Source organism: Sceloporus occidentalis, unplaced genomic scaffold (assembly GCF_023333645.1).
Source record: "Sceloporus occidentalis isolate IW3139 unplaced genomic scaffold, rSceOcc1.0.p SCAF_93, whole genome shotgun sequence".
Lineage (NCBI taxonomy): Eukaryota > Metazoa > Chordata > Lepidosauria > Squamata > Phrynosomatidae > Sceloporus > Sceloporus occidentalis.
The window spans coordinates 3,331,985-3,404,073 of record NW_028317073.1 but is presented as its reverse complement, the minus strand read 5'-3'; the positions used below and the strand labels follow the sequence as shown (position 1 = coordinate 3,404,073).

General features: G+C 40.3%; 3 protein-coding genes across 3 annotated transcripts; 2 read left to right on the top strand and 1 right to left on the bottom strand.

Moving 5' to 3' along the window:
* Positions 1-4,461: 4,461 nt before the first annotated feature.
* LOC149284442 (phosducin-like) lies at positions 4,462-10,153 on the top strand. Its single transcript, XM_089496728.1, has 3 exons — positions 4,462-4,528; positions 5,120-5,280; positions 9,632-10,153. The coding sequence occupies exons 1-3, from the start codon at positions 4,462-4,464 to the stop codon at positions 10,151-10,153; spliced, it is 750 nt and encodes a 249-aa protein (XP_089352854.1).
* Positions 10,154-17,374: 7,221 nt separating this feature from the next.
* Positions 17,375-35,665, bottom strand: LOC149284441 (protein odr-4 homolog). The gene is made up of 13 exons (XM_089496743.1): positions 35,567-35,665; positions 34,314-34,451; positions 33,297-33,392; positions 32,395-32,501; positions 30,871-30,907; positions 30,621-30,761; positions 26,051-26,146; positions 25,236-25,299; positions 24,254-24,369; positions 22,633-22,717; positions 21,753-21,950; positions 18,012-18,113; positions 17,375-17,442 (listed from the first exon to the last, which is right to left on the bottom strand). Exons 1-13 carry the CDS (start codon positions 35,663-35,665, stop codon positions 17,375-17,377), a joined length of 1,347 nt encoding a protein of 448 aa, XP_089352869.1.
* A 1,288-nt stretch (positions 35,666-36,953) lies between these two features.
* On the top strand, positions 36,954-71,835 carry LOC149284440 (nucleoprotein TPR-like). The gene is made up of 51 exons (XM_089496741.1): positions 36,954-37,104; positions 44,392-44,496; positions 44,630-44,703; positions 44,810-44,906; positions 45,012-45,115; positions 45,771-45,935; positions 47,345-47,437; positions 49,463-49,543; positions 49,849-49,936; positions 50,026-50,166; positions 50,268-50,359; positions 50,935-51,132; positions 51,209-51,316; positions 51,996-52,219; positions 52,350-52,510; positions 53,030-53,184; positions 53,294-53,442; positions 53,600-53,762; positions 54,898-55,032; positions 55,357-55,497; positions 55,686-55,854; positions 55,958-56,121; positions 56,441-56,593; positions 56,932-57,048; positions 57,128-57,331; positions 57,670-57,845; positions 58,575-58,722; positions 58,966-59,103; positions 59,341-59,472; positions 60,063-60,193; positions 60,428-60,638; positions 61,289-61,432; positions 61,820-62,018; positions 62,237-62,459; positions 62,994-63,044; positions 63,155-63,363; positions 63,524-63,787; positions 64,300-64,436; positions 64,772-64,843; positions 65,277-65,468; positions 65,559-65,684; positions 67,410-67,500; positions 67,693-67,871; positions 68,087-68,155; positions 68,257-68,348; positions 68,426-68,532; positions 68,645-68,740; positions 70,046-70,202; positions 70,631-70,746; positions 71,238-71,336; positions 71,780-71,835. Exons 1-51 carry the CDS (start codon positions 36,954-36,956, stop codon positions 71,833-71,835), a joined length of 7,047 nt encoding a protein of 2,348 aa, XP_089352867.1.
* Positions 71,836-72,089: the final 254 nt, after the last annotated feature.

Below are 72,089 nucleotides of genomic sequence, written 5' to 3'. Positions count from 1 at the left end.
GTCCCTTGACGCCATTGGGATCTAGAAGGTCCCTGGGACCTGGATCCTCTGGACTGTCTGCCCCTCCCTCTAGAAGCCTGCCGGGGGAGGGATTTGCCTTTCTTATCAGAAAGGCCCTCCATGATCCTGTCCAGCTCACTGCCAAACAGCTTGCCAGGTTCGTAAGGCAACCCACAAAGCGAAAATTTGGAGGCGTTGTCCGCTTTCCAGGGTTTTAACCATAGGGGTCTCCTTGCAGCAGCAGATAGCGCCAAAGATTTGGAGGCTAGCTTCAGATGTTGAGGCGCAGCATCCAAAAGGAATTCCAAAGCCAGTTGAGCCGTTTTAAACTGCTTCAAGATATCGTCTCTTGGAACACCTGCATCAATATCCGACTGGATTTGAGACATTCTGGTGCGCAGAAAATGAGTAACCTCACTAGAGGCTATAGCCACAGAAGCTGAGGCAGAAGCAGCTGCATAATTGCGGCGCAGGGAACACTCTGCGCGCCTATCCATGGCATCCTGGAAAGAAGATCCATCATCGGCCGGTACCACGGTCCTCTTGGACATCTTGGCGATGGCCATATCGACTTTACGGGGAGGACCCCATGGGCGCTGCTGGTCTACATTAAGCGGAAACACAGATTTGAACCGCTTGGTGATAACCGGACCTTTTTCCGGGAATTTCCATTCAGTCTCCATTAACTTAATGAGAGACTTATCCACTTTGAAGGCCCTTTGCCCTCTAAAGTAGGTTTCTGGAGCTTCCTTAGGGTCCCCCGACCGGATGGACTTTAGTAACCGTTGGGTTTTCTCAATGGGAAACCAGAACGATGAAGCAGAGTCAAGCTCATCTACAGTGAGATAAGCGTCTTCAGATATAGGGACCACCCTAGGAGGGGACTGGGCCCTAGGTCTCTTTATCTGGAGTGTATCCTCAAATCTCTTGATAGAGGATGCAACAAAATCTTTAACCCAATCATCATATCACGTATATTGGGTTCTGCTTGAGCAGACTATAAGGGTAAGCATCCTCTAGAGGTGTATCACACCCGCGGCAGGTAAAATGCCTGCGCTTGGCAGTGGACTTGCGCCCCTCAGAAGCAGGATCCTCTGGAGTATGGGATGACATCTGCAAAAGAGATGACCAAAATAATATAAAGAGTTTTATTAAACATAAAAATCTTCTTAGTTATACCTACCCTGAGATTGAAAATGCAAGGGAAGGATAACACACAAAGCCAAAGATAGACAGGAGACTCTAGGAAGGCTCACTAATAGCTGTACCAAGAGACAGCCTAAAGGACACTAACAGGTTAATATACACTGGCAGAGAGCCAAAATAGGAAGCCACGCCCCCCGGAAGAAACAAACTTTCTATGGGATTATTACTACTGCTGAGGGAAAAGAAATGGATTCCTCCCCCTCAGCAGCTAAAACGAGTACAGGGAGGCATAGAGAAACTCCAGAACATCACAGCCTAGAACAGCAGACATGAAGATAAGCAGCTGGGAGGAGACATCCAAACCAGTCAGGTATAGATCCAGCACAAACACACAGATAATGCTGGGTGAAATGAGGCCGTCCTGCAGCACAGCAGGGCAGCAGATAAAAATAGGATACACAATCCAACAGGAGGGCACCTGAAAAAAAGTAAAATAAAGGATAGCAAGCTAACACGAGGTCTCACACAGAGACCACCACATGTCCCAATATGTCCAAAGGACAGAAAAAAGCACAATGTGGTTAGGGGTGGAGTTCCCTTTATAGGTGGGGTAAAGGGGGTTAATTGCTTATTTAATTGTGTAAATCATTAATTTTCCACCTGTCCTAATTGTTCACAGGGGCAGTAATACCCCTCTTGTGCTGCCAGTTAGGACGTAAGGGAATATTGGTTTATAACTATAATGGAATTCTTTGTTCATGATTTCTCATCTTTGACATTTTTGAACAACCGGAAAAACTAATTACTAAAATAGTAACTAAAAATGAAGTTTTCAATTTCCTCTTTATAAATCACAAAGGGACTGGAGTATCCACGTATATATGAGCATTGATCTTCAAACAGACCTGAATTTGGTGGTGTGCAATGAAAAACAAGGGGTAGTGATCTCCAGAATCTGCTATACTGATATATGGACAATTATAGGCAGTGGAAGATGACCTGCTTGTCCATAATTGCCCACTTGTCACAATCTAATTAAAAAAACTTTTCTGGTTATAAAGCCAGTTAATTTATGTGTTCTTGTTCTGTAAATATGGTGTTAAATCATTTTCCTGAAAGTCAAATTAATATTTAAGATGCCCTGTTTTTCCTTCGTCCTTGGCAGAGGAGAAACATTGGGTCCTGCTCAAGTAGTGCAGGTCTGGAAACTTCTTGGGTCACAAGTAAGCCCACTTAAGTTAGCTTTAATGACATTCAGGTCACATTGGGTTTATAAGATGGGTGGTCCACATAGTTTTAGCACAATTCATTTTATTACTGAACCTTTCTGTGAAGTGTAACATGAACCATTTTAAAGCCTTGTCTGTTTATGAAGATTTATAATTTTCCTTGGGTGGTTATATTTTTTATATGAGGATTCAAATATAACTCCAAAACTATGTACAGGATGTTCTAGACAGTAAAGCATTACATAAAAAATGATACATATATACATGTATAAGAGCTCAAAGTATTTTTTGTAGAAAACTAAATCAGAAAAGTTCCCCACAGAACTTTCAGAAAATTCAGATTGAATTTTCTTTATTCTCCAATCCCCATACATTATTTCAAACTTTGTTTTCAGCCTTTGAGCCTTACTTTTCCACTCATCATCATTCCCTTATTAGTAGTATTAGTTAAGGAATACAGTATATTATTTAAATAACCTTAAAAAGCATAGAATGTGTTTAGTATAATTAAATGCACCCTTAATTGTCCCTTACATGCATTAAGTTGGGACAGTCTACTACAAAACCCCATCTTCCACTAATGTGCAGTTTCACCCCTTACAAGTTGAACTCCTGTTTCACAAGGCAGAACTGATTCACGTCTCTTGACTATGTAGTAATTCTCTCAAATCGGATATAACGAGTAATCCAATAACCTCTTTTAAACTGCAGTTATTTGTGGCAAACATGGAAGTCCTGTTCATCATCTCAGACTGATTTGTTTATCTTAATCCAATTATATTAACTTCTTACCTCTTGGCTATATATATATCACATGCATATCACCCGACCACTCATATATTTAACACTAATTAGAGATATAGCTATGTTGTCCAGCTACCTAATATATTATGAATTGGCTTTTAACCAAGATGCCAGGATAAAGCCCTAAAAGGTCCTAACAGAAGATTACATGGAAACATCTGGCAAAGCATAATGGTTCCTTGGCCCACCTAGTACAAATTAAATGTATGTTTATATATTTCTCTTCTTCTCTCTCTCCTACACGCTCACCCCTGCTCCCCCTCTAGCCTTATCTGTTCAGTATATGCCACTATTTACTATTTACGACCCTCTTAGTTTTTTGTCTGCAAATTCTCTACCGTGTTGTTTTAACCCCTGTTTTAACCCTGTATCAGAACATGTACTGGTCAGTTTTAAACTGTGTTTTTCACTTGCTTGGTCAGAAATGCTTTTGACTTGATAAAGGGAGGACTCCCGAAAGCTCGTCTATTATTTTAAATACTGTTAGTCCAATAAAAAAGGTATTACAAGATTCTGCAACATTCTGTTTTTTTGCATTCTTATATTTCTCACAAATAGATAACTGAGAATTTATTACCTTTAAATTGATGCCAGAAAAACTTGTTAGCAAGCTTGTCCAAAAATTGGAATGTCAAAACATCTGTCAGCAGCATTAAAGTAGACATGTAATACTTTACTTGGTATGCTTTTTATTTGAAGTTTTATGCAGAGTAGATTGACTAATTTATCTTTAACAATTACTTTGTGCTAAAAAAAAAGTTTGCCTGTGTATAGGATTAGGGTCAGGTAACCCAACATGAAGGCTATGCACCACATTCCTACAGCACCATTTTGTCAGATGCTGTGGAAATCCAGTGATTGAGTCTTAACCAATTGACATCCCTATGGACGTACTATGGACATCCCTATGGACGTCAAAAAAAAGGTGGCACAATGATTTTTTGGACTGAAGGCAGCATGGACTTCTCGTCTATCAGCAGGAGCCTGCATCACTGACAGATCTGCTGTAACGGAGCTTGCCACAAGCTTGTTTTGTTTCAATTGTCTTTTCAAAAGATTTACTTATAAGAGTTACTTTTCTAGTAGTAGTAGTATAAGAAAGGAGTGTTTTTTCTCATCTTCGATTTCTGCCTTTTTCAGCTTGTGGTATCTACCATACCTGTTTTTTTTCCGCTCGTTGCCAGTGGAGAGATGGCCCAGTGGACAATGTGCTTTACTGCCATTAAAATATTGTTTTATTTTTATAAAGTTTATATTTTACTCAACAGACCCTGGTCAAACCATGGAAGACATTGACACTCATAGTGTCGAAGGAGAAACTGATTTTGAAGGATCTGCTATGAACACAGGTAACTAAAAAATTCTAGAGGAGATGATAATTTATTTAACACTATAGTGTAAATTCTGCTTTTTTAATGAGTTTTCATATGTAATTACAGCATTATTATTAAGGGGAAAAGAAACACCATAAAATCTTTATTCTCAAAATGTAATATTGTTAGTGTTCTGGTCCTCTTTCCAAATAATCTTAGTGGATTTTTCTCCTTCAAGACAATTCTTTAATGGATATTCTATATTAAAAAATAAGTTTCATATCAATTTAGCACCAATAATTACATTTCTGTCACAAATGGTATAAAATCTCTGTCTATGTCCTATTCCATGATGATGACAACTAGGGAAGAGTTCCCTTCTATATAATTTGCAAAATTACCCATTAGTGGCCACTTATGTGCCCTTCAATTATAATAGTGCTGAATTTACTCGTGATGTCAGGTGGTTGTCAAAAAAACATGGAAAGTTTCACACAGGCACCTATTTATTATGTTTTTATAAAAGCAAGCTAAATCTTCAAAAGATTGGATATACTGTATGTATATGTATTATTCTTCATTTGTTTTACATTATTTTATTTATTTATTTTGCTTTGGGAACTCCAGGACCAAAGGGAGTTATAAATGACTGGAGAAAGTTTAAACTAGTGAGCGAAGACCAAGAAGCAATCCCTCCAAATAAAAAAGAAATCCTCAGGCAAATGTCCTCTCCCTACAAATCACAGAGCAAAGAAGAAAAAGACGCAAGAGAAAAATTTACTCGTAAGGTAAGTGTCACGTACAAGTAGTAAGGAGACACCGTGGTCAGGTAGGATTCCAAGACAGAACAGTTCATACAAGCCGAGGTCAGGATTCCGGAGAGCAGGATAGTCGATAAACGTAGCCGAGGTCAGGATTCAGGAGATCAGGATAAACAATAAACGAGCCGAGGTCAGGATACAGGAAAACAACATAGTCAGGCAAGCCGAGGTCAAACACAGGAATCAGTAAGGTAAACGCTATCTGGGCACTAGCACAAGGCATAGACGACCATCAGAAGGCAAGGTGTAGCTGGTCTGAGAGGTTTAAATGGGGAACCGCAGAGGAAGTCCGAATCTCCCATCAACCCCTCATGATATCACTTCCGGTGTCCGGGAATCGCGACCATCTTGAGTGTGGCGTAGTCTCCCTTCATAAAGACCTGCAGTTAAGGAGTTCGCCACTCGAGGGCGCCGTGTGCCAGGAGGTCTGCCTCTCCTGCGCGGCACTTCGGAGGTTGTCAGCGGAAGTGACCGTGCGGTGGAGGGAGGTCTCCCTCTCCCCCGTGGCTGCTGGTGCGGAGGTGGCTGTGCGATGGAGGGGGGTCTCCCTCTCCTTCGTGGCGGCTGCTGTGGAGGTGGCCGTGCGTTGGAGGGGGGGTCTCCCTCTCCTTCGTGGCGGCTGCTGCGGAGGTAGCCGTGCGTTGGAGGGGGGTCTCCCTCTCCTACGCGGCGGCTGTTGCGGCAACGTGGGAACCGAGGACAGGTGAGTAACAGTAAGAAACCAAATGCAATAATGCACAAAATGTGAATTAAGTATCCACAACATTTGCTTTCTTTCTGTGGTGGCTGCTCCACTTTGATCCAGAAATACTCTTTATAAAAATGCTTCAGTATGTGAGGGATAGCATTTGGGAATTTAGGCTAGTAATGGGCTATTAAAATAAAGTTTAAGGTTCGTCTGAAGTTCTTTATTGGGATTGCTGGGTGAGTACACAGAGGTGAAGATATAAGAAGAATAAAAGAAGAGGTGCAGATGTTTGTGTTGTGGGTGTAGAGTATGGGGTCAACTTGGGTAAAGCATTCAGAATAGTAAATATCTGATGATGCCATGAGTTTTATCTTTGGGTTTTGTTATTCAGATTAATGATTACATAGGCATTAATCACCATGCTCCATAACAGTTATGTAAATATTTGTCCTCCTTTACATGTGATTTTTGACAAAATATTACTGTCTAACTATATGATTATGGTTGACTCAAATGGACTTTAACATCAAAAAAGGAAATGTTGCATGTTATGTGTCTATTTTATTTGTTTTTTTATTTAGTTATTTTACTAAAATATTTTATTTTATTGACATGCCTGTGTATTGTACTGTGTAGTAAGGGAGTGTTATAACTCACCTTTGGGCAGCTGAGGCGGAGCTCAAAAGGTGATTTTCATACCCTCAAACTTATTGAGCTAGTAATCAACAGTGGGCACTGTTAGGGCCAAAACCGAGAAGAGAAAAGAGGCAATAGCCGGGACGCTAGATTAGTAAGAAGCAGAACAGAACCAACAACCCGCTCCCTCCATAATGAGAATCAGGAGATAACAAGATACCATTAAGGAAATGAAATTCCTACTACAGAGGAAACTAACATGTAAATGTTATTTTAAGCATTTCTGTCATATACTTGACATCAAAAGGTGAACACATAAATTTTGAAATACACATTATTTTTTTAGATTCAGTAAATTAAATCTTATTATTGTGGTAGTATGTCTTTAAGCTTTTCTTCTATTGAGACTACTTAGTATTGTCTAGTTTTTCTCTGCTTACCCTATAAATGCCATATTCATACCTGGGAACTTCCCATAGTAGACTACCAGGAACCAAAGCCGTACTACCACATCCTCCAACAGAGCGCCAGGATATGATGTCTTAAAGGCACGCCTATTCAGCATAGGCCAGAATACCTCGCTGAGGCTAGCCAGGTGTAGGGAAAAGGCTAGCTCCAGATAAACTTTAGTGGCTGGGGAGTAGGTGGGAAATTACCTGGGGAAGCAGGTCTTCACCTGGATAGTCTCCATGAGTCCCTGGGTATGGCCATATTTGGGGGTATTATAAATCATGTGGCATTTAGTTATTCTCTTATTATCCCAAGAAAGTACAACGTTAATATGTTGTTTGGTGATATCCTTAGCTACACAGGGTCTATACATCAGCTACAATGCATTTATAGAGGTATTGCCTATGTATTTTCTTTATCCCTTTCTGGAATAAAACTGGGTCCTTATCAAAGGCGTTTACTATTGTGAGCTAGTTTGAGAAGTATTGTGGAGAACACAGAAACTATACAAATCACTACAATTGTAACCAAACACATTCAAGAGAAAAATGTCACCTACTTTTGGCATTACCCTACAGCATTATATGTACTGCTACAAGAATAATATTTTACCTCATGATTATTTCATGAATAAAAGATAGGTCCAACGAAATTAAAGCCCTTTCTCTTCTCAATGTACAGTGGGGCAAAAAAGTATTTAGTCAGTCACCAATTGTGCAAGTTCTCCCACTTACAAAGATGAGAGAGGCCTGTAATTTTCACCATAGGTACACTTCAACTATGAGAGACAGAATGAGACACCAAAGTCCATAAATCACATTGTCTGATTTATTAGCAAATTATGGTGGAAAATAAGTATTTGGTCAATAACAAAAGTTCATATCAATACTTTGTTATATACCCTTTGTTGGCAATGACAGAGGTCAAACATTTTCTGTAAGTCTTTACAAGGTTTTCACACACTGTTGCTGGTATTTTGGACCATTCCTCCATGCAGATCTCCTCTAGAGCAGTAATGTTTTGGGGCTGCCGCTGGGCAACACGGACTTTCAACTCCCTCCAAAGGTTTTCTATGTGGTTGAGAGCTGGAGACTGGCAAGGCCACTCCAGGACCTTGAAATGCTTCTTATGAAGCCACTCCTTTGTTGCCCGGGCGGTGTGTTTGGGATCATTGTCATGCTGAAAGACCCAGCCACGTTTCATCTTCAATGCCCTTGCTGATGGAAGGAGGTTTTCACTCAAAATCTCACGATACATGGCCCCATTCATTCTTTCCTTTACACGGATCAGTCGTCCTGGTCCCTTTGCAGAAAAACAGCCCCAAAGCATGATGTTTCCACCCCCATGCTTCACCGTAGGTATGGTGTTCTTTGGATGCAACTCAGCATTCTTTCTCCTCCAAACACGACGAGTTGAGTTTCTACCAAAAAGTTCTACCTTGGTTTCATCTGACCATATGACATTCGCCCAATCCTCTTCTGGATCATCCAAATGCTCTCTAGCAAACTTCAGACGGGCCCGGACATGTACTGGCTTAAGCAGGGGGACACGTCTGGCACTGCATGATTTGAGTCCCTGGCGGCGTAGTGTGTTACTGATGGTAGCCTTTGTTACTTTGGTCCCAGCTCTCTGCAGGTCATTCACTAGGTCCCCCCGTGTGGTTCTGGAATTTTTGCTCACCGTTCTTGTGATAATTTTGACACCACGGGGTGAGATCTTGCGTGGAGCTCCAGATCGAGGGAGATTATCAGTGGTCCTGTATGTCTTCCATTTTCAAATAATTGCTCCCACAGTTGATTTCTTCACACCAAGCTGCTTGCCTATTGCAGATTCAGTCTTCCCAGCCTGGTGCAGGTCTACAATTTTGTTTCTGGTGTCCTTCGACAGCTCTTTGGTCTTGACCATAGTGGGGTTTGGAGTGTGACTGTTTGAGGTTGTGGACAGCTATCTTTTATACTGATAACAAGTTCAAACAGGTGCCATTAATACAGGTAACGAGTGGAGGACAGAGGAGACTCTTAAAAAAGATGTTACAGGTCTGTGAGAGCCAGATATCTTGCTTGTTTGTAGGTGACCAAATACTTATTTTACCGAGGAATTTACCAATGAATTCATTAGAAATCCTACAATGTGATTTCCTTATTCTTTCCCCCCATTCTGTCTCTCATAGTTGAAGTGTACCTATGGTGAAAATTACAGGCCTCTCTCATCTTTTTAAGTGGGAGAACTTGCACAATTGGTGGCTGACTAAATACTTTTTTTGCCCCACTGTATGTGTTTGTTTGCAGTTCTCCTAATGCAATGTATAAAATAATCTACAGTATTTTGTTAATGCATAAATTTAATTGTGAACAGAAAGTTAAAAAATAAACAATAACAGTATACGTCTCTTTAAGCGGTTTTTATCTCATGGGTTCCTCCAAATGGACTGACTACATGGGTCAAATGAGTCTTACCTTCTGTGAAATGTATGCGTAGAACTTGACTACAAGAGTGAATATACTTTTGCTACAATATTTAGAAGTCTTTGTGGTTCTTTTACAGATGAGCATGCAAGAATATGAATTAATTCATGACAAGGAGGATGAAAATTGTTTGCAAAAATATCGTAAACAGTGTATGAAGAACATGCACCAGAGGTTGAGCTTTGGTCCAAAGTATGGGTATCTTTGTGAACTTAAGAGTGGGGATGAGTTTCTGGAAGCTATAGAGAAGGAGCAGAAGAGTACTACGGTTATTGTTCATATCTATGCTGATGATATTAAGGGTTGTGAGGCACTAAATAATTGTCTAACCTGCCTGGCTTTAGAGTATCCAACCGTTAAGTTCTGTAAAATAAAATCAGCTGATACAGGGGCTGGGGAGAGATTTTCAAAAGATGTCCTCCCAACTGTGCTTGTGTACAAGGCAGGTGAACTCCTCAGCAATTTCATTAGTATTACTGAAAATTTAAATGATGAATTTTTTGCTGGGGATGTGGAATCTTATCTGAACGAATATGGGCTTTTACCTGAAAGGGATGCCCAGGGCTTAGCAAGTGGCAATGGAGAAGGTGATATTGAATAGTTTTAACAACCACTTCTTCATAAAAGGGTACTTGAATTACATTACACAACGTTCTAATGGGCCAGTCTGTATTAAAAGGCAGCGCCACAGAAAATGGAAACTGTTGGGTACATTTTAATGGTTATGTTAACCAAAGAAAACCTATTTTTATTATTGTGTTTTAACGCAACTGCTTTCTGAGTAGTGTCAGGAATTAAAAGTATCAGTACAAAGTTCTTATATTAAAGTGGTAGTTGAAATATCTTGTAGACAGTGAGTTTAGTATTTGCTTTTACAATTTCTTTTTTTATTATTAATATTATGAAAATATATAATCTACAGAGTGTACTTGCTGATGAAAAAAACATGTTTTATGCGCTAGGAGACGCATTACTCAAAACTGTGGAAGTCATTGTGTCACAGGGTATGAAATACAAGATAAGAACTCTCTTTTTTGCATTAAAATCTATTCTTGTCAAATAATAGCATTATAGTGGAAATCTAAAGAATTAAAGAATAATTCTATATTGGGGATCTTTATAAACATTCTACATAAATCTCTCAGCAGAGAATGTACCATAGTACCAAAAACTTTTTAATTATACCATTTAACAAAATGTAGTATTTAAATCATATAGTTTGTTTTTACTTCAAGATCTTTTATTTTTTAGCTACTATAAATCTTTGTAATTTTCGTAATATGTGCTTAGGTTCTGATATAGTATAACTGTATAATTGAATCATGTGTTCTAGAAAGTTTAAACCAAATAAATGATTTGGGCCAAAAAACCAATCTTATCCTTATCCCTTTAAAAAGGGTTTACCGTAGTGGAATCATGGTAAATTATTGTTGAAGTGGTTGAACAAAGAGGGAAAATTCAGAAGTAGATCTTAACACTACTTATGAAAACCCAATATATTCTTTCAATGAATCGGGAAACAAATCAATGTGTTATTCAGAAAATATGAATTTGGAAAAATTATGTCTATCCAATGCCCCAGGGGGATCATTGTGGGAGAATTGCTGCTGCTTCCAACTGAAAAAATGTGTTAATAATGCTAGGGTGCTGGCACATGCAAGATTGATCTTTTAAAAGATAAAAATAGGTTTTGGTACAGGCTAGGGTATGGTGCTTCTATATATATTGTTTAAAAAAATACTATGCTATGTTCTGCTAAAGTCTGGAAAATGCATGCGCTATTATGGTTTTTAGAGAAAAGCAAATTCTGTCCATTAAAATGACACCAGATGGATCAGAAATACATCACTGACACATTATTAATGTTGGAAATTACTATTGTACCTGGAAACAGCTGATGATTAATGGAATGTTTTTATTATTGGAATATAGGTGTACAGAGGCCCTTTATCAGCAACCATCACTCCTGTGTTCCAATGGGATCTTGTGCTAACTAATCCAAGTTTAAGGTTAAAAGGCTAATTGATCATTAGAAAACCATTTTGCAATTATGTTACCAAAGCAAGAAATTAAAACAGATAAGTGACCCCAAACTTTAGGCACTACTGTTCATAATTTCCTTGTAATAACTAGTGACTCCATGTAACAACATCCTACTTTAGAGATATTATTGGTGGCATACACATTCACATTAACCAACTGTTTAGGGACCTCGTGAAGGAAATGGATTGAGGGAAAGGATCTTTGCGTGCCATTGGGTAAGAAGGCTGTTTCTACAACATTGGTTACAGTGGGTGGTGTTGGTGTCACCTGGGCAGGATTATATCGGAGGCCCCTGTCTGCTTTTTATTTGGTCTGGCTTGATCCTCTGTTAAGCACCTGCAAAACAGGAGATAGGGCAACAGCCTCAAAATTTTATCAGTCATTTTCAACATCACGAGCTGTGTATATAGATCCCCACATCAACACTGGCCAGTTCTGTTCTGTAAGTCTCATAGAATTCAACATCAGCTGCAAAGTTTCAAGTTGCCTCAAGGACTGCCTCTCCTTCCGGCAACCTTAGCAGCATGGTTTAAAAGTCATATAGCCTGTCACAGATATTTTTATTGCATATTATCAATCGTTTGTTCATCAAATAAAAGATACTTTATCCTTTTTGGCGTTCTCTTTTTTATCATTTGTGATTTTCCATTTGCAGATTATATGTAAAATATAAAGGTCTTCATTTAATCATCAATCAAGTAGGGATTGTCTGTGTATATAGTTACTTCCTGAAAATCACTTTACTTTATTAAACATTTAGTGTTCTTACATTTGTCTGGCCTTAGCTTTCTACCTTTCTATGATATAAAACATCAGGAGGAAAAACCTACTTGGCCGACCACAATGAACTATTTTGGATTTTAAAAAAATATCAATGCTTTTTATTATAAAGAGCCAACTTGCCCTTTGGAGAAACTCAGACAATTTTTCATAATATATAATTAAAGCTGGAAATTCTATTCTCTCACACTCATCTACAGTGTTTACTGGATAACCCACAATTATAATCAAATGGCTTTCTATTTTCAGGTTACATGTATTTAAAAAGGTCTTTATTTACTCATCACTTTAGAATGGGATAAGCTTTACATTTTTAGAGATTAAAAAAACTGCATTTATAGATATAGCTTCTGTCTGCGTGTCTTGTACCACTGAATCATACAATTTTTCATAATGAATAGCTAACTTGGCATTTCCTAATATATAGTTATGCTGTAGAGAATGTCTCATCTCATCTCATCACAACTGACCTACAACTGAGAAAAAAAACTTTGAGTGTGTTAAGTATAAATATTCCATTTACATCTAGCTTTCTCTTACTGCAGAGCATACCATATCCCTGTGTTTTGTCTCTGTCTAAAATGAAACATATAGGGATTCTGTCTGAGACACTTGTGTCCCTTTTCATATAAAATTCCATCTGTATGAACGCTGCTCTTTCTAGTACTTTTCTACAACAAGAAAACTATCACACATTCATACTGTTATATCCAGTAAACAAGGCAATAATCGTATATAAACCGAAGACTGGTTGAAAAACACATATCACATTTTAGTTAGACACTGCAATCCCCATGAATTTCTTTGGTAGGCACCAATTTAAAAACATTATGTTTATGTTAATAGCATTCACACCAATGGAAATTTGTTTTAAACAAGTTAAACATTTCTTCTTAGAGCTATGGACAATTGTTATAACATAATATAAATCAGACTTAAGAATACAGTTAAGATAAGGAAAAATACTCTCCCATTGTCCAATCCTATTCAAAATTAAGATGAAAAAACAGGTGTTTCATATTCTTCGTGTGAATGGGATCTTGTAACATTTCTTTCCATGGGATTATTATCTACCTTGGCATTACATTATTTATTTTTGTACTGCTATTACAGTAGAAAGATATAAAATGCTAATAGTTTCTTCAGAAATTCATCTTGCATTTATATGTGCAAATGCTTGATAATTATATTGTGTAAAGAAATTAATAATTCCATAATTAAAAATTATTTGTGATCAACATACCTACTTCTCTCATCACCGTATCTAATTCATCTTTATCAAAACATTTTTCTATATTTTGGTTTTCTATACATTGCGTCAGGCCCCATTCAGGCTGCGGAGCTGCTTCTCTCTAGTTTCCCCTGTCTCGCTACAGTTCCCCCTTTGCTGTAATCCATTCCTGGATTTCCTTGTGCTGTGCCGTTTACTTATGATACTTTATTTCAGTTCTGCTCTTAGCTTCAGCTTCTGTTTCCTTTATAAAGTGTGCCCCACCCATTTCTATGTTTGTCTCAGTCAACAGTCTAAAGGTATGTCCTTCTCTGTTCTGTGTTTAGATTAAATGTTTAGTTTCAGTTTATTAGTGATTCAGTAGGCAGGGTTTAGCACTAGGACCCACCGAATATTGGAGTACTTTATCATAGTGGTGGGCTAAGCATACTTTGGCCATATGATGTGACTAAATCTCCAATTGTTATCATATAGTCCTAGGTTAGTCATGTATTTATCTGTTTCAGTCTTTTATGTACCTTTGCCCTCTTTTCCCTGAATCATCTGAGGATTTCAGTTCCTCTCTCCTGTCCCCATGCCCCAGTTAAGATATCCTATCCTTGCTTTAAGGAGAAGCGTCTGAGGATCTCGGCTCCTTACTCCATCCCCTGTGTTCCTTGCCTTGTTCCCTGTCCTTTGTTGTGTCCTGTACCATGTATGTCTTGTCTGGCTATTTTTCTTGCTCGGTCTCTCTTTTCTTTGCTCTGTCCCCCTTGCTTGCTATGTTTCTGCTGTTACTCTGCTTAGCTTCCTTACTCCCAGCCTGCAGCATCCTGCTCATTTCTCTGAGCTATGTTTCATGCCTGCTGCAGGGTGCCTGCAGGATATCACTTTGTTTTGAACTGGACATCTGCTGCTTTGTCAGGGCCCTGGTATATGGCTGCACAACCCTAGGTGCTCAACACCCTGGAGAGTGCAGTCGCCCTGCACCAGGCCCTGTCCAACTCCGCTACTGCTCAATATCTCCTGAACACCATCTTTGGGCGCTTTGGGTCATTACTGTCGTCTGTATAGACCCCATTCGTGACACAGTGTTAGTTTTCCTAACCTTTTAATGCTTGATATTCATGATAATGGTTGTAAATTGAATGTTCAGGATCATTTTTTAAGTTAGAAAAACAGAGAATGAGAATTAAAAAAAAGTGATGGGAGATCTAATTTTTAGAAAAATATTTAAAGGAAGATATGATTCCCAGAGGCTTGTGAATAGAAAAAAAAAACTTTTATTGGATAATGGAGAATTGATACAATTGGTATTTTACTTTGAAAAATAAAATCAAGAGAATAATATTAAAGAAATGGCATCCTTAAAGAAGTCTAAACCATTAGAGATAAATGCTGAGATATACACAAAAATAGGATCACTGATGAGAAAATATTAATGACTAAATGTATAAAATATAAGTATAACAAGCAAGGTAACTTATTAGGTTCTTTTCCCACAAGAAAACACCTTTAAAAACCTTCATTGAGTGATAGATCTCCCTATAGGCAAAGACAACAATCCAATCAACATAATAAAATAAACTATAATTACCCTTTACCCTTTTCTTCCCCTAATGGGTTAAAATCAAATTTAAGAAATTTAAGGTATACAAAAGGAATATATCCTATGACCACAACAGATCTCCTCTAAGAGGAGAAAATCAATAAAGGTAAAAATAGACATGATGTTTCATTTGTAATACATTTTTAGTTATTTTTATACTATACAGTATTGTGCTATTGTTTTCATTCTTCCTTTATTCCCATTTTTGATGTCTGGGGAGGTCCTAGGAGTAGATCTCTTTCTATGTATCATTATATACATATATACTATATATTTTACTGCCAAGCAGGCCTGGGTGTCCTCAATATAATTTATCCATGGTAACTATAGCATTTAATTATCTACATCTCCATGGAAAAAAAGTCACAAAAAGCAGAGACAGAATATCAGTTCCTGGCTTCCGAGTCTTATGCGCGCTTGTGGTTTGAGTATTTAAGCTAAGGAGGGAATTTTAAAGACTGAATTAAACAATGTGTTCTTGCAAGGGTTACATATGTACTGCTGTCTGGTTTAGAAAGATTACCTAGCCTTAAATCCCGACTGCAAAAGCCTGATTATCAGCTAAGGTCATGTCTTGGAATTAAACTTCAAAACACGTGCAACTGTTTCAAGCAAGAATGAATCATCACAAAATATTGAAGAGCAAAAGGAAACCACGCAAGTGACAAGACGTCAGATACTACAGATACATGCTGATAATAACTACAATGTATACTTGCCAGTCTCCAAAGTCAGCTCACTCACCGGAGGCTGCTCCCACCAGGCCGCAACTCTACACACCGCGTTTGGCGATTCAGTTAGGAAATAGGCCGCATCCTCAGCCTCGAGTACTGCGCACACCGAGTTTGGTGCCACAGTTAAAAAATAGGCCGCATCCAGCGGCGTGATTAAACTGCAGCTGGTCGTTAGCCTTACTTGAACTTGTTTGACCTCCCAGATTTTGACCTTTGCTGCCTGCACTCTCCTGTCTTGTACCTGTTCCACATTTGGCCTGGTGAGTTTGTTTACCCTTTATGATCCTGTGCTGCCTGGCTTGCCTCTCTAGGATAATTACTAACTGTTTAGTATTTGGACTGCCTGCTTCTGGGTATCTATACCTCCTGCCTTAAAGGTATAACAGAATCATCATGAAGGAAGTTGACCAATAAATGCACACAGGACACCGTTTAATTTGGTATATGTTTTATTGACCGTATAAGCACAGTTCTTCCTTATATAATTTTTAGCAGGTATGAAATGAGCACAAAAACTATAATTGTGTTGTCTGATGAAACGGTTTGATTTACAATTGTGTGGACATTGCATTTTGGGCCACATATATATATATAAAAAACATCAACAAATTGGGCAACAAAGCAAAATAAAAACTATCATTGCATATATATATATGATTTTCATTATTCAAGGGAGCTTAAGCCATGGGCACATTTTAAGTTTCTGTGTATTACTGTTATCAAAAGAACAATAGAGGAGGGAACAAATAGCACAGGCTAATAGTGACTTATCACAATACATCAGTTTCCTATGGACTGTAGTATATATAAATTTGTATACATTTTGTATACAATTGATACATAGAGTAAAAATACTACTTTTTATAACCATTATTAAGGTTTGCTGTTTCATCTTGTTAAAAGAGATAATATATAATAATAATAGAGATATAATAATTAGTAGTGTTTAGTTGCATTTGAGGAACAGTCTAGTTACCAATTGTATTTTTAATGGATGCTGGAGTACAGTATGCATGCAGTCCAATGCAAATTGGATCATGCACTATTTTGTTATTCTCTTGTTGCCTGGCAACCTCTATTGAAACCAGGAAGTATATGCAGGAAGCATAATTCACACACATGCGCAGTAGCACTTTCACTGACATCAAAACCAGCGGGAGCAGCAGAAGCCTGCGATGTGTATTCCAGCAAAACATTATTGCTCAGACTGCATACACATGACTGGGTGCTGAAATTACTGTTTATTAAACATGAAATATTAGAAACACTTACGGAATATGCAAGAGTCTACTCTAGCTACTTTTACGTTTTAGACAGGACAGAACCGTTTGTAAGTCAAACCTTCCCATCGCCAGTGTGGGTTCCATAATCACCTTGATCAGACAGCAAGGTCATTTGCACCAGCACAGAATAGCCTGAGAAACCAGTGTGTCCTTTTCGCCCTGGCTACTCAAGCAGATACTGAAATGATAATAGAATGGCTACAAGGGCAATGGTTGCTGCCATTACGACACCTAAAATGATAAGAATTTAGCATTTATTAGTATAAAAAATGTAGTTGACAAACACTAGTTAACACCAAATAGCCAGCTTTGCATTGTATATATTAATATATAGCTGCATCTATATATTAGTAGCCTCAAGTACATTCACCCCCTCAAAAAAAAAAAGCGGATTTTTTTATTTTATGCTTTTTAATATTAAATGAATCAATTCACACTATCTTTTAAAGATCAGTATGCAGTTTAGTGTGAAAATGCTGCTTGGTCACGTCCAAGGTCTGCTGATGATAAAGATACAAAAGAACCTTTTCAGTCTAGAAAGGACTGAAAATTTTTGAATGAGGCACATAATGTAAAATCTATCTGGGAATGGTTTGGCCAATCAGCTGTTTCTATTTTTGTATTAATAAATGTTAAATTCAACAGCAGAAGTGCAACAGCACCTTTAATATTATGCTTCCAATTGGTTGTAATAAACTGCTAGCAGAATTTAGCAATATATATATATTCAACAATGTACTCATATAGAATAATAATAATACAAAACAAAATTATATTTCTCAAAAGGAAAGATACCATACCTATGTTCTGTTGAAGTTTTGAGGATTTTAAACTATTTGTAAGTGCCTTTGGTTGATCTTTTGTGTCACTATGACATGAGACATCTACTTCTTGTTCTTCATCTGTAATCACAGAAAGAGACATGGTCAAACCTTGTTATTGTTACCAAATAAGTCTACATGACTGGATGTATTGGCGATGCTGGAACACCTAATACTGTGGCAGCATATTGTACATGCCTGTATATGAAAAGGATGACGCTATTCTGAAATATACATGTTGATATAGAAGTAGTAAGGGGATGTGATGGCATCCAGCGACTAAGAGACATCTGGACGTCAAAGACTGTGCTTCGGAGACCGATCCATACTAATATCCATGTGGGAGTTTTAAAAGGTCAAAGTTAAAACCGGAAAGGGGATAGCAGGAATATGTGAAGGATCAAGTGAAAAGTAGAACGACCTCACCATAAAATTTCTTTGTCAGCTACACAGTCTTTAAAATGATTACACTTGTTCAATCGCCAGACCCCACAAAACCACTAACATCGATCAAGGGGACAAGCTATTCAACAGGAAGAAATAACCATGTACAACCTGAGTTCACAACTTTAAGATTACTGCTCCTATTGGAATACATGTACATCCTTAAAACATGTGGCAAGAAGCCCATCAGGACGTTCAAATACACATTAACTTTGTTGCAATGGAAGAGAGATATTCCTGCCGTTACACAGGAGATCAGGCTTTCTATCGATGTCAGCAGAAGCCAGCATTGCCGACTGATTGCGTGCAACGGCGCTCGCTGTAAGCGCCAGTATACTATCATTGAAAGAGTGCCCCCTTATGTGTTCACTTGAGGAGAGGAGCACCTCAGCGGCTGATTGCAATTGTGGAGCCCTGCTTGGTGATCAAAATGTAATCAGCACGACAGGTCAGGAAGAAAAAGATGTTTCTCCCCCTTCCAAAAACAAAAAAATAAATAAAGGTAAAAAAAAATAACTTAAAAAAAACTGTTGGGAGTCCACTGATGCAAAGGCATTTTGAGCCATACTGCACTAGGAACAATGCAAAAAATATATATATATTGTGAGATAGGTCTGGGATCGCCCCTCGCTGAGGTCAAGGGACAAGTACCCGTCTTCATTCAAACCAGGCAAACAGCAGTAAGTTCGTGCAATCTGACACAGGGTCAGGTTTATTAGAAAGGTTGCAAAGACAAAAGAAATATGCCTGTCCGGCACTTACTATACAAGGGATGTCCCTTACTACCAGCTGGAGAGCTTCTCTCTGCCAACTTAACATAATATGTCCAGCAACCTTTACTCACATGTCTCTCCCACAGACAGGCTTTCTGGGTCCTCAGCCAGAGAGCTACCTGCCCTCCTGGCTTCCCTTTTATATCCGCCCTCTCATTCACCTACATTAATCACCTAGCAGGTGGAAGACTCTGGTGTTACTTCACATAGGAAAGGAATCTAGGAGAAACATACCTCCCTTCCACCACCAATCCTACATGAATGTCACAATATATATTGGCTCAGATATAGGCCGCCCCCATGTATAGGCCACACCCTAAAAGTTTGGTGCTTTTTTAAAGAAATTTTTTTTTTAATAGACATGCTGCCACTCTATCCCCCCCCCCGAGATATGCTGCCACTGTCCCCCCCCGAGATATGCTGCCACTGTCCTCCCCCCCGAGATATGCTGCCACTGCCCCCCCCACCGAGGGACCCCCCCGGCACCGGAAGTTGTATACGCGTATTGCGTAGGTGTCCCCCGCCGGCCCCGCAAGACACCCGGGAGTCTGGTCTGGTAGGTCTTGGGGGCAGAGGTAAAACGCATCGTGCGGACGTTCACCGCTGCCGGTGAACTTCTGCACGATGCGCTTAGACAATCTCCCTGTATCCTAACCCTGCTGCCTGCCCGGCGCCCGGAACTGCATGTCCCGGGCGTCGGGCGCTAGACCCCGAATATAGGCCGCACCCCCACTTTAAAGACTTAAAGTGGGGGGAAAAAGTGCGGCCTATATTCGAGCCAATACGGTATATAAAAAAGTGCACCTTAGCCCTTCCACAATAAGTAAAAAAAACAAAATCACTACCCCAAGCACCCCTTCAATTAAAAAAAAATGTAACATGGGGTAATATGTAAAGCATGTATGTTGGGGTATGACTGTAATCAGGAGATAATCCTGAACATACATTGTTCAGCTAAGCCACTTACAGTATAGAAGAAAATGTAAGCAAGATTGCAAAAATGTTTTAAGTATTTCTATGATTTTAAAAGAAGGTCATACTACTCCTGAACAAAATAATGTATGCTTTGTGCAGGTTCACAAAACATGAAAAAAGATTTTGGTCTCGGCTATAAAAACCCTCGGGACTGAAGGCGTTAATCATATAATACCTACGACAGTAAACTCTATAGAACAGGGCCCTCCATTTGAGTCCCCATTTACCCCTTAATCTACTTTGTATGTATAACCATACTATGCAGTTCTGCTATACTATGTGATATTTACAATATTTCCATAAATATCTATATAAATATATTTAAAATTATATTGTACATTATATTGTGAGCTATAAAATATAGACTTTTGGAAAGTGACAATTTCTTGGAAATCTCCTACCCATGCAATATGCAGTGCAAATTAGATGGAAGTATAAAATGGGAAGTGGCGTGCTAATATGATTACACAAAATCTAAAAAGAAGCTGCTAACTTAACAAAAAGAAAATTGCGCAACAATATAGTTTAAAAATGCTCTGTAACGCAGCAGTAAAGTTTTCCACCCTAAATACAAAGTTTACTTTACAGTAAAGTTTGGAGGAAGAAAAACAAAATTTCCGGCAGCTGTGTTGTATAAAAGCACGATATTATACACAGACCGCAAAAACACTTATTCTTACGTCAACCAGCTTGACCTAATAAATTAGCGTGCACATAGTTGGAGTTCTGTTTGGTTTCTAATTGAATACTTGCAATATATGTTGTGTAAACAGGATGTGGTTGGCTTATTGAAGACATCCCGCAAACAGGTTGGCTTCTTGCAACTAAATAGTCGTGATATTTTCCACGGCATTTGAAATAAACCGTAGCATTAAAAAAAGGGAAATTAGCTTATTTCCTTAAAAGGCAGGATTGCTTCAGCAAAAAAATATTAAAATTGATGTTTTGTAATAAAGCAACCTATACATAACACACATTAACTGAATATTGCGAGTATTTCTTAGCACATATCTGTCTCAATGAAGGCCTGTTGGCTGCTATCCAAAGAGACTGGATCTGTGTTATTATTGTACAGTATCCCATTAGTTCAAAAACGCATCAATGGCACAAAAGGGGTGGAATTGTCATCCTTGACTTTAAGAAGTGATTTATATTTTAAGCCATGGTTCATTAACTGTACATAAAAAATATTTCTATGGTCTCGAAAACTCTAAGTTCTACGTTCTTCATTTTGCCTGATCACATACCACCTTCATACAATATATACATTAATATAAGTAGAAACACAGACTCTGACAGCAGATAAGAACCATTCAGCCCATCTAGTCTGCATATTCTGCCTCATGTAAAGACTCAGGCCATAATAAGACCTTTTAAACTACTTCATTCATTCGCATTAGCCTCTACCACTTTTGTTAGGAGGCTGTTCCATTTACCTAATAAAATAATGTTCCCTCCTATACTTTGTTAAAGCCCCTTAAGTATTTAAATGTTTCTATAATTCTTGTTCTGGCAGGGCATGACATACCAGGTTTGGTCCTGCTGCTCTTTTCTTCTGCAAAGTCTATACTCTCATATTGTACATTCTGGTCCAACATCTCAAGAAAGCGACTCTGCAAATCATCCGCTGCTTCATCTCCAAACACATAGTCACACAGCATTAGGTTGGAACCATGAATGGGGACAAACACTCTCTGCGGAAGTTGACAGGTCGTCTTTTCTGATTCTAGAACACAGCAACTACAGTTTATCAAGACGCAAATGGAGCAAACGCATAAATGATTAACCAAGTCAAAAAATATCCTGATGGGTTTGGTGTGTCAGAGGAGATCATAGCTGGCTCTTAAGCATGCCACTCAAAAGACACGAGAGGGATAATATGTTTTGCTTATCTACCAGTAGTACAACACAGAAAGCAAACGTTAACACAATGCGAAAGAACAAGTAATTTACATCCAAAAAGGTCTACTTTACTTTTACTAATTTATTTACCGATAGGACATCCTTAATACATATTTTTAATTTTTAAACAGGTGTGACCATGTGTGCGAGGTCTCCCCTACTTCTGATTTTCCAGTGTCATACTATTTGATTAATTTACATTAATTGTACACTCATTTACTCATTTCATTTATGAATGTACACTTTACATAAAATGTACAGGTCCTCTGCAATGCTTGCGTGTAAAAAAACACATGCTACTCAGACACACTCCAAACAGGGACAGCGCACTTCATGTATGTAGGGTATGTGGAGGTGTACGTGACTAGATTCATTTTTTAAAAAGGTAACATAAAAAATGATACTTTAAATGTATTGCACGCCCCTGCTCTAAGCTGCATTACATTCTTAGTATTTGCTTAGGCCAAAGGCGTAAATGTCACGTTTTCATTTTAGGGGAGAATTACCATTCTGTGGTCCATTGAGGATGACGTCTTCAAATAGTATTTCGCAACGGTCTGACATTGTGTTAAGGATGTCTCTTTTCAAAGCCTTGAATATAACAAATATATATTTCTTATTCTTCTGGTATTAATCAAATATATGATCCCTATTAATATACCGTATTGGTTCGAATATAGGCCGCACTTTTTTCCCCACACTTTAAGTCTTTAAAGTGGGGGTGTGGCCTATATTCGGGGTCCCGGGCAGGCAGCGGGGTTAGGATACAGATCCCCTGCAGCAGTGCAGGGGACCTGCATCCTACTCTCCGATGCGCTCTGACAGCCTCCCCTGCCAGCACTTTCCACAGGGGGGGGGGGGTGCCGGCACGGGAGGTTGTCTAAGCGCATTGTGCGGACGGTCACCGGCTGCGGAGGTTGTTTATCCGCATCGCCGCAGCCGGTGACCGTCCGCACGATGCGTTTTACCTCTGCCCCCAAGACTTACCAGAGCAGACTCCCGGGTGTCTTGCGGGGCCGGCGGGGGACACCTACGCAATACGCGTATACAACTTCTGGTTCCGGCACATCCGCTGAGCACCGGAAGTTGTATATTGCGTAGATGTCCCCCGCCGGCCCCGCAAGACACCCGGGAGTCTGCTCTGGTAAGTCGGGGGGGGGGGGGCAGAGTGGCAGCATATCTCGGGGGGGGGGAGGAGGACAGTGGCAGCATATCTTGGGGGGGGAGGAGGACAGTGGCAGCATATCTCGGGGGGGGAGGAGGACAGTGGCAGCATATCTCGGGGGGGGAGGAGGAGGACAGTGGCAGCATATCTCGGGGGGGAGGAGGAGGACAGTGGCAGCATATCTCGGGGGGGAGGACAGTGGCAGCATATCTCGGGGGGGAGGAGGAGGACAGTGGCAGCATATCTCGGGGGGGGGAGACAGAGTGGCAGCATGTTTTTTTGGTGCTTTTTTAAAGAAAAAAACTTTTTCTTTAAAAAAGCACCAAACTTTTAGGGTGCGGCCTATATCCGAGCCAGTATGGTATATTAAAAGAGGGATAGCGTTCAAATGTAGTTCTCTTTCCTATTCCTTTTACGCTCTTACAGATCTTTGTTACAAACTTTGCTAAAACTCAGAACAATCCTCCAAGACGATGCCCATACCTTTTCCCCAAACATAGTCACTTCCAGAATGACTTCGTACTTAACTGTTCCCAGACCATATACCCAAACAAGGCAGCAGCCGAGTGGACCAAGTTGCAGTGGCCGTTAGAAAAATGGCATTCCTTCCTCCTCCTCCAGACCCATGCTAATACAGGTAGTAGATGATGCAGGTATGGCATGTAACGTATGTAACGTATGCAACCTGACCTGGCGCAGGCAATGAACACTAAACAGTATGATTGACCAGCAGCTACCAGCCCTTTGCCTGCACTGGCATGAGTCTGGAAGGGTTGATTAAGGCAATAGCGCTCTTTCACAATATTTCATTGCAGATGAATAAAGTCAAGATCTCATCGTACTATTTTTGAGCAATAACCTGCTCTTTCGGTATTAAAGTAACGTATGTTTTTGACATATCTGCTGCCATAAAAAGAAGCCTCTGCAAGTAGAAGCCACTGTAAGAATGAAAAAAAACTTACCTGCAAAGCCTCATTAACTTTTGGTTTGTTGCTCTGGATATAAGCTCTGCATTTGACGATACCTTGTATGGTTAGAGAAGACTTGCAAACTTGTATGAGAGCTGTCGACCTAGTTTCTCTGCTTGCTAACTAAGAAAAATAAGAAAAATGCATAATTGTTAGACAAAGGAACTAAGGGGAAACATAATTCTACTGATACTGAAATGTAATATTGGGTTCATAACATGTTGCATTATAACGTATTAGGTTACTCAATTTTGCATGAAAAGCCTTCAATAATTATTTGTTTGCATTCTGTTATTCCACCACCATGTCCAGTAGAACATGCAAACAGAGGATTATCTATTATTGACTAGAAGTTGATAATTTTATATTTAACTGTAAGACCCATGGAGTTTTGATTTAAACTGAAATAGCTCCACCAAGTGGCAGAATTAAGGAATGACAGATCTGACAAAACATTGAATGTATGCCTTGAATCATACAAACAATACAAATATTCAGTTTAACCAACTGGCTTTTTTTTACTGTAGCAAGAAAAACAAAAACAGTAAGAAGGCCTTGTTTCTACATTACAACAGGCATATAGGATATTCAATGTATCCAACTGCCAGAACCCAAGCAAAACAATACAAAAACAGCATAACTCAATGGACTACATTTTTGTTTTCTTAATATAAGTTTTGCGTATCACAGTCATTATACCATGTACAAAACACGTATAGGGTTTTTATTTTGTTTTACAACTCTGGGTCTAAAATTATGCATGCATATTATACTTTGATGCCTTATAAACTACAGGTGTCCCCGTATATTTAATTTGGGCAACATCAAATTTTAACAAATGCAATACATGTATGAAAAATACAGCAAATTATACATGTGACACAAAAATGTGATTTGGGGAAAAATGACTAGGTCATTGGTCATTAAGTTGATCTATACATAATTTAAACTCCTGCATTAAATGTATCCATCAGACTACTTACTGACGGTGCAAGAATGCTCGCTTTAATGGTTTGAGAACTGGATCGTGAAGATTTTTTCTGTTAAAAAAAAATAAAAATCAGAATTCATTAGTAAAAGATGCCCTCCAAAGCTTCATTTTTCAGATCAAACACAAACTTTCAGTGAAAATACATATTAATTTGAATATATTTCATCTGAGGATGCAGCTACGTATGAAGCCAGTATGGTGGGGGCACAGGGCACCACACACCTGATACACACCTAATACATCACCAGGTAACCAAAATATATAAACAAATAAAGAGTGGTCTGATAGAGCTCCTGAACCACTGTCTGGGAATTATACCAATACAAGGAGATCTTGAGAATGTGTTTTTATATTAGCAGCTTTCTGTATGGGGTCCTGGGGAAAGGGTGCTTTAGGTATTGAGGGGCTTGGTGGAAAGTATATATATATATATATATATACACATACACACACATATACAATGTGTATGTATTATGCATTTCTTGGTGATTACCACGTTATTTTGCTTCCAGACTTCCTGCAAAGCAGACCTACGATTCTCTGAGCTTTTGTCTTTTTTGTCTTAAGTTTTGTTACAATTTATTAAATTTTAATTAAAGTAAAGCCTGTCATGTATAAGTAAAATTATATTCAAGAAGAGAAGACAAGGCCTGGTAGGTAAAGACATATTGTCTCTATTAATTTATGGTAAGTATTTAAATAGCTAGACACTACCTAGCGTTAGTACAAAACATTCATTCCACAACTAAATTCTTTCCTTTAAACATACGTCTCAGGGTAGTGCTATCATTCACTCTTACTTGATCTTCAATCAGATCACCATCTTTGTCTTTAACACGGCCATTGAAAAGGATAACAACATCATCCAGCTCCTTCGCCCAATTTGTAACTGCAGTCTACAAAAGAAAATGACACACATGGACCACATGGGCAGTATGATGATTCAGAACATCGTATTATAGGTCACAGATCGAACTTAATTTCTTTCTCACCACCGAGTAACAGACACACAAGAACATTACAGCAACACACCTAGCTCAAAATGTTTTACATTGTTGTAAAACAAGCAGAAATTGAAAACGGCCAAACAAAAGTGATCTGTATGTGGGAAACGGCAAATTATTACCTGAGAATGTATTTTCCTTCCCAGTAGCAGGTGTCAGGAGATAGCTCTGCCTATCCAGGTAGGGCAGGAAATAAAAACTTCCATAATCAGAAACCGCAGCTTGCAGTAGCATCTGAGAAACTTGTAATCTTTAAAAAGAGGCATCTAGCCGGTAATGCTCGACCTAAGGTATGCGTCCTCTTCCAAAAAACCCCCAAAGGGATCGATCCAGCATTTGAAAAAAAAAAACTTCCAGTTTATTTTACTTAGTGATTAAAAAGCATAGTTCACACCTGTGCATCCAGTACACAGGAAACCCCAAATCTGACGCGTTTCAAGCGGTACCCCGCTCTTTATCACAGATAACTCACCACTGAATTTGTTTCCCTTAAGTAAGGCAACAAAAAGGGGGGAGTGGTGAGATTACTCGTCATCAACACATGTGCAATTAAAATCCAATTACAAAACAATTAGATGCAATAAGATGAAAAAGACTAATGTAAACAGCGTGAGCACAGCAACACAACCTACAGCAAATATATAAACACTATTGATCCACAAATAATATGTATATATGTCAATGAGGCTATTACATGTATATTGTGTGTTTTTTAACCTGCTCACAGTGCTTTAGTATCACAGGGAGGTGCATAAACATATAGGTAATATTTACCACTTGCATAATGATCTTAAATAATTTTTGAATAAAAATACCTGATTTGACCAAGACAAAATCTTAATCATAATGTAACAATAATTCCTGTTTAATGTTAAGTCCCATTGGTATACAGGTATCAAGAGTAAACTGCCAAAAAGCTTCTCTATTTTGTAATCTTTTATGTAAATCACCTCCTCTAAAACCAGATGTCACCTTTTCAATAGCATAGGCTACAAAAGAATTTGCGTCCTCTTCCAAACTGTCACTCTGCGGATTTGTTCTATAGAAAGATCCTAAGATGTCGAGCATCCTGAGCCTGAGCGGGCTGGTCCCTGGCGGGCTTGTGGGTTTCAGATATAGCCAGCACCAGCCATTGGGCTATAGAACTCCTAGAAACAGCCAAACCTTTCATAGCCAAGGACACAAAGAGATTAGAAGATCTTCTTCAAGAGGCCGTTCTTTGTAGGTAGACATCTGTTGAGATCAAGGGTGTGTAACTGCTATTCTTTGGCTTTGGGCAAAATACAGGTAAGACAATGTCCTGTTGAAGATGAAATAGAGAACAAACTTTCAGTACGAAATCCAGTGGAGTACAAAGGACCACTTGTAATCTTCAAAAAACTGAAGGTAAGGTTTCAAAGTAGATAATACATGAATCGCATTCATCTGCCTGGCCAATGTTAGGGCCCCCAGCAGGACTGTCTTCAATTTAAACAGTTTCAAGGAGGTCTCTTCGATAGGTTCAAAGGGAGCTCTGGTGAGACTGGACAGGACTGAGTTCGAATCCCAACGAGGAACCGAGGAACCAGAGTTCTCTTGAAAGGCTGTATCCTGGAGGCTGCTCGAATCAAAGTAAAGGACACAAAGAGGTAAGAAGATCGTCATCCAGAGACTGTACTTTCTAGGCATCTATGGAGATCAAGGGTGTGTAACTACTCTTCCTTGCGATTCTTCGGCTTTGGGCAAAAGATAGGCACTGAAGTTTGGAGAACAAACTTTTGGTACAAAATTGGGTGGAGTTTCTTTAAGAGAAAGCCTCCAGGGCCTGGGGCTGACCTTCGTCTGAATGGGAGAAGAAGAGCTCCATCAATTCTCCTGGCAACACAAACTATGCTGAGGAAATCTGCAGGGATGTTCCCCTTCCCTCTAATATAGACTGGGGAAAGAGAGAAACCATCGGTCCATCTTCCTATCATAAGAAGAAGGTCCTCCCAGCTGCAAACTTCTTGTACCTTTCTTACTGTCGAGGTAGGCCACAACCATGCATTTGACTGAGAGGACATTGACTGCCTTCATCTGAACTCTGTCCTGTCAGGAACGCAGAGCTTTCCAGAAAGCGAGAAGCTCCAGGAGATTGATGTGAAGCTGACTTCCTGAAGGAATTCTTCCGTGGAAACAACTGACCAGATGCGTTTGGCCCAATGCAGGACCTGTTCTAGTCTCCTCTGAAGCCACCATCTGAGAGACTAGCAAACTGCTGCAGGGCGCACCAGATCCATCCCAAACCCTCAGAACAGGGCCCAATAGATGCTTCTTGTGCAGGAGGGCACAAGGTTCCGCCTGTCTGGAAGAGTCCATCAGACCTAGCAGCCTCAAGTCTTACACTGCATCTGTGACTCCTGAGAATGTCTAAGGAGAGTTTGGTCAACTTTTGAATTTTGTCTTCTTACATAAACATTCTCTGAGAGATCATATTTATCCAGAAGTATGCTGTTCTGGATGGCTGAAGACAGCACTTCTGAAAGCTGACGATCCATCTAAGATCCTGTAGTAAAGACACTGTTCTCTGGATCTAGAGAATAATATTTTCTGCAAAAGTTGCTTACTGAGCTCCAGATCATAGCCTCGGGAGATGATCCCCCAAAGTCTGAAGTGACAAGGACTCATTCTTGTAGGAAATCCTTCAGTCTGCCTCCTACAGGGGAATGTCTGGTGTCGTGCTTTTCTGGCAGAGGAGCCCTCCTGGTTCTGAGAAGCAGATTTGCCTCTGCCTCTGGAGGAACGAAACCTGGGGAAAGTTTGCCGAGGATCTAGATTTGTGGGTTTTGGATGCTTTAACAGGGTTTGGACAAAAGCAGTTCTCCTCTTAGGTAGGAAATATTTGTCTCCTGTAGCCTTTTTCAGTAGCACTTTGAATTAATTCCTGAAAAACTCCTTATCCAAGACAGGGATATTGCATAAGCAATGTGTGGATGCATTATCCACTGACCAGAATTTTAACCATCGTTTACAGTCATAGTCGCATAGATCCAGAAACAGAAGCCGCTGCGATGCCTGGTTTTAAGATGGCAGCGGAGGCCTCAAATGCTCTCTTGGCAGCACTTTCCACTTTCCTATCTATAGGATTGTTAAAGTGTGAGGAATCTAAGGGAATGGCTGACCTCTTGGTGGCCCTGGCTACCGGGATGTCAATCTTAAGAGCCAGACACAATTCTAAAAAATCCTCTGGAAAGGGAAAAAGTCTTGAGACCCTCTTAGAAACACACAACCTCTTCTCTGAAGCTTTCCACTGTTCATAAATGATGGCCTACATGGTTTCATATACTGGAAAGCTCTTCTGTTTTCTGAAGCACCCCCTTGGAAGAAGTGATCTGCCTTATCCTCTTCCAATTCTAAGGCAGCCCTGATAGCTTCTATTAGCTTGTTAATTTTGTTCCATGGGAAGGGGAAATGTTTCTTCTGAAATCTCAGAAGGATCTGGGCTCACGTTATTGCCAATCCCTCTCTGACTCAGAGGAGCAAGGGTCCCTGCAATCCAGGCAATTAAAGCTTGTTCTGAAACAAATGTAACAGTAGGGTGGGATTAAATATATAAATGCCCGACCCAGAAAAACTTGGCCAGGGAAAATAACAAGTATACAGGGCAGTAACACAGCAATAGAAGGAAATCACCTCATGGACGCCAAAACTGTTTCACACGCCACAGCACATTCTTGTGCTGTAGGAGTGTAGCACAGAGCCAGCAGCCGACCAGACTTGTGTACCCGGCAGTCGGAGAAGACTGGAAGCAGGGACACGAGCTCTGCCGCAAGCTCAGAAAACAACAAATTGAGAGAGAGGACTACTCCTATCCAGGATAGGACTGAAAAAAATGGAATGGAAGGGGAGCTTCTGGGTGTTTTTATTTCCGGGCCTAACTGGATAGGTGAAGCGATCTCCTAATGCCTGCTGCTGGGAACGAGGAAAGGCATGGAAACGATGGAGTGTTGTGTATAACTTAAGTTATACACTTAACAAAATTACTTGCAAGGACACACTAGCCATCGTATGCATAACCCTTACTGCAAACGTATGGAGTTCTACAGAATCTCCCCTATGCATTGTAAGCATGCAAGAGTTTATTATTGTGTGTGACTTTAAATTATTCCACTGACTATAACAGAATTTGCTGGCGCTATATAAATAAATGTAATATATGCATTTGTCTCTTTCCCTGCCCCCCAGCTCCTAAGCTTGCAGGAGATGTGTTCAGTACACATCTTACAGAGTACTTTAATATGCATTAATCATTAGTGGGGCTGCCCCTGCTAGAGACTAAACTGTCCCTTTAAACAAATAAATATAAAAAATAAACACAGACAAAAAAAAAAGATAAGTAGATTCCTACCCTTATAGATTTGTGTCGCTCTTGGTAAGATGATGATGAAGGGGAGAGTGGAATGGTGACATCTACACACATATTACATTCTATGGTCAGCCAAGATAAAGGACTGCTTTGATACTTCCAGTCTGCTGGTTTAGCTGCACTCTTGGAAAGAGAGAAAGTGGATATTTTATTAAATTAAGATTGATGCAATTTGAAAACAGTTTTCATACATTTGATCTGCTATAAACCGTATAATATTATTATAGCATACCTTATGATCTTTAACATCAAAGGTGCGACATACGATTCTGCAAAAGAAAACCACGGATACTTATTCAAAGTATATTTTACGATATGTGCATTAAAAGCCGAACTGCTCTTGGTGTATTCTAAGGATAAAATTCAAAGTCTGAAACAGTTATTCCATAGAGACAGATAAATAGGTCACTGGGTAACGTGGATATTTCAATCCAGTGTAATTACTTACAGTGCCTTGTAAACGTATTCACCCGCCTTGGCATTTTTTCCTATTTTGTTGCATTAAAATGGATTTTTATTTGGATTTCATGCAATGGACATACATAAAATAGTTCAAATTGGTGAAGTGATATGGAAAAAAAAATAACTTTAAAAAAAAAATCTAAAAAATAAGAAAACGGAAAGTGGTCCATGCAGATGTATTCACTAATTTTGCTATGAAGCCCTTAATAATATTTGGTGCAACCAATTACCTTCAGAAGTAATATAATTAGTTAAATAAAGTACACCTGTGTGCATGATCTCCGAATATACTGTATATTTATGTTCTGAAAGACCCCAGAGTCTGTAACACGGAGACCAAGGAGATCTCCAAACAGGTCAGGGACAAAGTTGCGGAGTACAGATCAGGGTTGGGTTATAAAAATGTATACGAAACGTTGAACATCCCACGGAGCACCATAAAATTCATTATTAAGAAATGGAAAGAATATGGCGTTCCAACAAACCTCCCAAGAGAGGGCCACCCACAAAAACTCACGGACCATGCAAGGAGGGCATTAATCAGTGAAGCCACAAAGAGACAAAAGATGAAGGAGCTACAAAGTTCCACAGTGGGGATTGGAGTATCTGTCCATAGGACCACTTTTTGCCTTGAAAAATCCCAGTGGCTATCTGTGCCAAGCTTATAGCGATGTATCCCAAGAGACTTGCAGTTGTAATTGCTGCAAAAGGTGGGTCTACAAAGTATTGACTTATGGGGGGGGGGGGGTGAATAGTTATGCACGCTCACATTTTCTTTTTTTTTTGTCTTATTTCTTGTTTGTTTTGCATCTTCAAAGTGGTGGGCATGTTGCGTAAGTCAAATGATACCAAACTCCAACAAATCCATTTTAATGCAACAAAATAGGAAAAAGGAGGGTGAATTCTTTTGCAAGGCACTCTAAGGATGCACACATATAGGACTACTTACTAAAGTACTTCCAACAAAAACTGGAATGCATCTTAGCATTAAACGTAGGTAAAGATTCTGCAGAGTTCTACTATATGAGAAGCTACGATTTGAAGTTTAATTTTAGGAAAAACTAGACAGATTTGTCCTAACAATAAAAAAAAATAGTTGTCTAAACAGATTGTTCTTCAACAATTTAGTGGATAAACTGCATGGCCATTATATGCAAATATAGAGCATCAACACAACCTTTTAATGCATAATTTATCTCTAGTAGGTAGAAGTGAATATAGTTTCGTCCTACCTAACCCCTAAATCTGTTTAGACATATCTGCTATTTTTTTTTTTAACAACAAAAGCACATACTTTCTGGTTGCAGAACAAATGTGAACAGCCACCCGCTCAGAGATGTCACTGTCATCAGAACGCCACAATCTGTTTTTCACCGACGACTTTTCGACAGCAAAAATTAGCTGAGGAGAGAAACAGATTATTTTGTAAGTCCAACAAACTATAATGTTCTTCCGTATATATTTATTCCTGATCAAACTCACATGGATGGTCCATTTAGATAGAGAGAAACAACAGGACTTAATTCAATGGTAGCCATCGATCTGTTGTGGAACTACATGTCCTGTTTGTGCACCTATGGCTAGCTGAGCGGGTTTTCTTTTAGGAGGCAAGTTAAGCATTGCGAGAAAAGTAGTTCCAAAACATTTTCAACGCTTCTTGTTAGCGATCTCCTTTTTTTTCCCCTTTGGCGGAGAAATGCATCACACATCAAGCCAAAAACTAGATGTTTCTGGTTAGGCCCATGACGATTTATAACGATCTAATACAGGCTGCACATTGCACAGGAAAAGTACACATAAACTAGACTACAATATTTAACTTTATTTAACTTTACAATATTTACTTATTTTTGGGGTTTGGCCAACAATGGTCCTAAGGTTTGCAGTAAAACATAGACATAGAAACCATGAAAAGCAACAACACCTCACCGACAAGACCGCTTACAACGTCAACAACAACAATGTTCTTCCTCTGAGCTAGTAAGTCTAAGCACACTGCCTATGATATATTCTTACTGTGTGCACAGGATAAAGCCCAAAAAGGATCATACAACATGTGTAGGAAAGATTTCCAGGCAGCAGGCTTAATTATTTAATATATATTATTGCACATTGAAAGGTAAGGAGAAATCAGTGCAGTAATAAAAAAACAAAAAAAAACATTTTCAGCATGAACGAATCAAGGTTTCCACTCACCTTTCTTAATGCATTTTGAGACTCCTTGGAAAGATCTGGCGACGTTATAAGAAACACGCCAATCACCAGCAAACCACCAGGAAGCATGCGGCTTACCTAGAAGAAGACAACATAGTGGGAGTTAGCAAAAAAAGCTATGGTTCCAACTATTCCAATATCATTATGCATTATAAAAGGAAACTTCTTTTCAAGATGGACCGAGGTGACTCTGAATATTACAGATCGATGAGATGTTTTGGGGTCAGTGAGATGACTTTAGGACTCTTGCTGACTCAAGCCTTTTTGAGCTGGGGGTCAGGGCATATTTTTCCTTGTGGGCCAATTTTCATAGTTCTGCTACAGCTAGAATTAGAAAACCATATAAATTGTGCACATTTTATCCAGGAAAAACCTATATATTTTGTGTTAAGACCTACTTTACTGGGGTGTTTGTGCCCTTCAAAAGCTAGGTTTTTCATGAATTTTGGAAGTTATGGGCACAAAATGGAACATGCCTGTTCCCCTTAGCAGACTTTCTTTTCAGTGTGCCAGAGAGATCAGCTGGCAACCTGTTGGCACTCTTTTTTTCTCTTTTATTTTTTTTTAATATACTTTAATTTATTTATAACTTTTCTGAGGCTCCTGATCAGTCTCTGTATTGAGCACATGCAATACATTTAACACTGTAAAATTTGGAATACAGATACTGATCTGATTACTTTTATTGTTTATTGCCTTCCAACCGAGTTTTAAACACCACTGTATTACTGGGTCACTTGGCTGGGTTTGTTCTTAGTAGGTACGTGACCCTTCTCCTGTGTGTAGCACTTCCACTGGCCTACACACATATCTGATATGTTCTCCCAAATTCTTGCACATTGCTAAGATCATCATTGTTAAATAACTTCATTGTTTTAAAAAGTGGTGAATGCTGGTTAATAATAAATACTATTAAAATAATCACTTGCCAAATTGACTAGACAGGCGAATAATCAATTTATTTAGTCCAAGTAACTTGGACTGTCTCATAATACATACCTGGCTAGCATGCATAGAAACCCATTCATCGTCAATTTCATCCAACTTTGTCAAGCCAGCCTTCTTTTCAGATTCTTCGCCATTATCTTTCTGGGGTGTCTGAGCCGCCAAAATAACATAATCTCTTTGTAAAGAGCACTGTAAAGAAAGACAATAATCTCAGATGAATTATATATTTCAATATTACCAGTCTATGCCATGTACCAACAAGTAAGACGTGTAGCCTCATCTCCACCAGTAACACTACAGGTAAGCTGATGCATCACACCAAATATTCCATCAGAAAAATAATAAGTGAAACAGCTTTATAAAGGCCCGAAATGGGTTGAAATGTTACATTGAGTTCTTTGTCTTTGTAGTCGGACTCTTTATATAGTGTAGAATGTAATATAATATATTGTGCTGCATTGTGATTGATTTAATGTCAATAATTAATGAGGCTGTTCAGTCCATCATTTGGCAGAGAGAGGGTGAGCGAGAGGGGAAGACAGAGGGCGAGCGAGAGGGGGTGAGCGGGAGAGAGAGAGGGTGAGCGTGAACAGAGAGATGGTGAGTGAGAGAGAGGGTGAGGGGGTGAGGGGGGAGAGGGTGAGGGGGGAGAGGGTGAGGGGGGGGAGAGGGTGAGGGGGGAGAGGGTGAGGAGGGGGGAGAGGGTGAGGGGGGGGAGAGAGAGAGAGAGAGAGGGTAAGCGAGAGAGAGAAAAGGTAAGCGGGAGAGAGAGAAGGTAAGTGGGAGAGAGAGAAGGTAAGCGGCAGAGAGGGTGAGCGGGAGAGTGAGAGGGTGAGCAAGAGAGAGAGAAAGGGTAAGAGAGAGAAAGGGTAAGAGAGAGCGGGTGAACGAGAACGAGAGAGAGGGTTTGCAAGAGAGAGAGAGGGTGAACGAGAGAGAACGAGAGAGAACGGGTGAGCGAGAGAGAGAGGGTGAACGAGAGGGTGAGAGAGAGAGAGAGAGAGAGAGAGGGTGAGCGAGAGAGAGAGAATGAGAGGGTGAATGAGAGAGAGAGAGAGGGTGAATGAGAGAGAAAGAGAGAGAGAGGGTGGATGAGAGAGAGGGTGAATGAGAGAGAGGGTGAACGAGAGACAGAGAGGGTGAACGAGAGGGGGTAAGCGAGAGAGAGCGAGAGAGGGTGAGCAAGAGAGACAGTGAACAAGAGAGAGTGAGCGAGAGAGAGAGGGTGAGAGAGAGGGTGAGCGGGAGAGAGAGAGGGTGGGCGAGAGAGAGAGTGGAGTTTTAGGGATATAGCATTTATTTACCTGGCCTATTATGAGTCCAGTAACATATGGCTTCTGCAACTGAATTAGTTGAGTGAAATACTTCTCAACGGCATCTTCTACGTAATAACTTCTGCCCATTGTAAAGATCCGGACTTAATTATATCTGCAAGCAAACGAGACGTGTTCAATTAACCTTATACAGTCTATAGGTCGGCAGTCCTGACAGCGGAATATGCTGGCCAGCTGCCTGTCACTCTGGCTCTGTTGGCTGCACACAATTATTGTTTCATGGCAAAATAGGTCTTTATTATACACATTATGGACTTAACTTCAAGATCTTGCCATGTAACAGCGCAATTCGCAATCAAATAATTACGGCCGTATTCTGTTTAAATACTTATACCCATCTAACAGGGAAGTCATACATCAGGAATAGATGGGCTGAATGGTTCTCATCTGCTGTCAGATTCTATACTTCTATGTTCTGAGCTGTAAGGACAGATCATTGTGAACCAAGTTTTGTTTGTCGTTTTAACCAACGCATTTGAGAAAAACTGCATTTACTATCCCATTCAGACGGGTGACTGGACTGCCTCTTTAACCGGAGACGTTACAAAATAGGTTAATAAAACCTGTATCCGGCACACATATAAACAGGGGAATCATTTGATGTTCCCCGGTAATACGGTAGTTTATCTCTGGTGTCCTATGCATTTCTCATTTGACAACACAAGAAATGTTTTCACTCATCTATTATCATCCCATATGTTACAGGGCTAATATATATATATATATATATATATATATATATATATATATATATATATATCTGTATTCATTTAACAATGTAACCCTCGATCACACGTATTAAAATACATTCAACGTGCTGCTACAATATCGTATCCAAAGCACCATTTCCAACTCACTCTCTCCTGTCCTACTCCAGAAGCCCACCGCTAAATGGACTACCAGCTGACGGCGACCAATGAAAAGCCGTTGACGTTCCAATTTTCTGAGTTCCAAATGCCAAAGACAAAACTCGGCCGTCCTAACTTATCTCTGTTATATTATTATTTCCCTTATAATACGCATATGGCTTTCATTTACTGTTTAACTCCCCGAACAGTGACCAACAAATGCGGAGGATCCTTAAAGACAAAGTTTATTGGATGTTTGTAAGGTATTCGGTGCCTAGAACGTCGGGCAACGTTACTTGCGCAGTTTTCACGGATGGGGACTACATTTCCCGAGATGCTCTGTGGCACATAGACGTCTTAAATACGTCATAACTATGCGGCCAGTTTGAGCGATACTAGTGTGTTGTTTCCCATCAGCCCCCTTGGCTCGGGTCGGCGGCGGCATTTCCGACCCGTGCTTTAATTATTGTCCTTAGACTTTATTCCTTTATTATTCAAGTCTTTGTAAGATGGCGGGCGTCCTGCAGCAAGTGCTGGAGAAGACCGAGCTCACTAAGTTACCCAAGGCCATCCAGAGCAAGCTAGAGCGGGCTTTCGCTGAGCAGCAAGGCGACATAGAGAGCTTGAAGGCGCAACATGAGAAGTTCCGAGTGGACTGCGGTATATATGCTAGTTCTCCATGCTGGGGGCGGGGAAAGACATAGCTTTTTATCTAAGATCTCCGTCCCGCTTATTTTATGACTGCGACTTATAGTAAATGCGTCAGTCGGGGACCCATTAGTTTAAGTGCAGCCATGCAGTGCAAAGTCTGCCTGTGTCTTTATGGCTGCCTTGAGCGCAAAGTTAAATACATGATGCAGGCCTTGGAATTAATGACTGTTAGTTTAGCTTTATCTATTACTATGCGAGCTTGTGTTGGGCCTGTGTCATTACTTGTTTGTACATAACGTACTACTTAATCTAGAATGTTTTAGCCTCTAACCCATTGCTTGTAAAGCCTCGGTTAGTATGTATACTGTATAGAATTTCTCTGTGGGGAATGTTGGCCGTATTGGATGGTGTTTAAAGTAAGTGGATGTTTGCACCATGTTCCAATTAACGTTCAAGTAAGAGGGGGTAGCGGCACCCAAAAGGGCATTAACGTAGCTGTACAATTCCAAAATAATACCCCAGTGGGGACAAGGGTAAGTTATAACTAAAACCAACCAATCCTGTTCCCGGGATCAAAAATACCCTTATTATTACCCCACCCTAAGACATCACTTTTTTAATGGTTGTGACTAGTTCCTATCCGGTAGAAGGACCATGTCCTTTACAGGGATAGGAAATAGCTTGCTCAGTGTGTGTGAGCTATTTTCTATCCAGCAAAATTACCTTTTGCCCCCTAGTGGTCAGGTCCTGTACAGGGATAGGAACTATCCAACTCATGTAAAGAGAGCTAGTTTCTATCCCTGTAAAGGACCTTTTCCTCAATCGTGGCCAGGTCCTGTTAAAGGATAGGAACTAGACCGTTCATAGTAAGAAATCTAGTTTCCATCCAGCTAAAGAACTTTTATACCTTCAGCTCACACAGGTCATTATACAACCAAGAGACAATTATACCTCCAGCTCACACAGGTCTTTTACAGGCATAGGAACTAGATGGTTCATAGTGAGAAATCTAGTTTCCATCCAGTTAAAGGACTTTTATACCAAGGATAACAATCCCTAGTTCTTATACTGCAAAGGGACTCGCATCTCTTGCTCACACAGGTCCCTTACAGGGATAGAAACGAGACGGTTTACGGTGAGAAATCTAGTTTCTATCCAGCTAAAGGACTTTCATACCTCCAGCTCACACAGGTCCCTTACAGGAATAGGAACTAGACAGTTCATAGTGAGAAATCTTGTTTCCATAGTCTTGCCCATAGATATTCCTAATAATTGTTGTGTTAATGGGTACCGATGTGTCCTTTTTATGACTCCAATTGTCTTCCATCTGTCCTGGATTTACACCTTAACCCTGTGTGGTCCCTAATCATCGGCGCAGGAGAAAGACACAGCCAATGGAGCTTTTCTTGGATATTTTCCCTTGTGTATGGCAGTCCGACGCACACAGCAGAGCGGTTCCCACTGCCTTTGCACTTGTCCGCTGCACAATACTCTGTGGGCAACAGTTTATGCCTGGCTCCTATTCCAAAAAGCCGCCACCATGAGGATGTAATCTATTAATCTACCCGTGTCACGAAAAAGTTAATGTTTTGTGAGTGGTTGAGATAGACTGTAGAAGAAGAAAACAGTATAAACATCTAGTTATGTTCATTTAATTATTTGTGAACATATATTATTATTATTACTATTATTTTGAAACATATACAGCTGTTGCTTTCTTTTATCACATTCTCATATACATTGTGAAGGTCTCAATTACAGACATGGCATTTAGTCTATAACAAATGAGTCTATTCACTAAAAAATCTCCCTCTTGAGGCGTGCGCTCTCCCTCTCTCGAGGTGCCAGTGAGGTGTGTCTCTCTGTCTGTGCCAGTGAGTGTATGTCTCTCTCTCTCTCTCTCACGGGCACAGAGAGACACACACTCTCACGGGCACAGAGACACACACTCTCACGGGCACAGAGAGACACACACTCTCACGGGCACAGAGAGACACACACACTCACGGGCACAGAGAGAGAGAGACACACTCACGGGCACAGAGAGAGAGAGACACACTCACGGGCACAGAGAGAGAGAGAGAGACACACACTCACGGGCACAGAGAGACACACACTCACGGGCACCGAGAGAGAGAGAGAGACACACACACTCACGGGCACAGAGAGAGAGAGAGACACACACACTCACGGGCACAGAGAGAGAGAGAGAGAGACACACACTCACGGGCACAGAGAGAGAGAGAGAGACACACACTCACGGGCACCGAGAGAGAGAGACACACTCACGGGCACCGAGAGAGAGAGACACACTCACGGGCACCGAGAGAGAGAGACACACTCACGGGCACCGAGAGAGAGACACACTCACGGGCACCGAGAGAGAGAGACACACTCACGGGCACAGAGAGAGAGAGACACACTCACGGGCACCGAGAGAGAGAGACACACTCACGGGCACCGAGAGAGAGACACACTCACGGGCACCGAGAGAGAGAGAGACACACTCACGGGCACCGAGAGAGAGAGAGAGAGAGACACACTCACGGGCACCGAGAGAGAGAGAGAGACACACTCACGGGCACCGAGAGAGAGAGAGAGACACACTCACGGGCACCGAGAGAGAGAGAGAGACACACTCACGGGCACCGAGAGAGAGAGAGAGACACACTCACGGGCACCGAGAGAGAGAGAGAGACACACTCACGGGCACCGAGAGAGAGAGAGAGACACACTCACGGGCACCGAGAGAGAGAGAGAGACACACTCACGGGCACCGAGAGAGAGAGAGAGACACACTCACGGGCACCGAGAGAGAGAGAGAGACACACTCACGGGCACCGAGAGAGAGAGAGAGACACACTCACGGGCACCGAGAGAGAGAGAGAGAGAGAGAGACACACTCACGGGCACCGAGAGAGAGAGACACACTCACGGGCACCGAGAGAGAGAGACACACTCACGGGCACCGAGAGAGAGAGAGAGACACACTCACGGGCACCGAGAGAGAGAGAGAGACACACTCACGGGCACCGAGAGAGAGAGAGAGAGACACACTCACGGGCACCGAGAGGGAGAGACACACTCACGGGCACCGAGAGGGAGAGACACACTCACGGGCACCGAGAGGGAGAGACACACTCACGGGCACCGAGAGGGAGAGCGAGACACACTCACGGGCACCGAGAGGGAGAGCGAGACACACTCACGGGCACCGAGAGGGAGAGCGAGACACACTCACGGGCACCGAGAGGGAGAGCGAGACAGACACACTCACGGGCACCGAGAGGGAGAGCGAGACAGACACACTCACGGGCACCGAGCGAGACAGACACACTCACGGGCACCGAGCGAGACAGACACACTCACTGGCACCGAGCGAGACAGACACACTCACTGGCACCGAGCGAGACAGACACACTCACTGGCACCGAGCGAGACAGACACACTCACTGGCACCGAGCGAGACAGACACACTCACTGGCACCGAGCGAGACAGACACACTCACTGGCACCGAGCGAGACAGACACACTCACTGGCACCGAGCGAGACAGACACACTCACTGGCACCGAGCGAGACAGACACACTCACTGGCACCGAGCGAGACAGACACACTCACTGGCACCGAGCGAGACAGACACACTCACTGGCACCGAGCGAGACAGACACACTCACTGGCACCGAGCGAGACAGACACACTCACTGGCACCGAGCGAGACAGACACACTCACTGGCACAGAGCGAGACAGACACACTCACTGGCACAGAGCGAGACAGACACACTCACTGGCACAGAGCGAGACAGACACACTCACTGGCACAGAGCGAGACAGACACACTCACTGGCACAGAGCGAGACAGACACACTCACTGGCACAGAGCGAGACAGACACACTCACTGGCACAGAGCGAGACAGACACACTCACTGGCACAGAGCGAGACAGACTCACTGTGAATTATTTCACAGATTCAAGTTTCCTTCTGCCTCCATAATAATCTGTATTTTCAGTAGTTCTGTTAAAACTTCATCCTCGCATCCCGCACAGCACAGCCCATTTGCACGTCCCGTGCTGTCGCTTCTTCTTCTTCCTGTAGTTCTTTGTACCATGTGACCAGTCACATGGTCTGCTGACATCACCAGAGTCCTTCTACTGGGTAGGAACTAGCAGCTACCCTTTTTTAATGTGTTTGTTAAAAGGTATAACCAAAAAAGATGTTTAAAAACACCAGTGTCACCAGTCCTACTGTAAAAGGTATACGTCACTGTGACATGAGGGCATATGCCCAGTCGTATAACACTAATAGTATCAAATCATATATACTGTTGATGGCTGCAATCCTAACAACAAGAATAATTGAATTATGACCAGTGACACGGGCTTATTAAAAACTCAGACAAATAGCCCCCCTGACATGTGCTCCTCAGAGCTTCATCAGGTCTTCGCCATTAGCCCAGACCTCTGATGAGCTTTTTTTTATTCTTCTTTTGGTGCATAACTTAAATGATGGGGCAATGGGTTAGTCTCTCTGTATTCTTGTTTGCAGCTGTTGCCTAGAAGTTAACTGGATCCACTGCGTAATAAGATGTGTCTGTATGCATTTGTAAGTGTCTGTTTCCTATATGGTCAGTAACAAGGCATAGTTTTTTGATGCTGGATGGGTGCCTGACTCTTTGCACAAGTGCATTGATACTTTTCCTTAGGTCCAGACAAGTTAATGTAGTGATATCACATAAGTAACATGATGTCGTCACGTTAGTCCAGAATTTGTCGGGAAAGTAACGTTTGGTACTGCTCTTCCCATGGATGGATTGCCGCCTTGTGGATATCAATACTATTTGCTAAATTTTCCCTCCGCTTATCCCGTCTGTGGCTCTCCAGGTTCAAATTATGGCCTCTGGTTCCCATTGGCTTAATTTTATTGTGATGGTATTGTTGTGATGATCTTTGAACCATCTAGCTTTAGTCATGGTATGTGATGATTCTTGTATTTTTATCCTAATTAAAAAAGACAAAAACATGCGCACACACTTAATTTTTTTAGCACTTTTGCTAACTTGTTTTCCAGCAAAATACCCCCTCTCATTTAGTTTAACCACACATATTATACATGTGTATATGTGTAGTAGAAGTATTATTAAACACGCATCTACAAACACCAGACAAGCTAGAAGGCTTGTTTTTCCCTCAGAAATCTCATGGTGCTGCCACAACCACAAGGGATTCTGGGTAGGCACATGCAAATAAGGTCAACAATTATCACCTTTTGCCTCTATATCCACTTTATACATGGAACCCTTGAAAGTTATTGGCCGCTGTACAAGACAGCCTTTAGACAAAACTCGGGTAAGAAGTGCAATAGCCAGATCACCACTCGTGGACAGGTGTTTCGTCCCATTAAGGACGAAACAGTTTTGTGCTTCTTTAAAAGAGCTTGGACAAAACATCTGGAAATCCCTGTTTTGCCTTAATTTCTGCCAGGGAGAGAGCTGGTTGATGCAATATAACTACCTTGTGCATTTTGGCATTAAACTGTCTTCAGCAACCTCATATTTTTGAGTTTGTAATTGTATACTAACCTACATATTAACCCTGTGACGACAATTGACGTGTCTGGCATGTCATGATTTTAAACGGATGTAGAGAACTATCTACTAGGGCTGCAACTAACGATTATTTTAATAATCGATTAGTTGGCCGATTATTTTTTTTTTCGATTAATCGGATAAAAAAAAAACAATATGCAAATTTTTCGTTTATTTAAAATTTAATGAACTGGATGTAAAAAAAAAATAAAAACAATTTACAATAAAAAATATTTTCAAAGTACAAGAACCCAAACACAATATTTATCAAACTAGTTTTAATACCTAAACCACTCTCACTTTGCACCCAGCACCCTGTCTCCCACTCTGCCTTGCACCCCCACTCTGCCTTGCACCCCCACTCTGCCTTGCACCCCCACTCTGCCTTGCACCCCCACTCTGCCTTGCACCCCCACTCTGCCTTGCACCCCCACTCTGCCTTGCATCCAGTCTCCCACTCTGACACTCGCACATAGACATTCACACACAGAGAATCGCTTACCTCAGCTATGGACTCGTTCCACTTCCAAGCTTCAAGAAGTTGAAAACTTTATTCGAACTGCAGACCAACATCCTTTTCTTAATTGAAGCATGTCACGTAGCTCAAAGAAGGCGGAGACTGCAGTGCGCGTAGCAGAAGCGGGGAAACACTCGCGGAGGAGGTAAAACGAGCTGAGTGCTCCAACAACTAATCGATCACTTGATTAATCGATAACGGAAATCTTCAACGCTTTCCATTATCGATTTGTTGTTTCTGCCCTACTATCTACAATCGCTTTCTTCACCCAAATGGTGTTGCTATAATGCCTTGACGCTAGCACTAAGGTAACACCAAGATCGGTAGCAGGGGCCCCATTTGGCCCCTCCTCCAGGCATCAATGTCTGCCTTACATTGTATGACGGACGACTGATTTAAAAGCAGAGCAGTCGCCAATACAGGTAGTGCATTCAGCCATGCGTGTCATTGGAGCCCAGCTTTCTAATCACAACATGATTAGTAAAATTTTTATTTTTTTTTAAATTGTAAATAATTCCCCACTGCTGTCACCATCAGGGGAACCTTCCAGTTCCAACAAAATGTAAAAAAAAAAAAAAGTCCAAAATAATAAAATATATATATAGAAAGCTTTAAAAAAGTATGATGTGGTGGGGTAAACTTGCCAAGTTCAAAGATGTACCAAAAATAGGACATGGGCACAGGCTGACTAGATGTCCAAATTGCAAAAAGTGTCCTTTTACATTCTAATGTTGGGTTATCGCTGTATGGGTGTTTCCCATCTGCCTAAAATTCATGTAAATCTTCTTTAAAAAGTACACAAACTGGAAAATGTGGAAATTTGGATACCTCAATTATTTTCCTTTTAATTTTACCCTAAATTGATCTATGCAGAGTCCATCTAACTCTCCTCCTCTAACTTCAATGCAGCTGTGAATGTAAACAGCAGCTTTAAATGTTTAGTTTCACACCTTGGAGATAAACAGCCTTGCTGTATGAACGGCTATGGGGCTGTTCCTCATACCAGTACACTAAACCATTTAGCACGCACAGTTGGGATGATGCTGTGTTAATCTGCAATGGTGTAATGATAGGTGGTTAGTCTAGCGGGATTTGCCTTTTACAGCCAGAGACATCAGGACAGCCAAGCAAACAGGGGTTTTCGCTGCATAAATTTTGCATTAACTAACTTGGATTTACTTCTATTTCACAGATCAACAATATTTTGAAGTTGAGAAAAGGCTGGGTCAATGTCAGGAACGTCTTGTATCTGAATCACAGGAATGCCAGAATTTGAGAGAACAACTCAATAAAAAAAGTATGAATTGGATTTTTCTTTTTCCGTAGAACATAACTGCGTGTCAATTGTAGAATAGTATAACATACGCTGAATAGTTCTTCTTTGTCCAGTAATCTAAAACCTTTTAACAATAGTAATTTTGGTCTTTCAGTCGAAGAGCAAAAAGAATTAAATGAAAAAGTGAGAGATCTTGAGACAACAAATGATCGACACATAGCTTTGCAGGTAATTTTAAAAGATTGTATAGTTTTTTTGCCTGAATTGAGAATGTGTATATATAATTACACACACGTTGAGTGTTAATGATCGCTTCCTCTGTCTTTGTTTGCAGTCTCAACTAACAAGAACTAAAGAATCAATTGAGGCTGAAAAAAGGGATTTGGTTCGCACAAATGAAAGAAGAGCCCAAGAGCTGGAACACTTAAACGGTACAGAACATGTTTGGGGCTCTACATACCCTTAAATATCTGATCTTAATGTTAAAGAATATCTGCAGTCTGGCAAACAAAACTTTAATTTGGATTTCTTTTTAGATGAGATTAAACGCCTTAATGATAAGCTCAAAGAAGCCAATGATGCAAAGTTAGAGCTGCAGTTAAAGCTGGATGAGTTACAGTCATCAGAAGTTTCTGTGAAGGTGAGGCTTTTTTGTGTGTTTGTGTAATACTGACATTATATGCCCTACTAGTTTCCCTAGTTAAGCTCCTGTAACTGGTATGATATTTACAATGTTATGAGCAGTAACATATCGGTCAGTCAAAGGGACACTCCAGCCATCATATACACTTTAATGAATATAATGGGTGCATGGTCCCTTTAAATTTTCATGTCCGATTCTGCAGAATCCACCCCTCAAATGCTTTTACCTCTTTTCTTGCCCTGCAGGAAATGCGTTCAGCCGAATGCATCCCCCTGCTTATGATGCCTACAATCGATAAGATTGCATGTTAAGTACTCGCAAAGTACTTTGATATGCTTTTGTTATAGATAAAAGATGTCAGGGACTCTTTAATTCTCTGCAACAAGGTGTGGCATTAACAGCTTTAAAATGGGGGGGGGTAGGAGTCGTTTGCCACAAGATCAGTATTAATTGGGATAATCATGTCTCATTTAGACTGGAATAAGTAAATGCAGGTATATAAAATATTTGATAGAGGGTACCTTTTCGTTTCCAAAGCCATTTGTGTTGAAATATGTTTTGTTACAAAGATGAGTGAAGCATGTAAAATATGCAGATATAGTTTTATTGTATGCTTTTTCTGGGGGGAAAAAAACACTTCTTGTTTTTTTAGTATCGAGAGAAACGTTTGGAACAAGAGAGAGAGCTCTTACAGAGTCAAAACACCTGGCTAAGTAAAGAACTGAGGTCCAAAACTGATGAGTTGTTGGCTGTTCAGAAAGAGAAAGGAAATGAGATTTTGGAACTTAAAGGAAACTTGGAAAACAAAAAAGATGAGGTAACGATCACAAAATTACAATATAGAAGCTGTCATATATTACATGTTCTATATATACAATTTGTCTTACAGAAACAGGTGGGGAGGGCCCTGCACAGACAAGCTTACAACCTAGAGGAAACAAAGCTATATTAACCCCCTTCATGTTCAGTGACTTACCCATTGTTCTCATGTTCCATGACATATCTAGTACTTCATGCCTACAATATGCCCCCAGGATTGTGGGGTGTCTGGGCAAACTGCACACCCACCCAGAGCACCCTCACTTTGTCTTTGATCACTCCGGCAGGAGCAATTATACAGGCTCAACGAGCAGTTGCTGGTTTGCAGACGGTCGCATTGACAGGCAGCTTTAGGGTGGGGGGTTGACTGTTATCCCTTGCTGCCTGATTACAACATAAGAGCGAGTGTGCAAGTATTAACTACTTCAATAACCAATTTTAGGGATTAATACCTGTTACTGATCTGCCCTGAAGCTCAGGTAGATCTCCTACGGGAGCAACCAGAGGCTTGTCCCCGCAATAACCAGTCGTGCAGCATTAACCCCTTGAATGCAAAAATTGTTAATATTTGTCCTCAAAGTCCACACAAGCTTGTGGGGACTAAAATCATTCCTATATGTCATAGGTTGTTGTTGTTGAAGAAAAAAAAAAAGCTAAATAACCATGACCTGGACGTCAAGTGTGCTTCCAGATCTGCTGCAGTTCAAACTAAGGCAAGACCAATCAAGTGGTCTGGCCAGATCCCCTGGCCACAAGGAGTGATCTGAACATTGGCAGCTAAAAGACCCTAAGGTCATGACATCAGTCTCACTGATCAGTGTCAGTGGCCTAAACTTGTCACTTAAAAGTTATGTGATAGCAATACATTTTTTAACCTAATAAAAATGTAGCCAATGATTAATAATTTGGTCACTAATCATCACTTGCAATACTGTGACCTAATCTGATCCTGATACCTATCACTAATACTATACAGTACTCTATCCTTACCCTAACATCTAACTGTACCTATAACTATCTACTAACAGGACCCTGGTGTTACCCCTTATACTATCCGCTAACCTCTAGGTATTTTCACTAAACTAGTTATTTGTGTGCTAGTTGGTTCTGAAACACTAAAACAAATTTGAAAAAGTAGGAAACGCAATTTTGTTTTTTAAATGCCCATAATTGACCATGATTGGCAAGGCCCTTCTACATGCACTTTATAAAATATACCGCACGAATTCACTCCATGTTCAGTGGTTCCTTCCAATGAGCAGTCTGTTCTCCCTTAAGTACAAGCGCGGAAGCCCATAATTTAATTATTCTACATAAGAAATCTGTTCCAACTATGTAAAGACATGAATAAATCCTACCCACATGAAACATTAAAGCTATAATCTTCTCATCTTTTTTCTTTACCAGGTTACAAGACTGGAAGAGCAGACTAAGATCCTTAAATCTTCTAATGAAGATTTGCAAAAGCAAGCGGAAGAGCTCATGATTAAACTAAAGGAGGCAAGTATTTTAATCACCACTGTTATTGGAATGGGTGGTAGTACATGGCCATCGGTTGATGAAAATTCTGGGTTAACACCAGGTGGTATGTGTTCATTACCTTTGATTACAAACAATATTTGCTATGGGCAGGCATGAACACTAGGTACTCATTTCTGTTTATACTATTGGGTGCTATAATGAATGATCAGCGGTTCTCAAACCTTTCCTCGGTATCGTGTGTAGTTCTGGATTTTAGTGAATACAATGCTTTAGGGTCATTGAGTAGAACATAAAAAGGAATCCATGACAGCAGTGTGGCACTGTACACAGATTATTCAATGCAGTGGATCTGTTTCCTCTTGATTATGGTAGGGTTGTAATCGGTGTTCCCTCTAAGCTGTGCGCGCGCACATAACTTTTCGAGAGAGCGCACACGTCCTAAAATTGTGCGCACAGTACCTAACGGGGAGCTGGGGGGGGTTGGCACTCAGTCCAAGGTGCCGCTCATCAGGGGGGTGTCACCAAGCTGGCACTCCTCCAGAGACGGATAGTAATGTCCGCAGCTGGAGGAGCAAGCTCGGTTGGGGAGATCAAGGATATACCTCCAACCAGCTTAAAATCAAGGGAGCGGGAGATCTGTTAATGCAGACCTCCGATCCTGCACCCTTGCGATGCACGCGGCAGCTGATGCTGTGCGTTGGGATTTGATGTCATATCCCGGCGCACAGCACTGAAGCCACGCCCACTGCCTTCACTGCACCGGAAGGACAGGACACAAAAGAAGAACGAAGAGGAGGCAAAGTAACAGAGGAAAGGTAGGACAACATTTTGTGAGAGTGATGGGTGTTATGCTGTAGTTTATGCTGAATGTTTGTGAATGAGTGTGTTTGCATGTGTGATAGCATGGATGTGCAAGTGTGGGGGGGGGGGGGTAGCATGGCATAGGGAGGCTGTAATCGCATTCATATGATGCCCAGGTTCCAGCATGTACTGGCTGCCTGGGCATGATAGGAATGTGATCGCTGTTAGCATATATATATATATATATATATATATATATATATATATATATATATATATATATGCTGCTATGTCATTTTCAGTTTCGGTCAAGTGAATGCTTCAGTCCAGAATTTTCATTTTGGTGCATCCCTATATACTAAGCCAGACACTGAAGCGGTAGGCCTACACCACATCAATGTTTGGCTTAGTATATAGTGATAGGGGTTATGCTACATTATTGGCAATGTCTGGCTCAATGTATAATCATAGGTGTTGTGCTGTGCCTTAGCTTCACCACTGTCAATATTTGCCTCAGTATATAGTGATGGCAGTTATGCTGCAACACTGTCAATGTCTGCCTCGGTATATAGTGATAGGTGTATTACAATTCTTTATTTTCAAAATGCAGGGAAAATGTCCTTGCTCAGTGTTTTTTTTTAATTTATTTTTTTATTTTTTTCTATGTACACCCACATTTCTTTGTGTCCCTTGTCCATTTATACATTATTTGAGCCAAATGTCGGTTTAGTGTCACTTCCCCACCTGTTTTGGCTTGACTATACATGCTTCCTGTAATACTAAACATATTTAAAAGTAATATTTTGATTGTAGGCTTTTTTAGGCATGTTAGCTTTTCTAATTTATTAGATATAATAGTTATTTTGGGGATTGGGTCGCTGGCTGAACATGAGACTTAAGTCATTGATCGGATAACAATTTACATGTTTTTTTAATGATCTGGAAGGACCTTTGACTTCCATGTCACTCCTGTTGAGGATTTTTAGTTTTTGCAATGCTGGTCCTCCATAGGAGTAAATCTTTGATTGTGACTTGTGCCTATGAGCCTGTAGGAACTGAAGACCATTTCAGTGTGCAATCATATTTAATCGAGTGTACTCTGGTATAATACATTCCCCCTCCCTTTCAGGATTCTTCAAAAACAAAAACGGGTAAATTGTATGCTTTATACCAGAGTCTATGCTATGGGGGGGGGGGGCAGAAAGAAGAATCTTATTTGACAATATCACTTTTCCTTTGCAGGTGAAAGAGCAGCAAACAAGTATGGAAGAAAAGTTCCATAATGAATTGAATTCAAACATTAAGTTGTGTAACCTCTACAAGGTATGTTTGTACTACCTACAAGTTACAATAGTCAAAATCCTGTAAGTGCACCATGAAGATACTTTGAGAAACCTGTTACCCAAAAAAAGTGATTACTTTAAGGGCATTTTTAGAAACTCTGGGCCAGGCATCCTGCTAGAACTAAAAGACAGCCGCTACTTATAGATATATGTTCAGAGCCAATAAAGTCTATGCTCTACCACCAATGGTCTCCGGTTATCAGTCCATGCGCTAAAAAAATAGTTTCGGGATAGTTTGTTAGTTGCTATGAGAAATATTTCTTTCTGTTTGCTTGTGGTTTTCAGAGTGCGGCTGAAGACTCGGAAGCTAAGAGTACAGAGCTCACTGGGGCAATGGAAGAACTTCAGAAGCTTCTGAAAGAAGCAGGTGATGGTAAGTAAAGTCTCATTACAGAGGTTATACTTGTCTCCACTGCATGTTGTAGGTTATAATCCACACGGCCGGTTCTCGTGTTCATTTAGCTAACAAAGCACTACAGGACCAGCTGGCGGAAAAAGAAGCGGGAAGCTGTCTGGTGGAAAAAGAGCTAGGTGAAAAAATCCACAATCTTGAGAGGGAACTTGAAAATGCGAATGACCTGCTTTCTGCCACCAAAAGAAAAGGTAAACCTGATTTGAAGGGATTTGTGATATAGTTTGAAGCTGATGTGTTGTACAGTTATTTTAAACAGTGTTGGTATATTCACTTGTTTCTTATTTCACAGGCACACTGCTTTCTGAAGAAGAACTAACCCTGATGTCTCCTACTGCTGCTGCAGTTGCTAAGGTTGTAAAGCCAGGAATGAAGTTAACAGAGGTAAAATATTACTATTGGTAGTCGGATACCCTCTGTTGAAAGTAATGATGTAACTTATTGAAGGGCTCTGTTTACCCTTCTTGGTTCAGTATTATTGTTTGATGATGGAAGATTATCCAACAATGCAAAGAACACCAGTAAATAAAAATATATTTAGCACGGTAAAGAACTTTAAAGGCTTCATGGACCAATGAAGTAACTTGTTTACTTTCCTAATTATGAGTGGTTATTTTTTAACCAAATGCTGCTCTGGCACTTCTATCCATGTATGCATAACCTACTGGGTCCCAGTGTTGGGAAAATGTGGAAGAAAAAAAAAACAAAACCCCAAAAAAACTAGAGACCAATTGCTGCAGAAACTGGTGGGGAAATATAATCTCAATTTACTGTATTTGAACTTATTAAGACTTGGTGTGTGTGATGGTACAGATGTCCAGTTAGTCTTTGCTACCCACTCGTGCTCTCAAACAATTTGTGCTGATATACTTGATGCAGGGTGTGCTATCAATGATGTAAACTTAACTTTGTATGGCATGATTCCAGTATATTCGGTTTTTCATGGCATCTGTTTGCAGCTCTACAATGCATACGTGGAAACTCAGGATCAGTTGCTGATGGAAAAACAAGAAAACAAAAGAATCAACAAGTACCTAGATGAAATAGTGAAGGAGGTAGAGGCCAAGGCGCCCATTTTCAAACGCCAGCGTGAAGAGTATGAACGCATGCAGAAAACTGTAGCAAGTTTGTCTGCTAAGCTTGAACAAGCAATGAAGGTATTATATCTGTGTATTATGTAGAATTGTCCTAGCTCTGGTTACAAGGCCCTAAATTATTTCATTGTTTTTCCAGGAAATTGAGCGAATGCAAGAAAATACGGATAAGGCAAATAAGCATGCATCACTTCTCGAGAGAGAGAATCAGAGACTAGAATTACAAGTCACAGATCTTTCTCAACAGGTATTTTGAAAAGACTCCATACTCAAAGGGGATTGTGTATTCCATTTTAAACCAAAAAAAGTAAACAACTTATCTGATGACATTGGGAAAAAATGATTACTTTCGACCGAACAGACATTCATTTAACGATTTTCTGGATAAAATGTATTTTTTGGTTTGTTTTTTAACCAGGTTATTTTATATACCACTTTAGAATACTGGTTTTATGATTAACACTGGTAAGGCAACTACCAACTGTTAGAAAAATGCTTATGTTATCGTAAATATTATTGCTGACAAAGACATAAGAAAGCAGGGAATGTCTAGTCTATGATATATGCAAGAGTTCACGCCAACACGTCTACTCTGTTGTTCTATATATATGTACAAAGGGTCAAGTCTAGGCCATTCTTAATTATGCAGTTTAAAGAGGCGTAACCTGCTTGAGAAGTAACCAATCATAATGATGCATGCTATTAGAAGTAGATAAGAGGTTATGTAAACCATGTAATTCAAACATGTAATCAGACAACGCTTCGACTTTTGTGTGTTGTGTGCCTTGTCCCGATTATGCGCATGATCTAAATAAAGGAAAACTCTTTGAGGAGAATTCGACCATTAATTCAACCAACACCAACTACTTGATTTTTGATTTTTTTTTTTTAACCAAACTTGAATTGGCAACTTCTATTCCGTTTAGATCAGAGTATTGTTAATTGAGCTGGAAGAGTCCAGAGGAAACCATATTCAACGAGATGATGTGAGCTCTGCTAACATTAGCAGCTCCTCTGAAGTGATATCGCAACACTTGGTAACTTACCGAAGCGTTGAAGAATTGCAGCAGCAGAACCAGAGACTCTTGGTAGCTCTGCGAGAACTAAGTGAAACCAAGGAGAGAGAAGAACAAGAAACGACATCTGCAAAGTAAGATATAGAATTCATGGTTTAGTTAAAAACTGAGATTTATTATCCCCTAAATTGAGTATAAATATTCCTTGTGCAGTTTTTGTGTTTTCTTTTCTTCCCCTAGCTAAGTTTATTTCTTTTCCACTAGGATTTCTCAGCTTGAGAGAGAGTTGGAAAGTGCTGTCTCTGAACTGCAGCAGCACCGTGAATCTCGCAAACATCAAATGCAAATGGTGGAGTCTGTAGTTCGTCAGCGTGATATGTATCGTATACTTTTGGCTCAGACTGGGGTATCTCTGCCGGTGCAAGGTACGGATATTGGTCTACATGGTGAAGTTTTGTTTTTCCTGTGCAAGGAACATATTTGCCAGGTGGTTGCATTTTCAAGAATGCCTGGTCTTTGTTGCTTTCTGCATTGCATCTGGGCTCATGTTGGCGGAGCTGGAAGTTAGGAGCCTTTTCAGAAGGGCTGAACTATTTAAATATTCTGGTGTGTGAGCCGTATTCTGTGTTGTAAAGCGTTCTGCTTTAGGAACATATGTCAGAGCAATGAAATGTTTGCCCATGTCATAGATTTTTGATTTTTTTTTTTTTCTTTCGTGTTCCAACCATTTAACCTCCTTGCATTTATCATGATTCAATATGTATGGGCCTTCTTTTGGTTTTTGGTGGTTTGCATTTCATTCCTTTCCCAGCTGCCTTAACTGAAAGCAAGCGGTATGCTTCTTGCACGTGCTCAGTAGAATAAAAGGTAGCTGTACTCCAATTGAAATGGAGGGAGCAGCAACTGCGTATTCCTCTATCTTAAATAGAATCATGTGTTGAAAGCATTCACATTCCTTCCTCTGCCTGCAGGTGAGACATCCTTAACATCAACTCCAACAAAGGCTCCTGGGACACCTCAGATTATTTCAACTCCTACACCTGCTCCTACATCTTCAGAATCCACTGATGCAGTTGAGGCCAAAGCTGCTTTAAAACAGGTAAGCCTCCAAATACTACTATTAGCTGTATATATTATTTTTTTTTGCATTTACCGTATCTTGTTTTTTATACCGCTTTTCCTTTGGTTCTTTAATCTTTCTTCTGTAGCTGCAGGAAGTATTTACAAACTACAGGAAGGAAAAGTCAGTAAATGACAAAATCCTAAACGACCAGAATGAGAAACTGCAGGAACAAGTTACTGACCTACGTTCTCAAAATGCCAAAATTTCAACCCAGCTGGAGTTTGCATCTAAACGGTAACAATAATACATTTTTTTTATTTTTTTTTATTCAGTTTGTTGCCTCGTGTGTAATTATAACATAGGCATAGTATGACTTTTATATCCTGCCATTTCATCACATTGTAAAGGAATTTTCTGGAACATAACTTCTACTTTGAATTTTATTTCCTAGGTATGAAATGCTACAAAATAATGTTGAAAGTTATCGCAGGGATATTACATCCTTGCAGGGACAAAATCAAAAACTTTCTGCCACAGTTCAAAAGCAGGAGCAGATCATTAATATAATTACACAAGATTTAAGGGCAGCTAATGAAAGACTGGCTGTAGCGGAAGTAAGTATTCACAACCAAAGCATGATCCTTCTCTGCACTTCACAAAATACCGTATTTGCTCGATTATAAGACGAGGTTTTTTTCAGAGCAAATGCTCTGAAAAATACCCCTCGTCTTATAATCGGGGTCGTCTTCTAATCAGACCTCAAATAGGTCTGACTATGAGACTAAGATCCAGATCCCCCACAGCTGCAGGGGACCTGGATCCTCCGGTCTCCCCCCCGCCCCACTTACCGGTACTTCTGAGTCCCCGGTGTGTAGCTGGGGCAGCGTGTAGATGTCACCAGTGCGGGGAACTCTGATCTCTGACAGCCGGGGAAGGTCTGCGCGATGGACGCAGTCAACCCCCGCTGCTAGCCACGCCTCCTTCCGGCTGCAGCGGAAGTTGTCTTCGCGAATCGCGTAGACATCTACACGCTGCCCCAGCTAAATGACAGGGAAGTCAGAAGCACCGGTAAGTTTGGAGGGGGGGGGGGGTTAAATGGGGGACATAAGGCATTTCTGGAGGCAGAGTGCTCTGTGAAATGCCTTTTAACCCCCTTAATGCCACTCTGCCTCCAGAAGTGCCTTAAACCTCCCTATATGCCACTCTTCCCCATAATATGCCTGAGTGGCATATAGGGGTATAAGGCATTTCTGGAGGCAGAATGGCACATAGGGGGTCAAAAGGCATATCATGGGGTACAGTGGCATATAGGGTTAAAAGGCATATCATGGGGCACAGTGGCATATAGGGGGTATAAGGCATTTCTGGGGCAGATGTGCATAACTGGGGGGCAGGTTGGAAAATAGAAGGAAATAAAACCAAAATATTTTTCTCAATCATAGCTTTTATTAAAAAAAATAGTTTTACATGAATTAACATTTACTGGTAAAACTTTTTTCCTATAGGGTCGTCTTATATTCAGGATTTTTCTTTTTTCCTAAATTAATATTCAGATTTGGGGGGTCGTCTTATAATCGAGCAAATACGGTAGTTTTTCGAAGTCTTAGGCATAAGTCTTTGGGTGCATTACATTAAACTGTGTGTGTGTGTTTTGGACTGATTTGTTTTATGCAGGAACACGAGATTCTGTCTTCATTTATTTTTATACCCTGTATCTTCATGAACCTTTTTAACTTTTTATTAATTTAGGTGAGAGCAGAAAACTTAAAGCGAGAAAAGGAGCTTTGTAAGATGTCTGAAGCCAGACTCACACAAGAACGAGACTCCTTGATTGCTGAGCAAAGAGGGCAAAATCTGCTGCTAACAAACTTGCAAGCTATACAAGTGAGGAGGAAAGCTGCCTGCCTGTGTAGCTCAATAAAGAGGCCATATATCGTTAATCTACTGTGCTTAAATGTACAAAACGTGTATTTGTGGAATTGTTTGGGGATTCAAAAACACTGTTTAAATATTGTATTGTATATGAGAATAGTCTGCATAGATGGTTAAACCAATGACAGTGTGATACTGGGTTCAAGTGAGTGTGTGGGGAAAAATGTTAAGGTATATTAGGTAGACACAAATACTTGATTTACTAAATGTCATCTTGAATTTCTTTTTTTTTTTTTTTTTTTTTTTTTTTTTTTCTTTTAAAAAAAAATATCCAAGGTTGCCTTGGAACGATCGGATACCGAGATCAGGCAAAGATATACCAACCAAATAGAGAAGCTGGAGCAAGAGTTGGCTCAGATTAAGAAGAAACTAGAACATGAAGTAGAACAAAAACACTTGCTGAGCAAGAACCAAGATGTAAGATGTGTGTGTGTGTGTGTGTGTGTGTGTATATATTTTATATTATAATCTGAGACTGTTTAATCGTTCTAATGGTGTACAGCAATAGCTTGGTTTGAGGAATGCCTTTTTTTAATCGACTAACAGCTTTGGTTATATACAAGTTCTTGTATGCAAAAGACATTGCTAATTCTATTGTAAAATAGGTTCAGGTCTTGGATTTGAAGAGGCAGTATGAATCTGAAATAAACCTTCACAATAAAACAAAGGAACTTCTGAAAAACTCCAACAAGGAAATCTCTGTTTTGAAGCAACAGCTGAGTAATCTTGAAGCACAGCTTGCTTCTCGCTCAAGCCAGCAGACTGCTGACAAAGGTAACCTATTGTAGACATCTGCGTTTAGGATTATGTAGTTTCAATGGAACTTTTTCTCATACCATTGTAGTTGGCTTTGTTTAAATGAGCTTTGTGTCCTTAGGTAAAGACAGTGGTGAAGATATTGAGGAGCTAAAGACTAAGCTGAGACAGTCAGAAGAGCAACTTAATGATCTTAAAGAGCGTCTGAAAACTGCAACTAGTAACGTGGAGCAATACAGAGCCATGGTGCTTGGTTTGGAAGAATCTCTTAATAAGGAAAAACAGGTGAGCCGCTCATTTTAATGCAATATATAAAGCAAATCTGTCTTGTGTGCTGTTTTCCAGTTAAGTGTATAGAAGTATGCAGGGAAAATAGCAATAGCAATATAGGAGATATGATAGTTTAACACGGAATTATTGGTCCAAATGTAAACACTCAACAGACCATATATAAGCAGTTCACAGCATTGGTTATTTGAAGAGCGGCTAAAGAGAACATGAATTGTAAAGTAACTGATTTATGGCAAATTTAGTAGTCGTATAGCAAGATACAGAGCCACTGCTTTTTTCCTGTAAATCTAAAGTATTTCCTCTTGTACAAAAGATCACAGAAGAAGTCCGTAAAACGATTGAAACTCGCATGAAGGAGGCATCAGAGTATCAAGCACAGCTAGAAAAGAAAATGGTGGAGGCTGAGAAAGAGAAGCAAGAACTTGCAAATGAGAAGCACAAAGCTGTAGAAAATCTAGAGCAACAAGTGGGTCACATTAACGTTATATTTATTTCATTCACTTGCTAAATGTGCTAAATACACCTTGCAGTATACAGTAATGTAGGCTAACATTGGCCAAACTCCCCCCCCCCCCCCCCCTTTTGATTCTGAAACTTTATCTGCAGTCTTAGAGGCTCATTGTTCTGTTATTTTGGATGGCCTCTCCTACTCGAACATCACACTGAGCTAATTCTTGGTGGAATCTGATATTCATTATGCATGTGGGGGAGTTCACCTTAAATATTACGAGGTGGTCTTGTTAGGATGTGAACTTTATTACAGTTGTACCTGTTTGATAGAATTGTTTTGTTTTTTTTTTCTAGTTGGTACAGCTCAGGCAGAGTCTCTCTAACCTCCAAGGAGAAGTCCAGCAAGCTCTTCAGAGGGCTGCCACAGCTTCTAACAATGAGCAGGAGGCACGACAGGATTGCCAAGAACAAGTAAGTTACTTCAACGTTCCTTTTTATTTTCGTCTTTCACTTATTGGGTAAATAATATTATACTAATGTCTTTGTTTAGGCTAAAATTGCTGCAGAGGCACAGAATAAGTACGAACGGGAGCTCATGTTGCATGCAGCTGACGTTGAAGTGCTTCAAGCTGCGAAGGAACAACTGGCCAATACTTCTGAGACACGTCAGAAGCTGGAGGAAACGGCACAGAAAGCAGAATCCCAACTACTAGAGTTTAAAGCTTCCTGGGAAGAGAGAGAGAGAGTTCTTAAGGTAACAAAGAAACTTCCTTAGCTGCTGGTGGGAACTTGGTTGGAAAGGGTGTAATAAGATCTTGCTCTAGCTGCTGCAAAGGTTTTTGCACTTGTGAATGACTCTAAGGAAATATATATATATACCATGTATTGTGTTACCAGAGTTGCTGACCCGGATTTGCAGCAGTGAAATTAGATGTGAATAAATGGGTGGATAAAATAAGTAATTTGTGAGGCTGTAGCATCAAGAAATGCAGACTTTGGTAACTTAGACTGTAGTTTGGGTTAGGTAGAACATTGAATTGTTAGTGATTTTAGTGATAGCCAAGTTTTCTTATTTGTTTGTATGTCCTCCAGGATGAGGTGTCCATGCATCTGTCCCGCTGTGAAGATTTGGATAAGCAAAACCGACTATTACTTGATCAGATAGAAAGCCTCAGCAAAAAGATGGTCACCTCTGTTCAGGAAGGATCTTTGAATATTTCCTTCAGCGAAGAGGGCAAATCCCAGGAGCAAGTTATGGAGATTCTAAGGTATCTGATGTATAGCAAATTAGCATAAATATTAAGAATTTATTATACTTTATAAAGTGCCGTACAAGATGAAAATGTTACAGATAACGACAAGTACAATACAGCAATTGACATACAGATACAAGAGGAATGAAGGGCCCTGTTCCCGCAGGAACTCGGATGTTGTCACCCATTGCACAGCTGAATCTGATGGCGCCAAATCAATTGATACAAATATATCCTGAGCATGATTATAATTGTTTATCAAACTTGAGATGCTCCCAAGTGGGGATGCGCTGTACAATTGAAGAGACTGTTCATATTGAGCATCTCAAACTTGTTTTCATGGTATTTCACCCTTTTGGGATCTCTTGGACCACGCCAAATGAAAAGGCGAGTCCAGGTGTCTTCCTCCTTTCTCCTGTGCTTAGAGGGAGACCAACTGGAACCCCACTGAAGAGGCACATGAAGGCTGAAATGTATGCCTATGGTGGTTGGGTCTCTCGTCTAGGGGACATTTGTCTTGCATTTCAGCTTTGAACTGCCCTTGGGGCAGGATCAGACAGATCTTGTTTTTTGAATCCCCCTTGCAATGGCACAGGAGAGGGAGAACTTGGACAGGCTATGAGGGGGCTGTCCTTGGTGAGCATCTCAAACTTGTTTTGCACACACTTTTATCTATAATTCATCCGTTTTTTAGTGTTTGTCAATCTACCTCAGTTTTTGTTTAACCCTCCCTCAAATTTTCAGATTTGTACGACGGGAAAAGGAAATTGCAGAAGCAAGATTTGAGGTAGCCCAAGTGGAATGCTTACGTTACAAACAAAGGATAGAGCACATGGAAAGAGAGATGAATGAACTGCAGGACAGTCTGAATGCAGAACGGGAAAAAGTCCAGGTATGTTTTAAACACTTGTATGTTGGTGGCTTACTGTTCAGTTTCTTTTTGTTATGTTAAGTGAAACTCGGACCGCTACAAGCGTTTAGAGACGAGTACCGCTATTCATCATTTGCATTGGAGTAGCTTTTTCTATTTAAAAACAAAATAAGTGGGACTTAATGTCAGTGAGAACACGTTTCAGTCATGAACAGTTTATATAGTAAAACGTATGTGAAATACCTAATATGCATAATGTTTCAGGTGACTGCTAAAACAATGGCCCAACATGAAGAACTGATGAAGAAAACGGAAACTATGAATGTTTTAATAGAAAGCAACAGGCAGCTGAGGGAGAACAAAGAAAAGCTGGATCAGGAACTACAGCAACTTCAAGCCAAGGTGAGTAACTTGTCCACCATAGGACTTTTGGGAAAAATTAGTACTAACTTAAGGACTGGATCCCAGATTCCTGTTTTGGGTTTTTTTTGTTTTGTTTTGTTTTTTTTCTTCAGCTGAACATTCAAGAACAAGACTTATTTTTTTTTTTCTTTTGGGAGTTGTGTTTCACAAAGAAGCAAGGGACTGGTATCCATTGTAATAGGAATACTTTAACACATGTAACTTCCTGTTTCTTAGGTCCGAAAACTTGAATCAAACATTTTGCCGCTTCAAGAATCCAATACAGAGCTGAGCGAGAAGAGTGGTATGCTACAGGCAGAAAAAAAGCTGCTGGAGGAAGACGTGAGAAGGTGGAGGTCTCGAACACAGGTATCTTTGCATATACTGTGTTGGGACAAAAAACACTTCACAACCTCATGCTGAGGAGTCCCATTAAGGACGACACAGCTGTCCATGAGCGGTGATCTGCCTACTGCACCTCTTACCTAAGTTTTGTCTAAAGGCTGTCTTGTACAGCGGGCAATTACTTTCACGGGCTCAATGTATAAAGTGGCTATAGAGGCAAAAGGTGATTGTTAACCTTATATGCATGCACCTACCCAGAATCCCTTGTGGTTGTGGCAGCACCATGAGATTTCTGAGGGGAAAAACAAGCCTTCTGGCTTGTCTGGTGTCTGTAGAGTGTTTAATAATGCTTCTACCAGACACCCCCCCCCCCCCCCCGCCATTGTACTTAGAATGTTAAAGGCCATACAGTTTGTGAAGTTCCTGTACCTCGTACATCTGGGTGCTATGCTATGTATTAATACTTTGCTTAACTACTTGCATAAGATTTATATTCTGTTAATTATTCAAAAGAAAATCTAGTTTGAAAGCGTAGATTGTTCATGTTACTAAATTCAGTTTTGGTTTGAGTTTTTGCAAGCTAACACGCTTGTTTGAAACTGATTTTCATTTAGCACTTACTGAATCAACAAAAGGATACAGATGTCGAAGAGTACAAGAAGCTAGTTTCCGAGAGAGATGTAAATATTAAACGGATTCAGCAACTGACTGAAGAGACTGGAAAGTTAAAAACTGAAGTTGCCAGGTAAGGATAGTTTTTGTTTTCCCTCAAAATATTTTTGGTTTTTATATTTTGGTGACGTTACAAGTATTTTTGTTTGTTCTCTTCGCTAATGATACATTTTCCTCCATAGACTTGATGTCTGACTCATAGTTAAGAGTGAGCCAATTGTTATTGTTGGGCTGCGGTATTGCTTTAGAGTTCTTCATCTATTCTTGAAATGTTCATGCGGTATGCACCGGTTTTGTTCTCTTACAGAACAAATGCATCTTTAAGTACAAGCCAAAGCCAGCTGCAGAGTGTGAAAGAAGAGCTAACAAAAATCAAAGCAGACAAAGAAAATCTGCAGAAAGAGCTGGATGCAAAAGTTTTGGATATACAAGAGAAACTGAAAACTATAACCCAAGTCAAAAAGATTGGCAGAAGATACAAAACGCAGTATGAGGAGCTGAAGGTGCAGCATGACAAGGTGAGATTTAAAATAGCCGTGTCATGCTGTTATATCAAAATATTTTATTCACTAGAAAATAATGTGCATGTCACATTTTAAAGGTATTTGTGTAATGGGTTCCCCAAGAGAGCTGTAGTTGCTCCCAGTCAGCATGCGCACCTTGGAACCCTGCCATGTGTATCCAATAAGTAGACACAACTACCTTGATTTGAGTACAGCAAGAATGAACATTTTATTGAACAGGATATAGCATATTTATACACAAACATCAAGACAACAACCAGATTTTTGCAACGGAACAATAGGGCTCTATCACATCGGTACATAACTGAATTACAAGACTTAACTATAACAATTCAAAAACTAACTTAAGGTGCAGGGAAACAATGACTATGGAAGGGGCCTCCCATGGTGTGAGCAGATAGTCTTTGTACATTTGAACCTGCGTTTCTACAAGTGACCCCCCCCCCCGCACAAACTTTCCCCACAGGAGGAGCCATGGCCCCAAATGCCCAGGCTGAATGCGGGCAAGTGCCCACGAGAGTGCATAGTTCAAGGGGTGTCTGTCTGGTCCAGCAATGTAGTTCCATCACAACTGGCAATATGTATAATTTACATATTGATAGATATCGATTCTAACACTTTTTTTTTTTCTTACCTTTTTATAGCTGGTTTCAGAAACATCTGCCACTGAGGCAGAGCAATCAGAAGACAAAGCTTCTCAGAAAGAACTGCAGGAGTTAAAAGATTCCCTTAGTCAGTCTGAGACCAAGACTTCCAGTCTGCAAAGCCAAGTGGAAAGCATGCAGAAGGTGAAACTCAACAGTTTTTTTGTTTTTTTTTATTCTCCAGTAGCTGATTTAATGGTTTTCTTTACCATGGCACACCAGCCTCCTTACTAGCCGGCAAAGTGCAGAGAAAACTTCTTTGGGTTTGTGCCATAAATTTCAAAAGTTAAATTGCTGTTTGTGCTCATCAGAGGTATAATGGACAGGAAAAAATCCCTTTATTTTATAGATCAATGGACAGGAAAAAATCCCTTTATTTTATAGATCTGATAAACAGTGCATTTTCTCGGTATATTGTTAAGACTGCAACATATTCCTTGCTTTTTGGTTCAGTCCACAGAAACATCTCGTATTATGAATAGCTTATGTACCATGTTAACTGTTGCATATACCAATCTTTCTAATTTTCAGACCATTGAGGATAAGGAAAATGAACTGAAAGGTTTGCAAGAACAGACCTCACACTTGCAGTCCGAGTTAACAAAGCTTCAAAAAGACCTTCAGGACAAGACAACCCAAGAAGAACAGATGCGTCGGCAATTAAATGAAAAGGAAGAGAAGACCAAGAAGACTTTGTTTGCAGCTAAACAGAAATTAACACAACTTAACAGTATGTTTGCCTTCATTTAGTGTCCTTGTCTGCATTGGTTTTTTTTTTTTTTTGTTCAATTCCATTCACACATAAAAAAAAAAAAAAAAGTTTGGCTTCTAACTTTTAACTAGTTGATGCTTTTCCCCATTTTCATTTTTGGAGGGAGATTGATGTTGATGATCTTTGTTCCTAAAAAACTATTGATCCAGACCTGAAGCAAACTCTTTCTTTCAAAGCTTCTAAAGACCAGTTAACAGCTGATAATGAGGAGCTGAAACAGAGAAATGCTGCTCTTGAGCAGCAAAGAGAAGAGCTCGAGGTTCGAATGAGTGCTCTGAAATCTCAGTACGAAGGCAGAATCTGCCGCCTTGAGAGAGAACTGAGGGAACAGCAAGAGCGCCATCATGAGCAACGAGAAGAGGCACAAGAACCTACCAAGGTGAATAGGTTGCAGAAGGTGTCTAATGTCTAATGGCATTCTACGCTGTCCCTTACATGACTGATACATAGCAGTGTTTGCGTATTTAAAATAATTGAATTGTAGTTAATGGTGTATATTCAAAGAAAAGTCTTATTCTAGTACCTTACTAAAGGGATCAGTTCTGGAATCCATACTCTGTATTATCTGCGTCACAAAAGGTCTCATGTAAGTGGTTTTTTGCACATGATGCAAAGCTCTGAAAGGGTGGACATTCCTGGTGCAAATAGCAAATGATTTGTGGGGAAGTTTTTTTACTTTACTGAGGGGTTGTTAGCAAGTGCAACAGCCTCCCAGCAGACCTGGTAGAGGGTTAATACAAGTAGAGAATCTTTAAATATGCATACCAAATTCTTACACGGCTACCCTGGATCCGAAACAAAATCAAGGACTAATCCAGGTCTTCATCAGGAAAAATGGGCAGTCAAGACCGGTATCTACTGTTAAATTCTCTGTTGAAAAATGATATTGGCTGGACATTAAATCTGTATTCTTGTACTGTCCTTTCAGATCAGTGAGCAAAGGCTTACATTGAAAACCACTCAGACATCTGGTGATAGAGGAATGTGAGTATCTTGCATATTGTTTGCTTTGGTAAAGCTATGCCATTGATGCAATTTATTTTGATCAAGATCTGTACTTTGTTTTGTAATTGTGTTGGCCCTGTATTTTACAGTGCAAGCAGCTCAGACCCTCCTACAGCAAACATCAAGCCCACTCCAGTTGTGGCCACACCAAGCAAGGTAGCCACTGCTACAGTACCTGGTAACAAGTCCACACCAAGGGCTAGTATACGACCAATGGTTACTCCTGCTACAGTGTCCACTCCAACAACCACCCCAACAGCAACAGTCATGCCCACCACTCAAGTTGAGACACAAGAAGGTAGGCAAAGGAGAGATGCATGTTTATGTGAATGATTGTGGGGTCTATCCTGTCTGTGTAGCTGCATGTTTAGAGATCTGTTTTTTTGCTGGAAGTGATTGCAAGCACTCTGTCTTGTTCTCTTTTTTTTTTCTTTTTTTTTTTCTTTTTTTTCTTTAAGCCATGCAACCTGAAGGTTTAATGGAACATGTTCCAGTATTTGGAAGTGCCAGTGGATCTGTTCGTTCCACCAGTCCAAATGTACAGTCATCTCTTCCACAAACTATGTTAACTGGCCAGCAGCAAACTCAAGCTACAGCCTTTGTTCAGCCCACTCAGCAGTCACACGCTGCTGTAGAGCCATCCACTCAAGAGCCAAGTTTGGTGGAAGTTCAGAGTTCTCCTATTGAGAGACCAACTACATCCCTGTTTGGCAATTGTGAGTGTTCAAGATTTGACATGCTGTTTTGTATTAACGACTTTTGTAGACAAACTCTGTGTATTTAATAAACTATAGGGCAGCCAGGCCAAGAATGTTATGACTGAGTTCATAAAACTATGAGTAAAGAGGAAGGGAGGAAAGGGGCAATGGGAAAACTACTGAAAGTAGGAACATAAAGGGTACCTCAAGAAAAAAAAATCATGCTTGAAATTGGTAAAATGGTTAATTTGACTTATTCCATGCACCGTGTCCTGGTAGATATTACTTGTGGATTCCTTTCATGAATGGCTTCCAGGTAAAGTTTGTAGAGCTTTTTGATTGGCAAGATGAAGAGAATTTGACTGAAACTGTTTATAGGTCTGGTTGGTGTAAATAAGGATGGTGAGTAATTGCTGTAAGTGGAGGTCCTTTTTTTAGCATAAAGTGGTGAATTAACTATTGGAACAGGGGCATAATTCAAAGTGTATATTGGAGTATTCCTGTTTTTTGTTGCTCAAGCATGGACTCTCTTTCAGCAACTGCAAGCTCTTCAGCACCCAAGCGTGCACGTGAAGAGGGAGAAGAAAGCACAACTGAAACTGAGCAACCACAAGAAGATCAGGAAACCCCTCATAATAAAAGATTGAGAACCCTTCAGAGAGGAGGAGTAGAGGTCTGTAAATTCATAAAGCAAAACATCCGTTTGAATTAAGTTTTCACTGTTTGTATAGTCTGAGTGGCATCTGCTCAATTTCAAACTTTTTGCTTATATTCAAAATATTGCACACAGTTATGAAGAAAAGTTACTGATATAAGAGTTGTAAAAGAGCACTTGAAGGATCCTTCACACCACGGCTTACAGGTCTGCCACATAATGCAAATGCGTCCTGCATGTAGCTAAATAGACAGCTCAATGTTGAGTCTTGGAGACTTTCTTAGTAACCTGTGATGCCGTAAAACACTGAAGTTTGGGAGAACAATCTTTAATAGTCCTGCTTTTATTTTTAGGAGGAAGTGGGGGCAGAAGAAACGGTAGAAGCAGAGTCTCGAACATATACCCAGGAATCGCAAGACACACAAGTAATGGCATGGCTACTGATCATACAGCTTTTTTACTTCTGTAATTTAAGGTTACTTTAGATCAGCTTTGAGCTTTTTTCAGTGCCAGTTGTGATCTAAACTCATTACTCACGTACTCATGAATACATTTTAACACAAATTCTCAGATTCTGAATGAATACGCTATTTGCATTTGTTTTGTATATATACCATTTAAATGATTGGGAAATAGAAACTCAAGCTGTACGTGGCTTGATTGCATTTGAGTAAGGCTCATAATTTTATAGTTAAGCTTAACATTTTGTTTTATATTGGTTCTTCTCTCCTTTCTATGCCTGCTAACTGCTGCTGCGAGGTGTTCATTACATGCATTAAGAAAGTCTAGTCACTATTGAAAACCGTACAGTTATGTAGTATGCGCACTGGTATTAAATGTCATTTGTTTTGTCTTCAGTGTAGCTCATTGGACTACCAACAAATTGAGGACAGTGAGGAGATGTCTCAGTCAATCCTGGACATAGCCACACAGTCATCTGATCAGTCCCAAAATGTTCAGTCTTCGTTGGATACTCCCCCAAAGCGTGCCGATGTAATTGTTATAGACAGTGATGAGGAGGAGGAGGAAGAAAATGAGGGCGATCAGGAGGTATAACTAGTTTTGGACAGACATTGAATAAATGATACGTTGACGCATACTTTTGTGATGTCATCACTTGTTTTGCCTTTTTACTGACAGGATTATGAGGACGAGGAGGAAGATGATGATGATGATGACAATGGCATGGGTGACGAAGGGGATGACAGTAATGGAGAAACTGGAAGCGCGGATGGCAATGAAGCTTATGAAGGCGATGATGCTGAGGTAGCTAATTTTCCATTTCCTACAATCTCTTCAGATTGTCCTACTAGAGAGGTAGCAAGGACCGCAGCCTTCACACCTACTAGCCCACAGGGGTCAATGCCATCATGTAAATGGTGTTTCTAAAGCAATGGCCATGCAACAGCATGAAATTTTGCATTCCGACTAGGTCCTAGATAGAGGTCTGCCACACACCAAAGTAGTCCTTGGTGATCAGTGTGACATTAAACCGATGTACGTCTGCCACTTTCTTGTGGGAACAGTTTGGGGAAGCCCTTTCTCGATTCCATCATAGCCGTGTCCCAGTGCTCCAAGGTGCATAAAAACATGGAATGAGTTTGGTGTGGAAGAACTTGACTAGCCGCACAGATCCCTGACCTCAACTCAATCAAACACCTTTGGGATGAACTGGAATGGAGATTGCGAACCAGGCCTTCTTGTCTAACATCAGTGCCTGACCTCACAAATGCTCTACTGGATGAATGGGCAAAAAAAATTCCCACAAAGCTCTCCAAAATCTTGTGGAAAGCCTTCCCAGAAGAGTGGAAGCTGTTGCAGCTGCAAAGGCGCCTTGACTGACCCATGAAAGAAACTTTAAAGCATGTCAAAGATGCAAGAAAAGAGTTTGTGTGCACGATAAATAGTTGGTCGTTAAACAATTTAAAGACATACAATTAACACCAGGTGACTGCGCTTAAATGAATACTACCTAATAGGTGTGTTGAGCGATGTGAGTCTCACATGAAAAATATAAAAACAGAAACAAAAAATAGTGCAATATGTAATTATTCAAAAATAATTTTTTAAAAGATCAGTGGACTCTTACATTTGATGGGGCTTCCCCAAGCCCATATAATGCGCCTATTCTGGAGTGAAGGTGCTGCCTTTCATCCGGACTTTCTCATCAAAATCAAGAGATAATAATGAAGATTGGTGGTCTTAACCCCTTCATTCCCCTATAGACGTACCGGGACGTCCCAAAAACGCCCACAAAGAAACCCCTATGGACGTCCCGGTACGTCCAGCCCTTCGTGCAGCGTCAGGGACACATCCCTGCCGCTGCACGGGAGACCACGACAATTTTTAAGAATGAAAAAAGTTGTACAGACAAAAATCAGTATGAGCTCCAAGCAAAGTATATAATAAATTCCTTTTGTGGAGAAACAATATGACTAACACCGTGTTAATGGTATGTCTTTGTTTATTGGAACAATTGTGGGGTTTTGTTTCATTGGTTGACTTGCAGCTCAACAATTTAGCAACCTAATTTTGTTTTATATATTGTGCGCCCCTATTGCTTTGTTTTATTTTTCTGTTAAACAATTTAATACCGTACTGGCAATTTACCAATTAAACCTATAGGTTTTGCCCACAAAATGTCTCTTATAAGGTAGACAAATGCCACCCAGCTGTGAAACTACCTCCTGGCTACCCCTTGGGTGGGTGTTTTTTAAATCTTTGCAGAGAACACTTTTTTCTTTGTCTATAGTATAGCTGTCATATTCAAATTTGCTTTCAGGTCAGAAATTTAATTTACGTGATATAATGCAGCCATCTGGCTTGGCGATACATTTACTCCAGTTGTTTTTCTTCACACCTCTGGATCATGTATCTACAAGCTTCACACTTCTGTCAAGACTGATATTCAATCCAACTGTCTTTAAATACCAAATCCTAGATGTTAGGGTTGCATAGCAAGCCTTGGTAACACTCTTCATCTTTCTGTAGGGAGCTGATGGGACTGACCCTGGTACAGAGACTGAGGAAAGCTTGGGTACAGGAGATGGAAACCAGAGGGCAGCTGACTCGCAGAACAGTGGTAATTTTTTTTTTTTATTATTTTTTTTTTTAAGTACTACTTCACCTAGGTTAATATTTCATTTGGTCATCGTTTGTCTACTTGAAGAGTAACTTCATGCCCAGTCTCCAGCCTTTACTAATAGTTTCTCTCCAATGCACAAGTCAGTTTTCAGTGAAATATAGATGTTTTATAGGAATCTGTTATTTTCAGGGGACTCTGGTGCAGGAGCTGTTGAATCCACAATCACACAAGATGCAAGAGAGCAACCTTCATCTGCCTCTGATCGACAAGCCCCTCGTCCCCCTCAGTCTCCTCGTAGACCACCCCATTCCCTTCCTCCCCGTCTTACTATCCATGCACCACCTCAGGAATTGGGACCACCAGCACAGGTATGAGGGACCAGTTGTATGAACTTTTCTATTTTTCTTTCACTTTTAGGAAGCTTTTTCAGTTGATATGACATGCTTCACTGGTGTTCGGAGAAGGGATTTTGAATGAAGCAAACTTTATATTTAGAATTATTTTGGGGAAAATGTCGGTGCTGAAAATGTCTTGTAAATAGAAAAGGGTATTGAATGGTTGTATAAAATGTCCCCCATTTTAGAGAATACAGATGGCACGCAGACAGTCCGTGGGACGTGGCCTTCAGCTCACACCTGGCATAGGTGGAATGGTAAGTTTAAAACTGCTGCTGTACTGTTAAATAAGTTTCTAGTCTGTACCTGTGTAACAATCAATTTGATGCTAATTTGTGCCAACCAATATGTTCCGTAGCAACATTTCTTTGATGATGAAGACAGGACCGTGCCTAGCACTCCCACTCTTGTGGTGCCACATCGTACAGATGGCTTTGCAGAAGCTATACAGTAAGTGCCCTTCAGTTGCTCTTACTAGACATTTTCTTTCATGCTAATGACTTAAATGTTTAATTGCTTGTATCCAGTTCCCCTCAGGTTGCTGGAGTGCCTCGTTTTAGGTTTGGTCCACCAGAAGACATGCCACAGGCTAGCTCTAGCCATTCCGATCTTGGACAGCTTGCATCTCAAGGAGGTTGGTCCTGATAATTGTTGGGGAGTAAATGTTTGCTTTTATTGTTTCATGTACTTTAATTCATGTTCCAATTTGGGTATTTGATTCTTTTAACTGTCCTACTATTCAACAGGCTTAGGAATGTATGAGACACCCCTGTTCCTGGCTCATGAAGAGGACTCTGGTGGTCGCAGTGTTCCAACAACACCGCTGCAAGTTGCAGCTCCTGGTAAGAGGGAAAATATTGGCAGCCTTTATTTAAATTAACTTTTTATTTCCATGGGTGCTTTTAAGATCTAATAGATGTACTTAGTGCTTTACCATTTATAGTATAATAGAGACAACTATTGCAGGTGGTGTTGTGACATTACTTAACCCCTTAACGACCAGTGGCGTGCCTGGCATTAAACAAGCTTAGGATGCCACTCAGTCTTTCTTCACTTAAACAATGTTGCGGTTATGCTTCGATGTCGAGGCATTCAGCGAGATCGGCATCAGGGGCCTTTTTTGGCCCCTCCCCGGGACATCAACGTCCGCTACTGTATGGCAGCAGACACCAGTTTTTAAAAGAGGCTTACGTTTTAAGAGTTTAACAATCACCTCTTAAGCATCAGCGGTGTCCCTGAAATTCCTCGATAGCGTGTCGTCCAGCGACACAGAACACCCTCCTCAGGATGCAACTCATGGATGCGAGAGATGGGGTTTTTTTAGGTGGAAGCGGGAGGATCTGGCAAGGGACTGAATGTGAGGGATGGAGAGATTTGAGTCAAGGATGACCCCAGGGTATCGGGCCTGGTTACTAGGAGAGATAGTCGTGGTGTTAATGGTGATAGAGAATTGGGGGGTGTGGGGACGACAGTTCTGTTTTAGAAAGATCACGTTTCAGGTAGCGTTGTGACATCGATGAAGAAATAGCATGAGACAGAGAGCTCAGGAGAAGACGGGTAGATTTGGGTTTCATCTGCATATAGATGACATTTGCTTTGGCAGAGAGCAGGTCATTTGAGACTTTTGTTTCAGTAGAGAAGGGGTTTGAAACCAGACTGTAGCGAGTCAAGGAGGGAATTAGAGAAGTTAGTAAGGCGATTGTACACAATCCGTTTAAGCAACTTAGAGGTAAAAGGAAGCAGAGAGAGAGGGCGGTAGTCAGACAAGTGGGATCTAAGGAATGATTTGTTTAGAATGGGTGTGATTAGCGCATGCTTGAAGGTTGTTAGTACAGTTCCAGATGATAGAGAGTTTAAATAGGCAGGTAAGGGAAGGACATAGACTTTGCAGGGTGGGATGGGGTCAAGGGGACTTTTTTTTTGTGTGAGGAAAGCTGGTGGTGAGGAGGGTTCTTGTCCTGAAAATATATAACCTGTGTGGGTTCACTAAATGAGAGAGGAGAGAATTTCAGCTAAACATGAGCGCTGGAAAAGTGCTAAGACGGCCTTGGTCACAAAGGGTATGAAACATTTAAAAAAAACAGGGGTTAAGCAAAAAAAAACTAATTTAGTTGATTGAAAGTGAAATCTATTGGGGGTTTTCCCAGTCTCTGTTTTTGCAGAGAACCCTGCTGCTGATACTTCTGACCATGCGTCTCAGTCTGTTCCAATGGTTACAACATCCACTGGGAACGTGACTACAGCTGTAGACTCTGGAGCAGCAGACGAAGGAGATGAGGTTTTCGTGGAGGCAGAATCTGAAGGGTAAATTGCTACTTTTGTAAAGGCCAGTAAGTTAACTAAATTATGAATGGTTACATAGTCTAACTGCAACAAGCATTTCCTTAATGTATATGGTCAGTCCCTTCTACCTTAACGGCTAGGCTTCAAAGTAATGAACACTTGATTTCCTCATTAGTCTGTTCTTTAGCAGTGTAATTTTACACTACTTGGCCACCTGACAAACTGTAATTTAAATTCCACTGGAGGAAATATGGTGTAATTTTAAATTATACAGGGCTGTTTAAAGTCCTGCTTAACAAGCCACTTCATACAGGTCCTATTTCCAAGCTGGCTTGGTCTCAACCACTGAATAAAACGACTGGTGTGCCAAGCTACTCTAGCTTTCTGCAGTATTGCTTACCAGGCTTAGTTGTGAACCGTACCACATGTCTTTATTTGTGATCTCCTAGAATAAGCTCAGAATCTGCACTGGAGATGGACACACAGCAAGAAGAAGAAAGTGTGCAGCCTTCAGAGACTGATCTTCCTTCTACAAGCCAAGACCCTCCATCTAGCAGTTCTGCGGGTGTGTAGTGTAATGTGTATATTGCACAAGTAATGAAACTTTAAAGTTTTTCCCGGTATCTCTTGGTCCTATCAGTTATGTGGCCCATTCACTTGGGCTGCACATTTTTTTTTTCTAAATGCATATTGGGATTTCACATTGAGCTTCATTAACAAAAAAAACTGAACTTAATTTATAGTGATAGTCAAATTGCAAGATTGGTTATGATCCATGTGTCATTTAATTAGTGACTTGTGTGAAAATATTTACACTTGTTACTCTACACATGTCTAGTTTATGTGAAGAGGTGGTTTTGTTTTGAGTCTTTGGTAATGGAGAGGCCAAAGAATCCTCTGTTTAAACTGTATATCAATAAGTATTTTTTTTATTTATTTATATATAAGGATTGTGCATAATTTTGAGTCCTTGTTGGTGTTAAACCTTTTAGAAATGTCCCAAAATAAAATGCAGATTTGTATAAAGCTAATATATATTGTGTGGTTTTTCCTTAGACACGAGCAGCAGCCAACCAAAGCCCTTTAGACGAGTGAGACTTCAGCCGCAAACAACAAGGACAGGAGTTCGTGGACGTCAGTTTAACAGACAGAGAGGTATTTAAATGCACCTAAATTCGATGTGTTAAGATGTATTGTGCGATCAGCGTGTCATTCTTGGCTGTGCAGCTGAGAATTGGGTTTGGATTTTGGAAATGCATGTAGATCATGATGAACATTCTAAACATTAACTCCATATGGTTTAGCAACAACCTGTTCAACTTTATAGTAATCTGTCCACATGGTATATGCCATTTGTTTTTAACTTAGGCCCTTTAACGTAAAAATGTCACAATAAACAGACAACTCTGGTAATTTTTAATATGTATTTGAAGCAGACAATAGTGCAGAAGATGCTATAAAAAAAATTTGGTAAATTTAAAAACAAAATGACAATTTGACAAAATAAAGTCTTTAGCACAAATCATAGTATTACTATAAACAATTGTCTTGTTTTTGTTTTTTTTTGTTTAAAGTCTTTATCAATGTCTCTTTCACAGGTGTCACTCATGCTATGGGAGGCAGAGGAGGCATTAACAGGGGCAACGTCCTTTAAGAGTATTGTATGTCTTCTGTATCTGTTTAACTTTGACATTATTGGTTTTTAGTGATAGTAAAGTTTAAAGCATTGTTTTGTAAAAGCGAAATTAAAGTCTTTATTAATAAACAGTTTGATTATGTCTTCATTAACGTTCATTCTTTGCATTTGTACCAGTCCTTTGATGTCCTCTGTTCAGACTGGGGTGATGGCTTCACTGCTACCATGCTGGACATGTTAATATTGTAGTATTTTTCTGAAAGAGGAAAAAG

Excerpts from the sequence above, each read along its gene's own strand:
- LOC149284441 (XM_089496743.1), bottom strand. The coding sequence starts at position 35,665 with ATGGGCAGAAGTTATTACGTAGAAGATGCCGTTGAGAAGTATTTCACT. Across the intron at positions 33,393-34,313 it reads TTTCTATGCATGCTAGCCAG|GTAAGCCGCATGCTTCCTGG; the intron begins GTATGTATTATG and ends GTCTTCTTCTAG. Across the intron at positions 22,718-24,253 it reads AAGTTAATGAGGCTTTGCAG|GCTTTGAAAAGAGACATCCT; the intron begins GTAAGTTTTTTT and ends GTTATATTCAAG.
- LOC149284442 (XM_089496728.1), top strand. The coding sequence starts at position 4,462 with ATGGAAGACATTGACACTCATAGTGTCGAAGGAGAAACTGATTTTGAA. Across the intron at positions 4,529-5,119 it reads AGGATCTGCTATGAACACAG|GACCAAAGGGAGTTATAAAT; the intron begins GTAACTAAAAAA and ends TGGGAACTCCAG. Across the intron at positions 5,281-9,631 it reads GAGAAAAATTTACTCGTAAG|ATGAGCATGCAAGAATATGA; the intron begins GTAAGTGTCACG and ends GTTCTTTTACAG.
- LOC149284440 (XM_089496741.1), top strand. The coding sequence starts at position 36,954 with ATGGCGGGCGTCCTGCAGCAAGTGCTGGAGAAGACCGAGCTCACTAAG. Across the intron at positions 60,194-60,427 it reads TTAAAAACTGAAGTTGCCAG|AACAAATGCATCTTTAAGTA; the intron begins GTAAGGATAGTT and ends GTTCTCTTACAG. Across the intron at positions 62,460-62,993 it reads GTGAATAGGTTGCAGAAGGT|TGAGCAAAGGCTTACATTGA; the intron begins GTCTAATGTCTA and ends CTTTCAGATCAG.